The 69,270-nt window shown below is 35.7% G+C and overlaps 9 protein-coding genes across 12 annotated transcripts in view; 5 read left to right on the top strand and 4 right to left on the bottom strand.

The window, feature by feature from the left end:
• Positions 1–802, top strand: part of LOC106390090 (50S ribosomal protein L24, chloroplastic-like) — a 1,706-nt gene extending 904 nt beyond the window's left edge. The window contains exons 2-4 of the mRNA XM_013830482.3: positions 1–12; positions 130–360; positions 492–802. The exon at positions 1–12 is cut by the window's left edge and continues 27 nt beyond it. Coding sequence (XP_013685936.2) covers positions 1–12; positions 130–360; positions 492–704 — 456 coding nt within the window. The 3' untranslated portion in view covers positions 705–802. The remainder of the gene's footprint in view (positions 13–129; positions 361–491) is intronic.
• A 1,498-nt stretch (positions 803–2,300) lies between these two features.
• Positions 2,301–4,397, bottom strand: LOC106390079. The gene is made up of 2 exons (XM_013830473.3): positions 3,523–4,397; positions 2,301–3,085 (listed from the first exon to the last, which is right to left on the bottom strand). Exons 1-2 carry the CDS (start codon positions 4,292–4,294, stop codon positions 2,436–2,438), a joined length of 1,422 nt encoding a protein of 473 aa, XP_013685927.2. The 5' UTR covers positions 4,295–4,397; the 3' UTR covers positions 2,301–2,435.
• A 9,505-nt stretch (positions 4,398–13,902) lies between these two features.
• On the top strand, positions 13,903–15,092 carry LOC106420824 (21.7 kDa class VI heat shock protein-like). Its single transcript, XM_013861680.3, has 2 exons — positions 13,903–14,326; positions 14,717–15,092. Exons 1-2 carry the CDS (start codon positions 14,011–14,013, stop codon positions 14,953–14,955), a joined length of 555 nt encoding a protein of 184 aa, XP_013717134.1. The 5' UTR covers positions 13,903–14,010; the 3' UTR covers positions 14,956–15,092.
• A 6,343-nt stretch (positions 15,093–21,435) lies between these two features.
• On the top strand, positions 21,436–26,585 carry LOC106420835 (kinesin-like protein KIN-14N). 2 transcript variants are annotated; one of them, XM_022689216.2, is made up of 17 exons: positions 21,436–21,695; positions 21,875–22,150; positions 22,632–22,776; positions 22,854–22,963; positions 23,030–23,149; positions 23,232–23,435; positions 23,786–23,962; positions 24,044–24,118; positions 24,202–24,348; positions 24,431–24,569; positions 24,653–24,762; positions 24,963–25,124; positions 25,203–25,411; positions 25,493–25,574; positions 25,673–25,777; positions 25,854–25,958; positions 26,045–26,585. In XM_022689216.2, the coding sequence occupies exons 2-17, from the start codon at positions 21,956–21,958 to the stop codon at positions 26,222–26,224; spliced, it is 2,265 nt and encodes a 754-aa protein (XP_022544937.2). In that variant the 5' UTR covers positions 21,436–21,695; positions 21,875–21,955; the 3' UTR covers positions 26,225–26,585. The 2 variants fall into 2 exon arrangements, with proteins under 2 accessions (XP_022544937.2, XP_022544934.2); XM_022689213.2 differs by having other exon boundaries at positions 21,461–21,789.
• A 3,511-nt stretch (positions 26,586–30,096) lies between these two features.
• Positions 30,097–32,282, top strand: LOC125583924 (transcription factor ILR3-like). Its single transcript, XM_048751518.1, has 5 exons — positions 30,097–30,364; positions 31,091–31,153; positions 31,342–31,419; positions 31,498–31,660; positions 31,737–32,282. Exons 1-5 carry the CDS (start codon positions 30,237–30,239, stop codon positions 32,010–32,012), a joined length of 708 nt encoding a protein of 235 aa, XP_048607475.1. The 5' UTR covers positions 30,097–30,236; the 3' UTR covers positions 32,013–32,282.
• Positions 32,262–34,611, bottom strand: LOC106366415 (probable galacturonosyltransferase 12). The gene is made up of 5 exons (XM_013806013.3): positions 34,327–34,611; positions 34,068–34,123; positions 33,229–33,978; positions 32,857–33,159; positions 32,262–32,766 (listed from the first exon to the last, which is right to left on the bottom strand). The coding sequence occupies exons 1-5, from the start codon at positions 34,535–34,537 to the stop codon at positions 32,482–32,484; spliced, it is 1,605 nt and encodes a 534-aa protein (XP_013661467.2). The 5' UTR covers positions 34,538–34,611; the 3' UTR covers positions 32,262–32,481.
• An 8,543-nt stretch (positions 34,612–43,154) lies between these two features.
• Positions 43,155–51,839, bottom strand: LOC106420848 (autophagy-related protein 18f-like). Of its 2 annotated transcripts, XM_048751503.1 has the most exons (8): positions 51,665–51,820; positions 51,177–51,390; positions 50,522–50,953; positions 50,069–50,452; positions 49,752–49,985; positions 49,464–49,683; positions 43,652–44,166; positions 43,155–43,558 (listed from the first exon to the last, which is right to left on the bottom strand). In XM_048751503.1, the coding sequence occupies exons 2-8, from the start codon at positions 51,375–51,377 to the stop codon at positions 43,436–43,438; spliced, it is 2,109 nt and encodes a 702-aa protein (XP_048607460.1). In that variant the 5' UTR covers positions 51,378–51,390; positions 51,665–51,820; the 3' UTR covers positions 43,155–43,435. The 2 variants fall into 2 exon arrangements, with proteins under 2 accessions (XP_048607460.1, XP_048607457.1); XM_048751500.1 differs by having other exon boundaries at positions 51,177–51,839.
• A 5,914-nt stretch (positions 51,840–57,753) lies between these two features.
• LOC106420919 (thiamine thiazole synthase, chloroplastic-like) lies at positions 57,754–59,855 on the top strand. The gene is made up of 3 exons (XM_013861762.3): positions 57,754–58,267; positions 58,969–59,457; positions 59,536–59,855. Exons 1-3 carry the CDS (start codon positions 57,869–57,871, stop codon positions 59,695–59,697), a joined length of 1,050 nt encoding a protein of 349 aa, XP_013717216.1. The 5' UTR covers positions 57,754–57,868; the 3' UTR covers positions 59,698–59,855.
• On the bottom strand, positions 59,618–63,657 carry LOC106420903 (TBC1 domain family member 15-like). 2 transcript variants are annotated; one of them, XM_048751484.1, is made up of 11 exons: positions 63,259–63,657; positions 62,656–62,751; positions 62,456–62,559; positions 62,244–62,383; positions 62,064–62,153; positions 61,781–61,992; positions 61,595–61,700; positions 61,427–61,524; positions 61,089–61,355; positions 60,922–61,005; positions 59,618–60,779 (listed from the first exon to the last, which is right to left on the bottom strand). In XM_048751484.1, the coding sequence occupies exons 1-11, from the start codon at positions 63,346–63,348 to the stop codon at positions 60,765–60,767; spliced, it is 1,302 nt and encodes a 433-aa protein (XP_048607441.1). In that variant the 5' UTR covers positions 63,349–63,657; the 3' UTR covers positions 59,618–60,764. The 2 variants fall into 2 exon arrangements, with proteins under 2 accessions (XP_048607441.1, XP_048607444.1); XM_048751487.1 differs by having other exon boundaries at positions 59,618–60,776.
• Between the last annotated feature and the right edge of the window lie 5,613 nt (positions 63,658–69,270).

Here is a 69,270-nt window from a genome sequence, read left to right as displayed (position 1 = left end):
GTTTACGCAAAGGTTAGTAACCAAGATCCTTTACCTCATTCTTTTGGTAATGTTGTTGAGTTTCATCTCTTGATTGATTCCTAAGGGCATTAACAGGATTATGATGTGTTTTTTTTTTCTTTCTTTCAGCTTAAGCGTTGGGAACGGAAGAAATGCAAACCAAACAGTCTTCCAATTCTGCACAAAATGCATGTCAAGTTTGGTGATACGGTCAAAGTTATATCTGGACGAGACAAGGGCAAGATTGGAGAAGTCACTAAGATCTTTACCCACAACAGCACCATTGTCATCAAAGATGTCAACCTCAAGACCAAACACATGAAGAGCCGTGAAGAGGGAGAGCCTGGCCAAATTCTCAAGGTCAGACACCACTCACATGACTCTCTTAAAAATAATTTGCAAAACAGAAACCACATCGTGTAGCTCCCTTCACTTTGCCTTTGGCAGTGATGATGATTGAGGATTGTGCTAAAATGCATTATGTTTTCCAGATTGAAGCACCGATTCACAGCTCAAATGTGATGCTGTATTCGAAAGAAAAGGAGGTGGTTAGCCGGGTGGGTCACAAGGTCCTCGAAGATGGACAGAAGGTGAGATATCTGATCAAAACTGGGGAACTTATCGACACCATTGAGAAATGGAAGCAACTTAAGGAGGCTAAGGATAAAGAAACAACTCAAGTTGCAGCTGGCTCAGCATCTTAGCATCTCCCTTATTTCTTCTTCATTGCACTTTTGATTTGTAGACTAATGGACCTATGTATTTGATGATGGATATATTGAAAATCCATTTTAAGTTAAAAGTGTAAAAATCGTACCAGATAAACACTTTCTCCACTTACAAAGCTACGAAATATGTTTCTTACAATCAACTTTTTACAGGGAACAAAGAATCTACAAACGCTTTCATATGTGGCTAAACCATGGTCTTTAAGCCTTAATCAGCTCGCTTTTAGCTTCTGTATATTTCGCATATTTAGGGGATTACTAATGCGTTCTCGTCATTATATAAAAGATCCGAAAATGACGACATAGATTGTTGTCGAGTGGAGATAATTAATTACAAGGTTTGTATAGAATACAATTTTCTGAGACGGCATGTGGTATGATCCCACCGTTACTTCGGCGGTTGATATAGATACACTGTCCATTTCAGGCCTCGTCATTTCTCATTCGTTCTCAAATATACATTTATTATGTGTCAGTTCAAAAAAGAAAAATGAACATACATTGTATGTATACGTAATCAAATATCGAAATAGCCACATTTTGAGATATCTATGATTCATTTTCACTAGACTATGCTCCCTCTTAAACAAAATTTGCTTTGTCCACAAACAACTTTAAGTACAAAATGTATTATCACAAATATTTTTGCAGAGCCCTGAAATAATATATCTAAAAAAAAACAAAATGTATATTTGTTTTCAAAATTCGAAATTTCAAGATTTGAAACTTTTATTATTATTGGGCTCGCATATTCTGATTTTTCTTTTCTCGGCGGATATATATTGATGAGAGGGTGGCTTTTGCAGATAGAACTAATAAAAGCTCCAAATAAATGTTTGCATGGGATAGAATTTTGTCGACACCTTTGACGTAAGCTTTGTCTCGCTGACATTATGAAAACTATCGAGTAATTTAGTATGGACCATTTTATTCGTTTTAGCAAAATGTCTAATTATCATTAATGTTATTTTTGTTTTTATATGCCATGTTTTCTTATATAAATATTCATTTTGTATGTAATCTAGGACTATACGGGGATGGTTCCAAACAAAATTTTGAAGCTAAAGAAAACCAAATGTCTTTGGGTCGTCTGAGTACTATACATATATGATATGTTCTACTGTACATCATATATTATGTATTATTGATATGTATATAATAGAAGTTAAAAAAAATATGAAAACACTTTAAACAACATAAATCCATATTGAACAATTAACACGATTCAACCAAACAAGCAATGAAGCAAACGTTCATGTTCCAAATCTTTGAAAGGTTTACCGTCGACCAAAAAAAATTATCATGTTTGTTTAATTTGTTGATGAGTTTTTTCTTATTTATCGATTTTTGTAAGAACTTTTTACTGAATGAACTTGGCATTTATAGTAGCACTTTTACCAACAGGCCACCCGTGAAACTAAAATTCTCACTCTGACACACTTTACAATCTATCTCTTACCACATCTTTTTACGTTAGTATAATATACGCCAAAATACAAATTTATCTAACATAATATGAACAAAATATTTTTGTCTCTCTAGGTAAGAATAATTAAGAACTCAGACATAAACTAGCCGAAAATTAAAAATTTAAATTCCAAATTCACCTTGAAAACAAATTCGGAACAAGATGGTAAAAACTGAAATTATGAACAAATAACAAGAACATTTTGACCTTTCTGCCAAAACAAAAATGCTAAATATTTTTTAAGACTTGCAGATTACCACAAAGCAAGGAAGCAAAGCTCTAGGATTGAGCAAATAAAGCTCCTCCACATTTGTATACAACCCAACTTTTCCAGCCAAAGAATCAAACCCACTCATCATCAACCCATTCACCTCCTCCACATTCTCCACCGGCCTATGAACTCTCCCGGCTATAACCCTACACACAATCAACACCTTCCTCACCGTCACCGTCCTCTCCCCATCTCCCTCCTCCACCAAAATCGACTCAAACGCTCTCCCGCTCGTCGACGCCGTGAAAACCCCAACACCGTTATTCTTCTCCCGCTTCGCCGAGAACCCGTTCCGTATGATCCGGCAGACGCAGCACTTTTCCGCCGTGCAGAGGCTCGTCGACCCGTTTATCCCCAAACCGCAAGCCACGGTGGTGCCGTGGAACCTGAGCAGCTCGTTGCCGTCGGCGAGACATCTCGGATGCTTCTTCTGGAGCTTGCTCGCTCTGATCTTCACCGTCTCTCTGTACTCCTCGAACCGAGCTAGTGTCTTCTGCATGTTGTGTACTTTTAGGACACGGTCTATTCTCCCGCATTGGTTCTCTGACTTTAACCAGCTCGTTCTACAGATTATCTCCACTATCTTCCTCGACGAGTCGCCTTCTACGAGCTCCGTCACTGTAATATTATGTGCAAAGTTTATAACTTTATAATCTAAATATGCGAAAATGTTCATAAAGTTGAAAACTTTATATTATACTCCCCTCTGTTCCTAAAAGATCCATATTTAAAAAAAAAAAATTGTTTCAAAAATATACATATTTTATGTTTCCAATATATTTTTTGTCAACTAATAATGAAAAATTGTAAAGTTTAAGAACATTAACTGCATTTCTTAAAATTTTATTGATTTAAAAATATAAAAAATATAAAATTACAAAAAAAATATGTATTTATTGATAAGTTTTAATATGTTTTATTAAAAAATCTGAAAATTCTTAAACATGGATAGGAGAGAGTATATTATAAAAATGCGACAAAATCTTCATAAAGGTGAAAACTTTATATTATATTCATTAATTATATAATCCCAATGGTTAAAGTTTCGAGTTTACCGGCGTGTTTAGAGAGATGATGAGCTTCTGCAGCTTCGAGTTTGTTGAACTGTTCACCACACTTATGGCAAGAAACAGAGTATTTGCCTCCGTTAACGGCGGAGTCTCTGTTCATCTCCAAAGAAACTCTCCTCTTTGTGTGAAACCCTTCTCCTGTTACCTCTCTCTCCGACGAAGCAAAGGATCCCTTTTTCGCCGCCGTCGACGAAGCATGGCTCCGGTGAGAAGCAGAGTGGTTCAGATGATGCATCGGCGTCCCCGGCCTCAGCATCCCCACAAAAGTCGTCGACCGTCCGTTTCCTCCGCCGCCACCGCCGGATTCCGTTGCTCCGGCGGGCGAAGCCATGTCTCCGACGCCGGTGATTTTGAGCTCGCAGGTGGAGTTGCTGAGGATGACTTCGTGGGTTATGGGGTTGAGGAACTCGTTGCTTCCGATGGAGCGAGGACTGCTTATCGGCGGTTTCTCGAAGTGGCGTTTGCTCCCGTGGATCACGTCTTTGAGATTCGCTATCGATCTCGAGCATCCGGATAAGCCGCCGCCGCATCCGGCGGAGGGTAGGGAGGAGTTGGCGGTGGAGATGCGCTTGGTGGAGATTGTGGTGAGGTGTTTTGTGGATTTGGGGACGTGGACGTCGGATGGTTCGGATTTGCAGTGGAGAGATTTCTTGAGAGAGAACCAAACAGTAGGGATGTTGTTCTTCTTGTTCTTGTTCTTGTCTTTCTGAAGCTTCTTCGTCTTCTTAGTTTGGCTTCTTGTGTTTGAATCGTCCATTGTGGTTGTAATCTCCTTTTCTCTCTCTCTCTCTCTCTCTCTCTATCTTGTTCTGAAATTTTTAGTTTTGTATTTTTTGGAAGTGATATTTTAATTTAATAGAATAAATAAGGAAGAAGATGCAAAATATGCAAGTAAATATGTTTTCTTCGTCTTTTATGAAGACACTACAGTTGTTTTTATTAAATGAGAGTGTCTTTATTACTTAAGTCAATTAATTGAGAGTAATAAAAACTATAAAATGTAATAGGTAAGAATAAAATTTTGTATTTATTTTGTTAGTAGGCATGTACGTCCATATGAATCTAAAAGAGGTCTATAATGTCTCAACTCACCTATGTAAATATATAACACGAGAGAATGTTTCCTTCATTTACCATTTTACGAATCTATGAGTAAAAAAGACTTCTCTTCTCACTATATGTGGATAACGATCGTGAAATAGTATTTTACTAGGTAATAATGTGCAGATTATGATATTTTTAAAAATATTGTTAAATAAATATTTTTTAAAAGAATAATAAAGATATGTGAAATTTTACGATTTAATCAAGTTAAAATTGTAAAAGTATTTAAATTTTTATCAATTCAAAATGATATGAATATTAAAAATAAAATATTTATATGGTATATAATTACTTGAATGATATTATATAGATATATACTATTTTTTATTAAATGATATTAAAATATTCATATTTTTTTATGATCATTATATTTCTTAATAACAAAAATTTAAAGTATTTAATATACATTAAAATATAAATTTTATTATATGGATGATATGAATTTTTAATTTATTATAATAATATACAACTAAACAAAAAGATAGATGATATACAATTTTTTAATCAAATTTATTGTTCAGTATTATTGTTGACAGAAGAAAATGATTCAGTATTATTAATTATCATATTTGTAGTTGCATTAAATAATCATGTAATTTTTATTACGGAAAGAAAAAGAGTTAGTATTTCTGAACATTTAATTAATGGATTGTCTGCTATATTATATACAATGAAAGTTATGTAATATTTCTAATAATTAACATCATTTTTAATATAAATTGTGAAAAGAGTTGTAGTGTTAACACTTAAACAGTGTAGTCAATGTTACAGCATAAAAAATGTTTTTCAATTATTATAGGAATACATTTCTTAAACATGACTAGTTTAGCTATTTCCTACTATATATATTATAACACCAAATGAGCATTTTAAGTTTCTTAAGTAATACTCTTTCCATTTCAAATTTGTTGTAGTCTATTTTTTTCATACAAATTAAAATAGTTAAATATTCAGTTTTACCATTATTTACTATCAAAATTATATAGTATTTTAATTAACTAAAGGCAAAAGAAAAAAATAATATAAAATTCTAAAATAATGCTTATTTTGTAACAAAATTTCTTTACTCTACAAAGGAGTATAACTTTGATTCGATGTATTTAAATTTCATGAACTCTCTCTGAAATTAAATGATTAAATATTTTATTTTGTATCTAAAACTTTGATGTTGTAAATTTTAACAAGTATATTTATTTTTAAATAAAATGTATATCCAAATATAAAATATAAGTTAAATTTTATTAGAAAAAGATAAAATATTAAACAAATTAAAATTTATATATGTGTAAAATACTTTTTACTTAACATAATATAATGAAAGAAAATTGCCAAAAATACCACATATTTAATAAAAAAATCATGTTTACTTTAATAATTTTTACCTTCATTTTTAAAGAGAAAAAAAACACTTACAACCCTAGGGTTAACTAATCTAAACTAAAGTTTAGAGTTGAGGGGTGGGGTATAATTTTTGGAATGCAAAGTTTAGAATTCTAATAAATATATAAATAAATACTTAGAAAATTTTTTAAAAATAATTTCAAAAATAATTTGTGAATTTCAAAAATTAAATTAAAAAAAAAATCGAATTTGAAAAAGTATAATTCAAAAACATAAAAATAAATTATTTTTTATTTATTTAAATGATTATTTATTATATATATTATAGACCAAGAATATAAGAGTATTTTGACTCTTAATGCAGAAGATATTTCTGAAAATGTCTATTTAGTGAAGATAAACATAAATAATAGTAAAACAATGTCTGTTTAGTGAAGATAAACATAAATAATAGTAAAACAATGTAGTAAACATGAAAAAATTTCCATAATGAATTAGTATTCATAATTTTGAATGGTAATTAAAGAACGAAGAGAAATATTAAATTTCTCACCTTTCCAAAGAAATTACATCATTTATACAAAATAAAAAAAATATTCTTTTTCATTTTTAAAGAGTATAATAGAATAAAATTGTTCATTTTACTATTTTATTATTTTTATTCATTTCTAGTGTTACTTTGATAGATACTAGTTAAACTAAATCTCTTTTACTCTAATCACTTGCAATAAATTTTGGTTGAAAAAAGATACATCCACTATCTTCCTACCTTACAGTTTGCAATAAAGAATCTTTAGTTTTTATTATACTTTCGAAACTAGGATAACACATACGCCTTGCGCTGGGTAAATTTATATGAAAATTATTTAAGAAATATCGTATGCAAAAATAAAATTTATATTCTTGATCGAATTAATATTTTTGGCCCTTAAACAATTTTTTAAAAACTTTTTTGTTAATTACATAGTCTGTTTACTGATGAGCTGATCCTTTTTAAAAAAAAAAATAGGTCAAAAAATCACTTATCGCATAAAAACCTAACATTTAGGCCCAAGAATTACAATGAAACTATGTCAACTCGGTTTCATATCATGATTTAGCCATTTAAAAGTTAATTATGCTTATGAGAAATTTAGGTTCAGATGTCAATCCTATCTATCTTCAATATTTTTTTCATTTTTGTGTTTTTTTTCATTTTGGTTATTGTTTGAATATTGATTTTTGAGTTTATTCTCATTTCGTTATTTTGTTTTGGCCTGAGATTTAGAAAATGTTTAAGATTTAAAATTATTAAAGAGATACATACTTAGCTTAAGATCTGCACCTTGTGCACAATAAATATTTTATATTTATTACTTATTTTATGTTTTCTTCATATTATGAAATAATAAAATAATAATTATATATTAAATAACTAAGAAATCAGTTACTATTATTTAATAAATTGGCGCGCGCATATAAATCAAACGACCACTGTTGTTTATTCGCAATCATTTTAGGGTAAATAAATCAAAACAATCAATCTTATCTATCATATATGATATATAATTAAATTTAAATGATATTAACATATATATATAATATATGTTTAATATGGATATTTATTAAATGAAGTTTCTACTCATATGATTTTATGATTATTTGCATATTTGTGTAACAATATTTTACACCAACCATTTTTTAATGTGAAATGTTTAGTGGTTTCAATAATTTATAATTATTTAGAAAAACAATGAATATTTCAAAATCAAAATTTTAACTTTTCAATATATGTTCAACGCAGATATCAAAATATAAGTATGTAATTTCATATGATGTATAGTTTAATTTAAACGATATTTAATATATATATATATATATATTAACATAAAGACTTATTAATAGAATTTTTTTTAACCTTGATCATAAAAGTTTATGTGAGACTTTTAACAGTTTTAGTAATTTATACTCGTTTTGAAAATTCAAAATACAACATATACAAAAAAAATCTAAATTTATATTATATGATTAATATAATTGTGTAATTTATTTTAATAATAAATAATTAAACAAAAATGATAAAAAGTATACATATTGTTAGCAAATCTTTATTATATCATTAATTAGCGTATATATTTTAATCGCATTAGGTAATTCCATAAATTTTATTTAAGGAAAAAAATATATAATAATTTCAATTTGATAAATGAATGGTCCATAATGGACATACTATATAATATAATATTCCCTAGCAATTTAATTTTAGACTAATAAATTCTCGATTGATTCTCGAATCACCACGTAAGCAAAATTAAAATTCTAATTACGTGATAATTCATTAAGACATTTTTTTAATTAATACAAACTACATATTATAAATTTTTAAATGTTTCTCTATTAGTATATAGGGGATTTAATTACCGTAAATAATAAGAACGTCAATTAATGAGATTGTGTGTTGGCACTGGGCAGGTTCACATTAAAATTTTGAGTTGTATGATTTTGACTGAGATTCCACGGATAAGGTACAAAATAAACAAATTGTCATATTTGATGAATCTTTAAATGTGGACTATGAACGATTCTCAGATTCTATAATGCCCGAAACTTACTCGGGCTAAAAGCCTAAAACTAAGTTTAATCCTAGTAGTGATGAAAGATTATTGTTTTTGAGTGACAGCCAAATAATAGGGTTACTCTCCAGTAGCAGCATAGCTATGTAGTCACTACGTTTGAAAAAGGAACATTGATTTCAACTCACTCCTTTCCGCTTGCATCTGTCATTTCACTCTTAAATAACCATAAGGGTAAATGAAGCATTCTGACAATTCTTGGAAGATAATCAATAACTATACTCTGTTTAGTACTCCATGTTTGTAAAAACACGGTTTTAAAGAAAATCATTGTTTTATCTAGAAAGTATCATTAAAACTATAAATTAATGTTATTCAACCAATTACAAAATAAATTATCAAATATGATTGGTTGCACAGTTTTTAATAAAGTAAAATGTTATCTAGAAAAATGAAAACATTTTATATATTGGAACATCAAATTATTTTTTAAACATCCTACATTTAGGAACGGAAGTAGTAATAGTTAAATCACTATAATTAGTATTAACATTTAAATAAGCAACTACAAAAAAGGTCTTCTGAACCGAATGAGACATGAGATTTATGTGTTTAGATCATAAAACCAAAACCAGAAAGATTACATAAAACAATACACATACACTAATTTTACACTCACTCCCGGTTTGTACTGAAGCAACATTTTTAACTGGTCTTTACATCATAGTGTTTTCAAACATGGAGCAGGACTGACTAATGACAATAAAAGGTTTGCTTATTCTTTAAGAATGAAATTTTGGGGTTGTGGAGGTAGGTGTGGTGTCGTTATAGCCTTATTGAATTCGAAGGTAAGACATTAAATTAGAAATTGAATTTCGAAGCATACTGATATAGCATACTGATATATTTGTCCTTCGGGGTTTCCCAATTTGCTCTAAACCCTAACCAACATGACTTTCATTCGCCCACACCACACTGACTGGTCTGCCCCAACCTTTGATATCTTCTTACTAGTATTACTTTTATTAATAAATATTACTGAAATAAAAACTAAAAACATGTGAATACTTTCCTTTTTTATATTTATAAAGAAGATCTCCGATCTAATCCCCCACCATAATCCATGAGAGAGAGTGAAAATCGGCTATTCGTATAATAGACTATCATACTATTTATCGTAAACTCTTTATATATATAGAAACCTTTTTCATATCCTTTTATTTAATGATGTTTTCGTATTTTCAACGTAGTTTTATATGATTTGTATGTTCGTCAACGTAGTAATATAGACATTAGACCGTGTAGAGTACTCACACTTCAAATTTCAGTGGTAATGTCTCAGCCACATATGACTATATGAATTATTTGTGTGTATTGAAGTTGGTATATCAAATTATGTTTAGGGTAATTATCAAAAATTAATTGAAATTTTTTTCTACGTACAATGTACACAAGTTGCGAGTCCAGCAAAAAAAAATCAGGCTCATACTCGGCCTGCTAAGTTTGTAATTCAATCCGATTTACTTTGCCTGAAAACTGTTTCTGATTATTTAAGTCTTCAACTTGGGTCGCCTGGTCTTGTCAGCAAAAAGAATCAGGCTCATATTCGGCCTGTTACTTTGCCAGACCTAATTTTCCAGAACAAACAGGAAGATTAGGTCTTTAACTCAAGATATAGGACACCGTTTCTCTGTAAATCTGTTTGGTTTTAAGATCTTAAGATAGTATTGGCTAGATCACAGGTTTCTTATTTGTCTAGGGCTTTGTTTCCTTCTATTGCTTGGACAACAAGTTTTTAGTTTGAGTGAACTTATGAAAGTATTATACTTAAAATGAACACAAGATTATAACTTCAACATGAATAATAATGTTACAAGAATCTAGAAGAAGAAATGAAAATGATTCTTCCTAAATCTAAGGCTGAATAATAATAAGTCACTTCTGGCGAAGTCAACGAGTCCCTAGCTTTTTTTTCACCTCAAAACCTCTTTTGTGATTGTTCCTTCAGGCTTCATCTGATCATCAGTTACTAAGAACTGGCATCTCTGCAGCATTCCACTCCCAACAGAAGAAAAGATCTTCTGATGAAGCTTTCAGCAAAACCGCAGAGGATTTACGTCCTAACATCTAACAAAATCCAAGATTATACTTTTTTGTTTAGTCTGAATATAATCTTAGCTAGACTGGTCCATGTCCATGCGTCTCTTTGTAATAAGCTGGAAACAGTTTCCGTCTAGGATCTAATGAAGGGGGTTGTCTTCAAATTTCAGAAGAAGCTAAGTCTGTTGAACCTTGTTTTTTTGCCATCTCTACTGGTTTTCCTCGTGCTTCTCTGACTATTTTGCAGGACTTATCTAAGATTACCAAGAAATAGAGTACAATCACAAAGAAACACAACTTTTCATCTTTTTCTGCTTTCAGATGAAAGTAGTCCCTCCCTTGTACTTTTCACCAACGTACGAGCAGCTCTCCTTCCTTCAGTTCTAATTATCTCTTGAACAACGAAATTGAGGAGCGTTGTTTCCCATCAGTTCCCTACTTCCCTTCACATCTGCTAATTTCAAAAGAGAGTCTAGCTTGAAGGCTTGAGCACTACCCTTATATGTACCATCGTTCATTCGGTTTCCAGTCTAAAGAACCGCCTCTAGGAGCTTCAGGAACCGTCTAAATAATTTTTTTGACAATTGTTTTTGAGTTGAAATATCCATTAAGATACCTTTAATGGACACGCTCAAATGGGCACTAAAATACCTTCAATGGACATGCTCTAATGTGAGTGGATTGACAAAGAGAATAATAGAATAAAGGGGTCTTGTTTTATATGCGACTCCAAAAATATTCAGTTTTCCACTTGGCTAACCTTTCACAATAAATTGGAAAGAAAAATATCATATTTTGCGGGGGAAAACAATTAAAATTTTGGTTAAACACCGTTACCGATGACAAAACTAACAAAACTTGTCGACAATAACTTCTAGAACAGGCTCTCATCTCTAGTTCTCTACTAGAACTGGAAATCACACTTGTGAGTCTGCGACAGAGGATCGACGAAGTGACCACGAAGCCTCCGCAAGATAGTTTTTATCTTGATTTTTTGATTTTAATATGAAAACCAGTTTTCAAAAAAAAGATAGCTTTTTTGACCTAAGAAACTTGCAATGACTACCTTCATAATGCACGTACCGATTAATTATCAAAAATAGAAGCATCTGATTATAAAAAGTGTTTTTGGTTGGATAAATTTTGTATATCATCAATAAAAAGTAAATGAACTCTAAACTCTGATGACAAACAACTTATCCCATGTTTCTTCTACCATTTTCGAAGGTATGAGGAGATATGCATGCATGATGCATAGACCATCTCTCATAGTCAATTTTTTTTGTGAAAGCAGAGTTAAAATAAAAATGATCTTGAATTCTCTCGATCGAATCTCGATATTTTGCATTTACTATTCCCTTTTCGAAACAATGCCTTATATACGATATTCCTTTCACATCTAGTTTCTTACTTTTCTTAAAAGATTGTTAAAGAATGATGAGTTGGAAAACCATATTTTTGTTTTGTTAAAGTGAGTTATGGATTACTTCATCCGTTTCAGAAAGATTTATATTTTAGGTTTTTCATACTTATTAAGAAAACATATCATATTTTAGATACCAATGCATTATTTTTCGTTATCAACTATTTTTACAATTTTTAATCAATAAAATCATTATAAACATCAATGTGTTTTTGAAGTTTACAATTTGCAATTAATTTATACATTAAAAATGTAAAACATATATTTTTTTTGAAACAATTTGTTTTTCTAAAATATAGATCTTTTTCTAAACGGAGGAAGTATTCGAGAAGAAACTATATTTTTCCTCTTGCCATTGGAGAAATTCAAATACGCGCGTATAAATTGAATGACTTTGCATATATATTAATTTGGCAACGAAAGTTCACTAATATTTTGCAATTTTGTTTTGTTAACAATGGAAATTCCAAACTTTGGATCACGATCTCTCTTAGGCTACCATCAGTCCCGGCTCCTAGCTTGATTCTCCTCGTGAAACCCTTAATCTCGACCTGTCAAATTGATGTCTCATAGATTAATCATGGTGGTCAGTGGACTTGGGTAGATCTATAGAAACCAAATGGGAGTTGAACGGTTTGGGCTTCAAGAATGCCACTAGAATATCTCAGCCCTACATGCTGAGTGAAATGATTTTTTTGAGCAATGTCCTACTTACATGAGTTACTAATGTCAATGATTCACATGGAGACAAACTGTTCTAATTTGGTGGACATTAGCAATTGATCGTCCTACAAAACCCTGTAATCTAAAATATATTCTTATTAAATGTTTACCTAAAAGATTCATCGTTCTTAATTTCATCCGAATTAAAAACAAAAATATATGATATATCATCTATCGGTATAAGATGAAGAATCAAAATGGTATGGCTAAAAGCAAATGCACATTTCTTTGTGACCCTTCGAGCAATTTCTACGTCAAAGAGAACATATTCGCTTCTTACTTTAACCACGCTAAAGTATTGTCACAGCGAAAGGAGAATATATCCCAACTTTTTCCCCTTATTATCATCATTCATCAAATAAATGTAAGCCCCCAATATTTTCCATTTTCATGGTATATGTGTCTTCTTTAATCTGACTTTAGACCTATCATTCAATCAAAGTAAAATTAATTTAACTATGCCACAAATATACCTCCACATAAACATTCCTTTCATCAACAAGATGCGTCTTTTGATATTTTGTGTGTATATAACATGCATGATCTCTTCACTATTAACTAATATTTTGATCTGTATTTCAGTATTTGCTAACTAAACAATACCTAAAGGGCAAAAAAATAACTCTAATAAACAAATAAAACGATAAAAATACGTCAAATAATAAATATATTCCTACCATTTTTAAAAATATACCACATTTAGTTAATAGCCATGTACATGTTAAACCTGATAATATCATCATAGTTTTTCACATGATAAAGATCAAATAATGAATAAAAGTAAGTCATGCAAATAATACAACTACGTTTACTACAAAAATAATACTACTATCACTGTATTACTGCAAACAGGATCGGATACAAGAATAGGGAATGGACACCCAGTCACATTTGAGTTTCGTAATGCAAAATGAGAATAACTCAATTAGTCAATTGTTTAATTAATCTTAAAAACTCTCTTTACTGCCTCCAATAATGTATTTGCTTCAATTATATATAAATAATCTTTGTTTGAAAATAAAAAAATATATAATCTCTTTTTATTATGCACGATAAATTTTACTATTCCGTCTCTTACTTGCAAATTCGTTTTAGTAAGCTTTTTGCATCATTTTTTATCAGCTATGTCAAAACGCATACTATAAAACAAAAACTTGATTCCAAAACTCTCTCACACACAAACTCACATTCCTTTTTTATTCGTCTAATTTCTTTCTCTTGATTTCTCTCATGGCGAGGAGTAGTGGAAGCCTCAAATTAGAGATCAACACCGACGACAAGACGCCGGGAAAGTGGAGCGTACCGCTTGGCGAGGACGTTTTCCGGAGGTTCTTGAGCAGCGGAGGAGGCTCGGAGAAGGTTGTGTTCAGCGAGGGATCTATTTTCAGCCCGTTTTTGTTCGGAAAGTACTTTGATCCGTCAGATGCGTTTCCTTTATGGGAATTCGAGGCGGATGTTTTGCTGGGGAGCCTCAGGAGCTTAGGACAGTGTAGAGTCGACTGGTCTGAAACCGATCAAGCATATGTCCTTAAATCTGACCTCCCCGGTATATATTTTCTTACCATTCTCTATTTATTTTTTAGTTTTTGAAGAGAAAATGACATATATATTGTTTTATACATGTATCTGATCCGAAAGAAAAAAAAAACTGATATAAAAAATCAATTGGATGTTAGTTTATAACCAAAAAAAATGAATTGAATTTGTTTTCGTTTACATAAACAGAACACTTATACTATATATAAATAGATTGGTTTTCTTTTTAGTTACAATATCTTTTTAATCAAGTGTATCGAATCGTACAGCTTTACGTACTAATCTAATGAGAAATACGGAAATAAATGAAATCATATCAAATAACTATAATATGTCATCCTTTTCTAGAGGGTTCAAGAAAAACTGATCAGAAATTTTTTCTGATACTCTTGTATATTAGTGGTGGGGAAAAATAACGTGCAGGTGTATGTGGACGTTAATGGAAAAGTGATGGAGATTAGCGGCCAATGGAAAACGGCGGCCAACGGCGATTGGAGAAGCGGCCGGTGGTGGGAATACGGCTACGTCCGCCGTCTCGAGCTTCCCGGCGATGCCGACCTCAAAAACTCCGAAGCTTTCATCTCAAACAAAGACGGTTACTCTTTCTTAGAGATCAAAATCCCCAAGAACAAGTTTTAATAATGTTGTGTCATCCGTTGATGAGCATTAATTTTAGTTTTTCTTATATAGAATGATATGTAATACTTTTCTGTGGTGGACACACAAAGATCATGAACGATACTATACATGCGTATATACTATATTTGAGCGGAAAATCGTATATGTTACAGAGACTATATGATTATATCGATCATAGACTAATCATTACAGGGATTACACATGTTACTGGAGTAATTTTTTACTATTGCATACGGTGAAAGTGCGCTAGATGCATGTTTTGGGTATTATTATTTTTTTTTTTTGACGTCAAACGCCATTCTATTACTCAAGCTTGAGGTGGTCTGGGTAACCAGACCGGAATATAACAACCAATGAAAAATAACTCTCTACGAAAGTTCCTAGCAGTCTTAGCTAAAAAATCAGGAAGCTGATTGCGCACTCGTGGTACATGGGTGATTTTGAAATCCGGAAAACAAATCTGCCGCGTCTCTATCTTCTCCAGCTCTGTCGCAAATGTTGGCCACTCCTGGAGTTCATTTATCATTGCAATCAGCTCATTGCAGTCAGTTCCAAAACTCTGGCACGGCGAGTGTTGAAGCATGTTTTTCATATATCTCTAGATGCATGTTTTGGGTATTATTAAGGGACCCTAAATGCCTAAATGGCATGCGAATTATTTATCAAACGAGAAGGTATTTACCGGAATTAACAAGCCCAAGTTGGAAAAACATTTAAGCCCAAACTGAGCCTAGTCTAATACCTCAAAGATAACACTTATATTATTAACACACAAATATATAAACCCAACAAGAAGTAAGCTTAGTTTCTAATGAAAGCCTATAATCTTTTATATCCTAACTCCTGATTTCAGTATCAGCGTACTTCTACTTACAGACAGAGACAGTAAACACAATGTTTCTTGGAACCGGTGAAAATGGTCAGCGAATATCAAAACATATGGCAAATTGAGTTTACTCACGTTTGTGGTCATTGAATCTAGTACGTGCTAGGGGTGGGCATTTCGGTTTAGCTACGGGTTTGGTTTGAGTTTAGTTTGGTTTGAGTTACGTGGGTCTAAGAAAAAATTAACAAAAGTCAATCCAAATTAATTTGGTTCGGTTTTAGTTTGGTTTGGTTTGGTAAATTGAGTTTACTCACGTTTGTGGTCGTTGAATCAATGTACCCAAAACAACAACAAAAAAAAGATTATGATTAGGTTTAGGAACCATTCTTAATAGGTAGAATACTCAATCACCAACGTAACCAAATTGACGCAAACATACTGGAATTACGTATGTCTCAAACTACATGCGTCTTTAGGTCAGGCAACATTGATGCATTGGATTCTATTTTCTCACTAGATATATTGAAAATCTGTTGAAAAAAACTATTTGCAAATTTAATTAAGTTACACGTAGTCGACATTACTCATCACCAATATAAGCAATTCTTATAAAGTATTGAGTCCCTTGTTTCCACAAAATTGTGACTATATTCAAATATCCATCGGCATTTTCATTCTCTGTTGAGCATAAAACCAAAATCCAAACGAATTGTTGTCTCATATCAATAACTACTTGTAGAGGTATGTAGTAGATGCTTCATTTTTATTAGTGGAGTATTAAATGTCAGCTTTATCACGGTTGTCGATTATTATTACTTTTTGCTTGATATGTTCGACGAATATCTTTCCACGTATACACACGGACAACTGCAACAAGTATAGTAAGTCACTGAATCTAGATCAAAGTGTGGATTGTTTGGGCATATGGAGAATGGAACTAGACTCAAGAAAACACTCAATTACGATTATAGAGAAACTAAATGTAAAGTAGTACAATCCATCTCAGATCTGAACATTCTTCCCATGATATACATTTTTCACCATCTTAGCAATTCCCTCTTACATTCCAACGCAACGACCCAACTAGTTACTTTTCTACTCTATAATAGATGCGGGAGGTCGATCTACCGATTAGGAGAAAATGAAATAAGAGTAATTACTATTACATATATCAAAAAGTATGACATAGTGCGTTAATGGAACAAGTTAAGTATATAAGAGCAACGTTATCCCTAGGACCAATTAGTATGTCCTTAGGTTATTTTAATGTTATTTTGTTATTAAGGACTTAGGTTAGGGACAACCTTAAAAGCTAAAATTATTGGTAGGACTTTTAGTGGTATCTTAGTTAATTATTTTTTTGTATCACTGTCAGTGAGACCACGGATTCTCTCTACTGCGTTCGATATCAAGCAGAGGAGTACCGTCGAGACCGATGCGCCGTCCAGACAGAACCGCCGCGAGAGAGAAGTAAAGTTGCAAGAGAATCGCCGTGGAGATAAATCCGCCGACGGGAAAGAGAACTGATCGATGTCTCGCGAGAGATCCTCTGGGAAGAAAGAAGCGATGGAAGAAATGGCACGAGATAAATGGAAGAGATGGAAGAGATCGCACTCTCGATCGCCTTGGAGCAACACGCCGCGAGTTCACCGACACGAAATGAAGGACGGAGTCAACAAGATTTGTCCCTGAAATTATCGGCCATTCCCATCACGACACGTGTGTGTTAAGGACGTTCCCAACATATCTTAACTAAGGAACGTCCCACGCTTAATTCACTCTTTTTGATTTTCATTTTAATTGCATTATGTTAAGGACGCAGTATAACATACGGCGATAATGTTGCTCTAACAGAACAGTATTAGACTAAAAGTTTTTAACCGAAGAAGTAGGTCTAGGTTTGATGTGAGAAAATGACTTTCGATGAAAACTCTGGAGCTCTCGACCATAAATTGAAAAAAGATTTGGCAACAACCCTTTCTTCATGTGAAGTGTTTGGTGCACTTCCTTAACTTCTATTTTAATATAGAAAACTGTACACGAACAAAAATAAAAACAAATTTCTGAATAAATATCATTATCTTGCCGGTTGTCCATATAAACGTCTAGACATATATTTTGGATTTAATATTTTAAATGTATATAAGAATTTCAAATGACGGATTTTAGTTTTCTGAGAGCTTTTTTTTTTAAAATCCATTTTCTGACAGTTTTTGTGTGCTATAGATTGAATAGTCTGTTTCTATAATGATTTAATTAGTATGTTGCAAATAGTAGATTGTCTATAACTATATATCACGATTTCATGTTATACATGGTTTATTTTAGATTCCGAAGATATAATACTTAGTATATAATTTGATTCAATTAGATGAGTGGGAGTACAAAATCATGGCTTAACACTGAAGTATGAACATATTCACGTTATAATAAAGTTGTAAAGAAAAAGGGAAAATATACTTGGCACCCATTTGACGCAAAGAAATAAATTATATGAAACAAATTCTTAAACTAAGGAGAAAATAAGATTAAATGTAAATGAGATTAAAACATATTACGACCAGGAATCAAATTAGTATTTTAATTATTATAAAAAATCTGTAGACCATTTCCTGGAACAACAAAATTTCAAATACAAACTACATGCAGACCACAAATCATTAAAATTATAAATATAACTACGAAACGCATTTCTTTTGTTCACAACGAAACGCATTTTATATTAAGATATTATACCAGTTAGCAAACTTGGATTTCCAGACCATTTCAACTTGACATTCGAAGCCACGATTCTAATAGAAAAATGCAATCTAATACATTTTAATTATATTAGTTTATTGTAATTTACAGGATACAGTTTGACTATTTCAGATTTGGCGAGATCCTTGCATCACCCTATTAATCACCTTTGCATGAAGTAGTATCAGTATGTAGGCCTGGACATTTTATCCGATACCAAACCCGTATCCAAACCCGATCTAAAAAACTCGAACAAAAAATTGAATGGAAATAGTAAAATACCTAAGCGGGTGTTGATTTAGCAAAGATTAGATATTCGAATCTGAACGGTAATATCCGAATCTGAATAGATATCTGAACATAACCGAACATATGTATACTCAACCTTATATTTTTACTTTACATCTCTTATTTTATTTAAAATATTTTATATTGATGTTACATATACTTTAAAATCATATAATTTACATGTAATTACGGACAAAATGATTTGATACTCACTTAAAATGCATGTCAAACTTTATATTTCATGTATTAACAAAAGTTACATCCAAAATTTAAAAATATTATCTTTTTATTTTTGAAATGTTATCTCCAAATCTATTAATCATTCAATCTATTAAAAATAAAAAAAATCAGTTAGGTAAAAGTTATACTTTTAAATACAAAAAACTTAAAAATGAAAATTTTAATTTTTTTTTCAAACTCTAAAATATCCGAATCCGACCCGAAATAACCGAAGTCGAACTAAAAATACCTGAACCCAACCTGAAGAACCCAAACGGGTTTTATATCCCTATACCGAAATAACCAAAAATCGAAAATATCCGATCCGAACCCGAATGGCTATACGAACTCACCCCTATCAGTATGTGCGTTATCCAGGTACATATATTTTTTCGTTTTAATATCCGTATAAAATGCGCAAAGTTCAAAACCCATCTCAATAATCAAAAAATTAGTTACATAATGGCTTCAAATTGTAAAAGGTGAAAAAAAAAGTTTGCAACACTATGGTGCTAAACAGACAAAAGAATTGCTAACTTTAAGAATGTGACTAGAGTGTATAAAGTTAAAAATGATTATAGTGAGCCTCGAATGCACTAAATGATTCTTTGTCAACCATTAACTAACCAAAAAAGCAACATTTATTTATTTATTTTGAATTGCTGATATATACAATGATATACATTTTACCCTCTTTTCTTGACATCATACAATTTACCTTTTTCGAACCCCCAAAGCTATAGTAATATGATCTTACCATAAAATGTCGTTTTAATTCAATGCTTAAGAGTATTCAATTACGTCAATTTCATAACCTCATCAACGACGATATTTCAACTGCCAATAGAGTCCTCGGACCCCTCGGACCATAAGAGTTTCACATGAAATTTGACATCTCGTCAGGGTTCGAGACAGAATCTAAAGAACTATACGACAAAAGACAATTTTTCATTCGGACAATTTTAGCCCATAGCTTTTCAAACCAGAAACGTGACTACTTTTAGCAATTTGAAACGATGCTAAGGGTAATTTCGGTAAAATAAAATATCCATTTTTCCTGAAAGGAATCTATTGTCTAAAAATGTTGACATATCACATTTTGCCGACACGTTATTGTTAGCTTTTCTTAATTTTTGTTCTTAAATCGTTTTAAATACTCCCTCCGTTTTTTAATATAAGTCGTTTTAGAAAAACTTTTTTGTTCCAAATTATATGTCATTTTCGGTTTTTTATGTAACATTTATTAGTAATTAATGTTGTCTGACCAATGATAATATATCTTCTATTTTTCTATTGGTTAAATTGTGGTTAGGTAAATAATTAATGATGTTTTTGTTTCGAAAATATAAGAAATTAATGATTTTCTTAATTTATGTGCATAGCTTCAAAACGACTTATAATAAAAAACGGAGGGAGTATGTGAGATTACCGATACAGCATATGGTAACGTATTTTACATCTTGTTTAAAACCAAACAAGAAGATTCCATCTAAATTTTTGGGCTTTGACTCATTTTGAGTTTTTTCCTTTCTCTTAAATATTAAAATGTGTACTAAACAATATTCTCTTCAATTTTAATAACTGATTTTTCTTTTAAGAAAATAAATAAATAACGTTTTAGAATTTTTTTTAATATTTCAAAGTAAATGACATTTTAAAATTTAATACAAAATCTATTAACTTTACATGTTATATGACTCTTTATATTATGTAGTTTATTTTTCTAATTGGTTGAACTATATGGTTAAGTGTATAGTTCATGATGTTTTTGTATATGAAATATACAAAATTAAATGTTTTCTTAATTTGTGTGTACAAGTCTATAATGCCAAATAAAAAAAGATGGAGTATTAAATTACAACATAATATAAAATTCTTATTTTTGAAATTAAACATAAATAATGATATTTAAAATAACTTACAAAAATTTGATATATATATATCCCTTAACCTTTATTACGAATATGGTTTTTACTTGTGTGTTCTATTTATTAGATACATATTTTTAAAATATTTTTAAGAATCTGTTTGGAAAGAAAATACAAATAAACACTTGTGTAAACTAATTTTTAACTGAAGAAAAAATCCTAGATGATTCATTTTTACAATTTAGAAAATATTTTTTTAAATGAATATTTTGCAAACTATTGTTTTTTTATTTTCCTGACATAAAATCCTGGTTTTAAGGAATGTTATGTTTTCTGTGTTACTAGTCAGAATTAACTAATTATTTGGATGTATGGATTAAAGTCATAATTAAGTCCACTTACCTTACCCACACTGCCCTTTGGTCCATCTGTTTGCTGCTTAACAAAGCAACGGCTGTGATTGCATCACCTCGGGTGACTTCAGATCCAATCAACGGCCCCACGTTCATCTCTCTCACCTCTCTCTCTCTCTCTCTCTCTCTCTCTCTCTCTCTCTCTCTCTCTCTCTCTCTCTTTGAACATTCAAAACAACAAATATAGAAAACAATTTGCCACAGCAGCAGCAAGAAGAGACCAGAAGAACAGAACCGAAACGTGCCTCCATTTCTAAACCCAAATCCTTTATTACAAAGACCTTCTTAAATGCTCAAAGATCCTCTCTTTTCAATATTTCGTGTTCCTCCACTCTCAACAGCTCTCACAAATCTGAACATGTCTTCCACATTCATTCTTTAAGATCAGTGAGTTTCTTTACTTTTCATCCTTCTCAATATTTATCCTCAAAATGCTCTGTTTCTCGTTCAAATCAATGGTTTAGTTACACCATCTTCACGGGTTTCCTTCCTTTTCCTTCATTTAAATCTTTTTACTCAATTTATCATTTACATTTAAGTCTAAAGATCTCTACCCTTTGGTGCAGGTTTATACTTTGATTGGTAGAAAAGAGAGAGACTTGAGAAGTAGTTAATTAAGAAGAAGAGAGAACAAGTCTTCCTCTGTTATGGTGGGGACGATGGCGAGCAATGGAAGAATCCGGCCAGCTTTTCCGGTGGCGAATGTGTCTAAAGATCTGACGCCGGACAGTGCTCCGGTGAGCACGGCGGGATCTGAATGTGGTCAGGTTGAGTTCACAAGAGAAGACGTTGAAGCTCTTCTTAATGAGCGAATCAAGTACAAGAGCAAGTTCAACTACAAGGTTTCTACCTTTTGTTTGCACGCTCACTGAATATATCTTTATCTTTTTTTTTTTTAAGTGTTTGAATTTGATTGTGTTGTGGTAATGGATAAGCATATCAGTTAGGAATCTTAATACCAAAGAGTTTAAGTTACTAAATCTTGATTAAAGAATTTTTGAGTTTTATATAGTTTTACTGGCTTTTCTTGTTGGTTCATTTTGTGGGACCTTTGGTTGGCATTAGCATTGAAGACTTTGTTGTATGTGTTGATCCTTTGTGGTTCAATCTCTTAGGGGGGTTCACTTTCAGTTTGCTTACTGGCTTTTCTCATTGGATCTGTTGGGTTTTGAAGAAGATTTGAAATGTTATAAGACAACTTGTGGGGACAAAATAGTTTTTGTCTGTTTGATATGAGCATTAAAGACTTTTTGTTTATGTGTTTGACCATTTTTGGTCTGAGAATTTTGAATTTTCTCCTTGGTTTGGTGGTTGGTTTCGCAGGAGAGATGTGAGAACATGATGGAATATATAAAAAGACTTAGACTTTGCATCAGATGGTTTCAAGAACTTGAGCTGGACTACGCTTTTGAGCAAGAGAAGTTGAAGAACGCTTTGGTATTGAATGAGAAGCATTGTGCTGATATGGGTGCGTTTTAAAAATTAGATTTTAGTTTGTTGAAGTTTTGGGATTTAAACTTCAAAATTATTGCAATTTGATGACAGAGGCTAGCTTGAAAAACAAAGAAGAGGAGCTGAATATGATCATTGAGGAACTGAGGAAGAATTTTGAATCTGCTCAAATTCAACTTGCCAAGGAACAAACAGAGAAGTTGGTAAGAAAGCTGCTTGTTTTTCTAGTTAAAACACTTGTGTTGTCTGATGTTTTAATTTGCTTTTAGGCTGCAAATGATTCTCTTGGAAAAGAGAAAGAAGCAAGACTTGCTGTTGAAAAGGCACAAGGCGGTCTCACTGAAGAGCTAGGAAAAGCACAAGGAGAGCTTCAAACAGCTAATCAAAGGGTGAGGAAGCTAAAAAAAAAGAAGATCTGAAATGTTAAGATGATTTCACCTAATGACATTTTTTTTGTGGGGTTTTGTTCAGATACAATCAGTAAATGACATGTACAAACTGTTGCAAGAGTATAACTCAAGCTTGCAGCTGTATAACAGCAAGCTACAAGGTGATCTTGATGAAGCTCATGAAACTATAAAACGCGGCGAGAAAGAAAGGACTGAGATTGTTGAGAACATTGGCAACTTGAAGGGTCAGTTCTCAGCATTGCAGGATCAGCTTGTTGCTTCTAAGGTGGTCAATGCTCTCTATTTTAATTCGACCAATAGATAGTACTCATTCCGTTCCTAAAAGGAAGATTTTTTTAAAAGTTTTCAAGCATATTAAAATATAATGAATGTTTATAATTAACTATTTTATTTATTTATATCCAATAACAGTCAACCAATAAGATTTAATCAGTTGAAATATTCTCAATTAGTGTTTATTGAAAGTATACAGTTTATTAACATCAATTAATAAAAGTACCTTATAGAAAATATATCTTTGTTGAACAAAAAAAAATCTTACTCTCGGAAACAGAGAGAGTATATGTTAGTAGTCATCAGAATGTGACTGTCTGTCTTGTTTCTTTGCTTGGCTAGGCCTCTCAAGATGATATCATGAAGCAGAAAGCTGAACTGGTAAACGAAATTGCGAGCCTCAAGGTGGAGCTTCAGCAGGCTAAAGATGAACGTGACCACCATTTAACCGAGTTAAAAACTTTACAAACAGAAGCAAACAAGTACAATGACTTCAAAGACACCATAACCGAGCTCGAGGTTTCATAACCTTTCATATTTTCTTACCAAGATCTACTGCCGAATGTTTTCTACTAAGATGATGTTAAATTTTTGGTGCAGACCACTTGTTCTTCCCAGAGTAACCAGATAAAGGAGCTGCAAGATCGACTAGTATCTTGTGATAGGAGACTTCAGGTTTCATCACATTTCTCAAGTGACTGCATTATATTTTTTCCAAGTTTTCTGATACCATTTTTGATTTTTTAATGGTTTATTAGATGTCTGATCTAACTACATTTGAGAAAATGAACGAGTTTGAGGACCAGAAGCAAACCATTATCGATCTCAAAAGCCGCGTAGAAGAAGCAGAGCTTAAACTCGTTGAAGGAGAGAAACTAAGGAAGAAGCTACACAATACTATTCTTGTATGATCCTCTTTAAGTAACCTCTGCCACCTTTTGTGTAAGCTTTTGTCTGATCATTGTTTTTTTTGTTCTCATCTTACAGGAACTGAAAGGGAACATCCGTGTGTTCTGTAGAGTTAGACCTCTATTACCCGGAGAGAACAACGGTGATGAGGGGAAAACCATTTCTTACCCAGCATCTCTAGAACTACTTGGTCGCGGTATTGACTTGATGCAAAATGGTATGAAACTAAAACCTCTAGCTCTTTCGGAAATGACAGCTCTTTTTTAAAACATTTGTTGTGTGTGTTTTGGCTATTGACAGCGCAAAAGCATTCGTTCACATTTGATAAGGTGTTTCTGCCTAATACAACACAAGAAGACGTTTTCATAGAGATCTCTCAACTCGTTCAAAGTGCTCTTGATGGTTACAAGGTAATGAAAATGGAAAAAAAAAAATTCTATTATGCTATTTGTTGCATTTTTTTTGCTAAGAAAAAAAAAGGTGGTTTAATGTAAATAGTCTCTCTCAACAAATATTAAACTCGAGTGGCGGAGTGCCTACCACACACTCCTTTACCACTAGACCAATTGGTCTGTTTGTTGCATTAAGCTGATACTAATTCATTTTGCAGGTGTGCATTTTTGCATATGGCCAAACCGGTTCGGGTAAGACTTACACAATGATGGGTAAGCCAGGGAATGCTGAGGAGAAAGGACTGATCCCAAGATGTTTGGAGCAAATATTTGAAACGAGGCAGTCTCTTAGATCTCAAGGTTGGAAGTACGAATTGCAGGTAAGTAGCAATAAGTAAGATACATCCTTTTGGTTAAAATCAATATGTAACTTACCTAGTCTTGTATCATGTGCATAGGTTTCTATGTTGGAGATATACAATGAAACGATCAGAGACCTCTTGTCAACAAACAAAGAAGCATTGAGAACAGACAATGGTGTTTCTCCACAGAAACATGCTATTAAACATGATGCTCATGGGAACACACATGTCGCTGAGCTTACTATCTTGGATGTTAAAAGCTCCAGAGAGGTTTCATTCCTCTTGGATCACGCTGCTCGTAACAGGTGAACAGCTAAAAGTGAAAAACCCATTAACAGATGGGTTATGGTTTTATAAACGTTGGTTTTCTTTTCTTTTTCTTTTAGATCGGTGGGGAAGACTCAGATGAACGAGCAGTCTTCAAGAAGCCATTTCGTTTTCACGTTAAGAATCTCAGGTGTCAACGAGGTATCTATTAACCAAACTGGTTCTTTTTCTTGTAGAGATTGACTTCTGTTCTGTGTAATAAACCAAACTGTTTTTTTTTTGTGTTCTTCTTCTTAAAGAGCACTGAGCAGCAAGTTCAAGGGGTCTTGAACCTGATTGATCTTGCGGGGAGTGAGCGTTTGTCCAAGAGTGGTTCAACCGGTGATAGACTTAAAGAAACTCAAGTAAGCTCTTTAAAGAAAGACATAAAACAACATTATGATTCTTGTAACTGTAGCTAAGTAAACATTCTTTCTTTAGGCAATCAACAAAAGCTTGTCGTCTCTTGGTGATGTCATTTTCGCCTTAGCAAAGAAAGATGATCATGTTCCATTCAGAAACTCGAAGCTGACTTATCTTCTCCAGGTACTTAAACTACTTTACAAAACAACAACATACATTATTATCAAAAGATTGTGTTTCTTACTATGTCTTCATTTGTAATTATTCAGCCTTGCTTAGGTGGTGACTCGAAGACTCTGATGTTTGTAAACATTGCTCCTGAATCTTCTTCAACCGGTGAGTCTCTCTGCTCGCTTAGATTCGCAGCGAGAGTGAATGCTTGTGAGATTGGAACTCCGCGTAGGCAGACTAACATCATTAAACCATTGGATCGTTTGAGTCTTGGATGAGAGAAACAGAAAGATGTGTGAAGCTGAAGGCATATCATTCTCTTAAGTTAATTACATGAATGTGTGTACTTTTGGATGGAAGGATGAGATGATTCTAACGGGAAAACACACAAAGACCTTTTGGTTGTAATCTGTATAGTTTGGTTTAGCATTTTTATATACATGTTGTTTGGTTTAGCTTGTGTTTGGATTCAGGTTTTTTCTTTCTTTCTGGGGTTCACAACATTAATTTCTCTTTGTTATTGATCAGTGAACCTGGTGTAAAAGTCTAATGTTAATGTTTGATCAAAAATCGAGACTAATGATTATGGTTGTTCTGAACTAAAAGTTGTGAAACATCAATTTTATACCTCTTACTTTAGATTACAATGTTCACTTGTTCGTATTTTTGTCAGAACTTGGTTATGGCGTTCACCAACTTTAGCACGGCTCTCATTACAAACAATTCAACTTGTTTTATCAATAGGTTCATTTCGATTTGTACAGTTTGTGGTATTCGTATGTGATTTTTTTTTTTGAGAAAAGGGAAAAATTGATAGTGATAGGATCATACTATATGATCTAAAAATTGATAGTTGATATTAGTATACTTTCCTGTTGAAAAGAAACTTACCAAACTATTTTAAGTCATGCATGGAAATGTACCGTTTTTAGTGACGTTGCATGTGTCTATACCATTGACAGAAAAAAAAACCATGATAAATAATGCTTTTTACAAAAAAAATGTCATACCAATAATTTAACATTTAGTAATTAGAATACCATTATTACCACACAAAACACAGCATACATGTATAGTATTTCAATGTTCCACTGTCGTATTTCTTATTTTATAAACAAAAAAAAAATTATCTCTATAAATTCGGATATTTACTTCAGCACTAACCGGTGACCATTAAAATAAGAACATGAATGAGTAGAAAAGAAATGAATAGAAACAAAATAAAATGAATGAAAATAAATATTTATTCTTTTGGTTTCATATCAATTTTGATAAAAAAAATATTTTTTTTCTATAGTTCCTTAAAATTCAAGGAATTAAACACATAAATTTCTTTTCACAAATAGTGTAATTTAAAAGAAAAAAAGAGTAGAAATTGACTCTTCCCTTTAATTTCTTATGGGACCATTTGAACCCTTCGTGTTTACCGATGAATGTTAATGCGGAGTGGTAAGGTTTATTTGGGCTAATTAGTCTGTATTCGCTCCGCAACTATTCCACCATCCAAATATGTAGTCTCCTAATCTGAAAATATATATTTTGACTGAACATCTGATTTGATAAATAAAATTATTATTTTAAATCCAGATTAATATAAAATAACAATATTTTAATTACTTTTAGAATAATCTTGTAATATATAATCAATTTAATAAATGATAATATTGTAAAAATTTACATTAAAATGTAATAATTAAAATATACATTAAAATATAATAATTATAATTTCTATATAAAAAATTCACATACATATGCATATAACATGTCAAAATGAAAATTCACTTTTAAAAATATTAATATTTGTGATTTTCTTATAAATATAACAAATTATTATTTATTTTTCTCCATAAAGTTACACATATCCAAAATTTTTGACTGAATAGAAAAGGATACCAAATCAAATCAAATCAAACTTTACAAATTACAGATATAATGAGAATATAATGAATGAATGTTGCCTAGAAATTAAAGTACATAAATTATTTGTATGATTTATATAGTCAACTGCTCTTGAATTCCTATTAGTGGATAAGGTAAACTAAGAAACATCTGGAGCACTAGTGGCACAATTCATGCTTCCACCGTTCCACGGAACTTGGTAACGGAATAAGTCAAACTCTAAAATATATAGAACACTCATATGATATTACATTTGATTCAGAATATTGAAAGTTTATCATAGATAAGATACTCAAGTTGGTATATAACGTCACCTTTGCATAAATTATTTATTCAAACTAAATGTAGTTGGAATAGTTTTTTTGTGATTCTTCAAATAATAAGAAGAAGAGGATCATCTCCCCTGTAATTACTTTGTATATGATTAAATTTGTGTATGTACTATATATAAAAGATATCAAGACAAGAAGGACGATGACATATAAATAACATGATAGAAATTTGCTAATAGATTAGTATAATATATTAAGAGGATATACCCACGGTGTCTATGGATATCCCCTGAGCAGTAGTTGATAAGTCTATTTATCAATTTAGCTTTTCCGAAGAAAATAAGTTGACTTCTACGTGATACATTTATGCAAAATTTTATTCGAATGCGAAAAGCTCACGATGCTATTATTCGTTTTTTTTAAATGCTATTATTCGTTGTTATACAGCTATAATTTAAGAATTAACTAGTTTTGTTATAAATAAAACAGAAGAGGTGCTATTATAATTTACCCCTCTATATAGCAGTTTTTATATGAACCTGAGATGTCATGGGAATCTTATATTTACATTTTAAAAAATTTGACACTAACAAATATATCTATATTTACAATGCTAGTTGAATAGTTAAATACCAATGTTATCTTAAAGCAAGAAAAAAGTATTTACTTTTTTTTTGTAAAAGGATATAAAAATTTCTACTTATATTCATATATCATGTATGTGTCTAGAATATGTTATGTACTGTACTTATCAATGAAACCAATACGTAAAAACACCATGTTACACATCGTTGGAGTGTTTGCTTATTGAACCTCGTTTGAAATTTTACATTCAGAACAACTCTATATAACTTAAGATAACGCCGGACTAACATATATGTTATATTTATGTATATATTCGTAGTATTTTGGAATAATTCCTTATGGAACTTCCATGTATGTATGGGAGGAAGCAGAAGAATGTGATCTCTCCTAGATCACGACAAAACGACCATCCAACCATGCATGTTCTCGAATAAATTTCGGTACAAATACAACCAACCTGATCAGAAATCATTATCAATTTATATATAAGTAGAGAAAAAAAAAACAATACACTAGTTAGTAAACGAATATAAAATTAAAACCAGCTGAGAAATAGTAATATATAGTTATGGATCTGTAAAACTCTTAGATCATTTAATAATTGTGTAAAAAGTCACATTCATTTCCTATTGAGAATAATATGCTCTTCAGATGAGAATTAATTTGACATCAAATAAGAATGTAAGATGTCATATGTTCAATTTATATTGAAAAACACATGCTATTCAAATAAATTCAAATAAGAGTTAATTCAATATAATTTGGGCTCGCCGTAAAAATATACTTCTATTTTGAAAAAAAAAAAATACAGTTTAGAGTTTATTGCTCATCACATAGTCCATACCTAGGATTCATTTTTGTTGAACTATGATTACTATTTTCTACTGCATAATTTTATTTGACAAAACTGAAATTGTGTCGAGCATATCTATTTTGACATTGTCTTTGGAAGCACTAGATTTATCAATTGAATGCTATTATTTTGGGAAGCTTAGCTTCAAACATTCTGATTTAACCAAAAACAAGTTAGGTGTTTGTTTTAACTCTTGTTTTCAATGAATATATGATGATGTAACAGTAACATATATAAAAATAATTTTAATATGTATTTATTTATAATAAAGTATGAGAATTATAAACCAATAACTCTACATACTTTATAAAAATTCACATTTAACAATTTTACTTATGCCTTAAAGAGATGTATTTATATGATTTTTTCACTAATCTACTAATGAGAAATTCTATTTTTAATATTTAAGGCATGAACGAACTCTGAATATCAATGGTTTTCTATATACAAATATGAATTACAGTATAAATTCCCTAATAAAGAAAATACAAAAAAAACATGAGTGTTATATAATGTATGGGCCTTGAAAGCCCAAAAGAGAAGAAGCAATGCGCGTGAAAACAACTCTAAATCTCCTGAGATTATTCCACACTTGGTCTCCTCCAACAGTTCTCTTTTTCTTCAGCTCCAATCAAATTTTAACGGAAGAAATCGATCCACCGGTGGAGTTTTGAGGAGGAGATGGTGTCACCCGAAAACGCTAATTGGATATCCGACCTGATCGATGCGGACTATGGGGGCTTCACCATCCAAGGTCCTGGTTTCTCTTGGCCCGTTCACCAACCTCTTGCCGTTTCTTCTAACTCCAGGTTTCTCTTCTCTCTAACTGATTCAATTAGGGTTCCGATCTGATCTTACCAGCTTCTGATTCATTTGGGAGGAATCAGTATAGTGATGCGAGTGTGCAATTTGATCAAAGGGAACCCTAATTGCTTGCGCACAAGTTGGCATATTCGGCCTAAAAATGTTATTTTTCAGGTGTTTTCTGAAGAAATGAAAGTTAAATTATGGAATTTGAAATTTGTAATTTGATTGGCTAAGTTGTTAAGCTTGTGGGATTGTTTGAGTAGGTTGTTGAGAAAGAAACTGAGATCTTATTGTTACTTTCTTTGTCATCTGAAAGATTCATTTTAAGCTTAAAGGTTGACTCTTTAAGCTGGTGAGGTATCCTTGCAGTTGGTTTTAATGACATTAAGTCTTCAGGAGAGTTCTGGTGTTTGTTTATCTCAAAGTCAACTTGTTTGCGTGTGTGCCTGACATGTTTCTTGGTTCGGGAATCGATTCATAACTATCACTTTGTTTTGTGGGAATTAGATTCCTTTTGTGGATAGTGCCTTTCCATCTGAGTTGCTAGTTTGACCTTACCATGTCAATGTTTTTTTTTTAATGATTCTTCATTTCTTCCTTGAAGATGAGCATATTTGTAAGTTCTTGAGCTTCCACTTTTAGATAAATGAGTGTTTGAGGGATTTATGGTAAGTTCCCTTGGATTGTTTGCATTGTAATTATAACTTTTTGGTTCTTGTTGGATTCAGCGCGGGAGTTGATGGTTCGGCTGGAAATTCAGAAGCCAGCAAGGAACCTGGCTCCAAAAAGAGGTAAGCCTTCTTCTTATAAACTCCACCTGTTGCACCTTTTTTCAAAAGACCACGTAACTCTAGCAACTTCTGCAAAACAGTTCATTCTTTAACTGTTTCTGTGGATCTGTATTATTGGCTTTCTTGGAATATTTTTAGGTTGATAAGGTATCAAAAAAAGTAATCCCTGGTCAATTCTTTTTTTGCAGGGCGAGATGTGAATCATCCTCTGCCACTAGCTCGAAAGCATGTAGAGAGAAGCAGCGCCGAGACAGGCTGAATGACAAGTAATCTTTTCAACTTGTATATCCTTCTCTTCCCTACTGTAGGAACTGAAGTTTATCGCCTTTTGAAATGAATAACAGGTTTATGGAATTAAGTGTAATTCTGGAGCCTGGAAACCCTCCCAAAACAGACAAGGCTGCAATCTTGGTCGATGCTGTCCGCATGGTGACACAGCTACGCGGCGAAGCTCAGAAGTTGAAGGACACCAATTCAGGTCTTCAGGAAAAAATCAAAGAGTTAAAGGTATAAATTTTTCTTCGACTTGTAATCCATACTTTCACCATGCATGTTTACTAGTTTCCTTGTGAATCTCGAACAGACTGAGAAAAACGAGCTGCGAGATGAGAAACAGAGGCTGAAGACAGAGAAAGAGAAGCTGGAGCAACAGCTGAAAGCCATGAATGCTCCTCAACCAAGCTTCTTCCCAGCTCCACCTATGATGCCAACTGCTTTTGCTTCTGCTGCGCAAGGCCAAGCTCCCGGAAACAAGATGGTGCCATTCATCAGTTACCCAGGAGTTGCCATGTGGCAGTTCATGCCTCCTGCTTCCGTCGATACCTCTCAGGATCATGTCCTTCGTCCACCAGTTGCTTAACTTGGAGGAAAAAAAATCATCGACTGGTTTGCTTCTTGCTTCCGCTGAAAAAAGAAATGAAAAGTCCATTTGTTTTGCTCTCCACTTTCTCGGCTTTCTTAGTCTTATCGTTGCTTTCGTTTTATCGTGTTATGGTCGTATGAACAACTGTTATCTGCTGAACAACTGTAAACTCCAATTGCTTGGTGCAATGTTATCTATTTACATGTAAATTTAAGTAGAGTTTGGCAGATGTTTCTTACATTAATATATAGAATGTTTTTTTAATTACTTTCTCGCCATTAGAGTTTGGAAGTACAAAAGAATTAGAAACAGGAGAGACTGCAAAAACATGATCTGGAAGAGGGAAACTTGACCAGTGAAGTAAAAACTCCATTGCAGAAAAGTATGCTCCTATGAGTTGATCTCTGAATCTCTTCTCTGGTTCTTTTAGCCAACGTGTGGATTGAGTTTTGATATGTGATTATTATTATGATGCTCTAATGTGACAGCTCTTGATGAACCTATCAGAGGAATCAAGATACTTAGCCCAAAGAGGACGTAGATGAGGAAATGCTATATCAAGCCAAGGCTTAGCTCTTCCATTGAAATGAACAACAGCTGCACTTTCAGCATCAGAGAAGCTCGTTTTCTCTTGGTATCCGAGACCAAGCATATGCCAGAACGGATCTATGGTCTGGACATGGCCGTGGAAAGCTATCAACCCGGGAGGCAAAGTTCCCAGCTGCCACAAACTCAGGTCTGACTTTAAGTTCTGCAACATATACATGAAAAATGGGCCGAGTTAAGTTGACTACTAGTGCTTGATAGTGTTTGTTGTGGCTAGTTAGTGGTTTTGATTTACCTCGTCGAGCCAATGATAGTAAGTGGAGGTTATGTTAGTCTTTCTCCAAGCCGCTAGATCGAAAACATTCATCCCGTAAGCCCAAGCGCATTCCTCTGGGTCGAAGTTTGTGGCTATTATTGGGTTTGAGAAATTGAGATAGCTCTTGAACTTCTTTGACATGACAAACTTGTCTTCTCCTCTGCATGTCTCCACTGCTCCATTAACTTTCCCATCCATGTCAATGTCCCAAAGTGGTGAAAGATCAGTTTGGATCACAACGTCATCGTCTAGAAACACAACCTTGTTTAAGCTCGGAAACAACTGCAAAGACAAAGAAGTTGTAAGTCTAATGTTCAGAGCATTCTTCTCTGTCACACGGATCAAGTTTACCTCTGGTAGATGAATACGGATGTGATTCATCATGGAGTTGTATTTAGGGCTAAGAGCTTGTAACTTAGCAGCAACTACAACTGGATTCTCGTTGTTATTAGCGACAATGACCGATGATCCACCTCTGAACTGAGACCTCACTCTCTGATCCTTCTCCATAGCTTCCAAAACCGGAACTTTACCTTTCGATAACCAATCAAAATGATGCAAAGCCTTGACCTCAATGATTGCTGGAGACAGAGGATGAAGTGAGAACCAAGCTTGCATCGGGAAATAAGTTTTTCTATCAGTTATGATGTGAAGAACGATCTTATGAGGCCTTAAAGAGTTCTGAACCAAAGACTTAGCCACCACCGAAGCTGCAAGTACGTTGTCTGAAGCCAAGACAAAGTGAAAGTAGTTGTTCTCGACCAAGGTTGGGACTAGTTCGGCTTCTGGAAGCTGGAGACGTGCGGCTACGTTTATGGAATGTTCGTTGGCTAGTTTAAGAGCTAAACAGTGAAGTTGTTTTGGTATGCTGCTTGATGCGACGTGTCGGTATAGATACTCTTGGATCTTAGCTGTTCTTGTTCTCTGTTCCATCAATGTCACCATTTCTTTAAGCTTTTGAGCAAATTCTCTTGCGTCTGATTTGCTTCTTTTGACTTCAGACATGAAATCTTCAAGTGTTTGTGGTATGTCTGATCTTCCTTTTAGCTCTTCTTCACTTAGAGGCTGTTCCAAAACTTGGTATATAGCTTCTGGAACATTCTAGATGAATAACCAAAGAAAATTGACTTTTAACAGTATAACAAAATTTAAATATGGTAGATACTAAAATTGAAGTTAGAGTAACTTACACCAGTCTCAATCCTTCCTCCTAGAAGCTTTGGCTTTAGTCTTTTTCCCAAGCAAGCTGTTTATCAAAAAAAAAAAAATTATATTGATATTTTACATAAATGATTTACAGAAATCGCATTTACATATTTTAATTAGCAAAAATTGTGACAAAATGAGCAACAAACAGAGTTTTTATTCAAAACGAAATCAATAGTTCATTATTTAAAATATCTGGATTTAGAAAATAAATAAATAAATGAAGGGACAAGAACTAGTTACCAAGAGAGGAGCAAGGAGAGGCACCGTCGATAGTATCAACGGTGGAAAGAACGAAGACAAGCCGGAGAAGAAAAGTGAAGAAGAGGAGAGAATAAAACATCATTTGATACGAGAATCTTCTTGAACCAACCTTCACTTTTATGAACTCTCTTAGTCCTTTCCCTTTGACGACCGTCACATGTCTCAAGCTTGGAGATATATGTAACTGCATCTTTCTGTTTCTGTTTCTGTTTATGTCTCTGTTCTTTTCTGAACGTGGTTTTGTCTGAAAGGAGATGGATGTCGAAAAAGGATCTTACGTTGTTATGTATTGTATGATTATTGAAAAAGGGTCTACGTCATTTACCTAACCTTGCTTTGTGTTGAGGTTATTAATGGCAGATCGTATCTGATTCATGTGATGAAAAGGTAATGTGTGTTTGTTAGAAACTGATGTAGCGGAAGCCTTATAAGATAGAACTAGAGGTCCGTTGATTCTTAGAATACCCGGAAAACTAGGATAATCACAAAGATCTTATTTAGTCTAAGAATGCCTAAGATCAATGTCTTCTTAAATTCGTTGAGATCACCTATGATCTAGCCGAAAACAAGGAATAAAGAGAAATCTCTTAACTTTTTATTAATCAAATCATAAACTGAATACAAACTTAAGCCTAGACGGCTATATATAAGAAATCATAAAACCCTAAAATATTAAAGATAATTATCCAAATAATAAATAAAACACTAAATAATTAAGATATTTATTCTAAATATCTATCTACATCATTCTCTCCGGGTTGGAAAAGATTCGTCCTCGAATCTTGATCGTAGTCTTCGAATTCAAAACGTTTTCCAAGAAAAACTCTTCCTCCAATCTTCAATAGCATGTTTTGCACGATTTTTGCACTGATCTGTTTATAACTTGAATCTTCACAAATCCGTTTTCGCACAAAATTTGCACCTGACAGATAATTAAGAATCTGCAGAAAATCTTCACCAATACGATTTTGCCCTAACTTTGCACGCGAAATTTCAATGGAACCCTCTTTGAAAATAAAATCAATATGAAGGACATCGTCTTCATATATATCATAGATTGGATCACCATAGATCTCTCGATAGATCTCATGGTTCTCTTCTCTCACAACAAAAGGACTTTCGTCCAGGATAGAATAGATGCTTATACTCACCATGACATTCAGAATCGTTCTTCGATTGAAAAACCAAAGAGACGCAGCTCTGATACCAACTGATGTAGCGGAAGCCTTATAAGATAGAACTAGAGGTCCGTTGATTCTTAGAATACCCGGAAAACTAGGATAATCACAAAGATCTTATTTAGTCTAAGAATGCCTAAGATCAATGTCTTCTTAAATTCGTTGAGATCACCTATGATCTAGCCGAAAACAAGGAATAAAGAGAAATCTCTTAACTTTTTATTAATCAAATCATAAACTGAATACAAACTTAAGCCTAGACGGCTATATATAAGAAATCATAAAACCCTAAAATATTAAAGATAATTATCCAAATAATAAATAAAACACTAAATAATTAAGATATTTATTCTAAATATCTATCTACATCAGAAACTTAGACGTAGAAAGACTACGGTTTAAAATGTGATGTGATTTTCGTTTTGTATTTGCATGAAACGCTTCGGTTTTGTCCGGTTTACGTAGTCTTTTAACTTATAAGTATACGAATTCATTGAATCTCACGTTTTTTTGTGATTTATAAACCGGAATGTCATAAATAACCGCGGAAGCTCAACAGAACGTTGTTTGATTAACCGTAGACCGGGTTCAGTTTGGTATAAGCCGGTTAAGTTTGGAGACTTAGCACATGTTTTAAAATATATATAGAGTAGATGAAAAGGAGCTATTTGGTGGTTACAAGACATAGCTTTACCTCTAAATAAAGTCTTTGAACAAAGACATTGGAGCTTCAACTTCGGAATTTACTTTTTGAGGACTAATTTCTTCGCTAATTTAGACAGCTACACATTTCTCGTGAGTTATTCAATCTCGCCCCCACCAAAAACAAAGTAATTTTGTAAATTTAGCGCAGGTCTTTTTGTAGTACTACTTTAGCCTTTCCTTGGTTAGTTCTGTTCTGTACGCTTCAGTTTTCTGCTAGTTATGGATACCTTCGGGGCCTAGGTGTACAGCCTTGAAAACGTACAAGTTCCAATCTAATATCTTGCATGATTTTGTATATAAAAGCTCAGTTTATATGTGTTAGATCATGTTAACATACATTATATGAAGAGAATGAGACAATGAGATCAACGTAACCAAAGCAAGCCGTATATAGGAATCTACCAACACTTAAATATATTCACAAGTTACAGACTCTATAACATGATTCTTTTAGGGAAACTCGAGTTTGTTTTCTTACAGTATCTTTTCTTGCTTGTCAATCCAAGGCTCTATGAATTCAGATAATTGAGTTACATTACAGATACCACAGAGCCTTGACGGCTTTGAACCTAATTAACACTAGATGGACAATGATGAATCTGATGGTTAATCTCTCTTTGATACTCTGCATTTGATAGGACTATCAGAAGGTTCTTCTTCTAATATATACATGTTTGTGGTCAGAATCTTTTGTGTGGGAAGAACATACTCATTGACATGAGCATACATGCAGCTTATGTTAAGGCCATAAGATCTGCTCAGCATTTCATCTACATTGTGAACCAATATTTTCTTGGATCATCGATCATTCAACTGGGATTCAAACAAGGACTTGGGTAAGTAACTGTGAGCTTTTAAGGGAAAGTTCAGTTACTCAATAGTTGCTGTAATAACAATCTAATCCCTATTGAAATCGCGCTAAAGATTGCTAACAAAATTAGAGCAAGGGGGAAGTTTGCTGCTTACATTGTCATTCCAATGTGGCCAGAAGGTGCTCCAACAAGTAACCCTATACAGAGGATTCTATACTGGCAGGTAAAATAGTTTGTCCATTATTTGCTAAATGATGTAATCTCGATTAATACTGACATCTTTTTCATGATAATTGCAGCACAAAACCATGCAAATGATGTATCAAACCATCCACAAGGCACTTGTGGAAGTTGGACTTGATGGACAGTATGAGCCACAAGACTTTATAATATGATAGGCAAGCCAAATGAATTCAAAAGCATAACCTAACAAATTTTTGACTATGATAAACATACGAACACTAGGTCAAGAAAATTATACAAACACGTTACTCTTCGTTTCCAAAAAGGACCAAACCTCTATTCAGTTTCAAATTTTACTTCTGTCTTATGTACATTAGTTTTTATTTTTAAGACAATGATTATTTTCTAAGGCCATGAGTGATTTAATTTGAATTCATTATATACAAGAAAAAGAAAAAATAACAAGTAAAAATACTTTACTTTTATAGAGACACTACAAGAAAACGTAAGTTTAACGAGGATAATTAACGAGGAAAAATAATCCTCGTAAAAGTACGTTGATTTTGCGAGGAAAGTACGTGGAAAAAGAGAAGCATCGTTATCTCGTCGTAAGGTAACGACAAAACAATTTCGTCGTAAAGACGTTGTAAATTGACGTGGCTTTTACGAGGAAACACTATTTCCTCGTAAATACCACGTAAACTTCGCGAGTTCTTTACGACGAAATATTTTACGTGTACTTAACGAGGAAATTTTGAATCCACCAACTTGGTAGGTAGCTCACGTTTTTTTTGGCCATCCAATTAATTTTCGTCGTAATTTCACACGAGGCTATACTTTTCACACATATGAGTATGGTAGACAGCGGGCGACCAGTAACTATGGAATATGTGTGAAAGGGGAAATAGATTTCTACGGGATCTTGACGGAGATTATTGAAGTCGAATTTCCAGGGATATTGAAGCTGAAATGCGTCCTCTTCAAATGTGAATGGTTCGATCCCGTCGTCAACAGAGGTGTTCGGTCTAACAAATTCGGTGTAGTTGATGTCAACGGTGGACGAAGGTACAACAAATTCGAGCCTTTCATCTTAGCTTCACAAGCAGACCAAGTTAGCTTCCTTCCATACCCTCGAATGAGAGATTCGGGTATAAATTGGTTAGCTGTGATCAAAGTTACACCTCGAGGACGAATTATCAGTGGAGAAGAACCACCATTGCAAGAAGAACAGATAAATGAAGTCGAGGAACCTGAACAAGAAATTGATGACATCCTTCTCATTGATCCGCATAATCACGAGTACGAAGATCTTAATGACGATGCCACAGACGAAGCTTTTGAAGACGAGTTTAATGAAAATGATGATGTTTCTAGTGATGACGAGAATGTTGATGTATCCGATTGATGTATTTGTTTTATGTAGTTTGTTTTATGAATAAGATAATATGGGAGTTTGATTTATGAATAAGGTAATGTGAAAGTTTATTTTAATTATGAATAAGGACTTGTGGTTTGGGGTTTGGAATATATTATAAATAAGGTTTGAGGTGAAAGAATACATTGAGGTTCAAGGGTAGATGGGTTTGGGGTTTGGAATATATGAAGTAGAAGATAAGGAAGATGGGGTTTGGGGTTTTGGATTTTAGGGATTTAAACGTAATACTCGTTAATTCCTCGTAAACCAAAATCGTCGTAAGGTTGTCGTAAGGCCACGAGGAGTTTACGACGAAATTAAAAAAAAATAAAGAAAGCGGGGCACGCTAATTCCACGCAAGCCAAAATCGTCGTAAGGTTGTCGTAAGGCCACGAGGAGTTTACGACGAAATTAAAAAAAATAAAGAAAGCGGGACACGCTAATTCCACGTAAGACTCTCTGAGTGAATGAAAATAAGGAATTGTGGTTTGGAATGAAAATGAAGATAGGGTTTGGAATATATGAAGTAGAAGATAAGGAATATGGGGTTTGGGGTTTCAGATTTTAGGGATTTAAACGGAATACTCGTTAATTCCTCGTATGTTAACGTCGAACTTACGACGAATTCCTCGTAAATACCACGTAGGACAGATTCGTCGTAAATACCACGTAGGAGAGTTTCGTCGTAAATACCACGTAAAGTAAATGATGAACGCGGCCCACTTTAATTCCACGTAGGACGGAATCGTCGTAAACACCTCGTAACCAAAATCGTCGTAAACACCTCGTACCGTAAAAACTAGAAAAAAAAAAAGAAAAAGAAGAAATATACTGGATTTACATGTGGCAAGACTTCCAGCAATTATATTACTTAAGTCTCACCAACGTAAATTCCAATATCTTCTTCTCTTCCTTTTTTCTCAAATTTTTATAATTTGAATAGGATTGGATTTGAGAGTATGAAGTGAGATAGGGTGTGATTTGGGAGTTTGGGTGTGGGTTGAGAAGGAGAGTTACGGGTATATTTATAGGGAAGCTTTCCTCGGTAATTCCACGTAAGCAAAATCGTCGTAACGTCCTCGTACCTAAAAAACACGGGCCTTTGTAATTCCTCGTAACTTCCTCGTATAACAAAACGCGGACCTTTGTAATCTCTCGCTGTTTCGTAGTAAAAAAAATACGGGCCTCTGTAATTCGTCGTAAAATTACGAGGAATTTGCGACGGAATGTAATCTTATATATACACCCCGAGCGCTCACTCTTTCTTTCCTCTCTACTTCCTCTCCACTTCCTCCCTGTTTCGTTGCAATGGTAAGCCTCTCTAATTCCTCTCTAATTTGGTTAGTTTAGGTAGATTAGGTGGTTAGTATAGGGAATTTAGATAAGTTTACGGATCTTATGTTATTTAGTGTTGATTAGGTGGATAATGTTGGAAAATATACTATTGACGGAAATTTAAAAAATTAAATTTTTTTTTCAGGTTCTAAAAGGTAGACTTACTGCCCATTACAGAGAGATGTTCGGTGAGCCGGGTAGTCACCAACCGACGACTCACATGTCGAGGCGGATGTAACGGCGAGAAGTGATGAATTCTACCGGGCGGTTAACGATCCTTAGTTCTTTTTAATTTCGGTTCTTGTATTATGAACTCAAAACTTATTTATATATAAAATATTTTGGTTTTGATTTTTTTAGAATTTTAATTTTATTAATAATTTAAATTATTTAAATTATTTTTTTAATTATAATTTTTTTTATTTCTGTAAAATAACGAAACGAAGTAAATTCGTAGCTATTTTGCGACTTCTTTACGTGGAAGCTTAACGAGGTTTTTACGCGGAAATGTTTACAAGGAAATGACGTGGAAAATTCACGTGGTCTTTACGAGGAAAGCTATCAAGTTATTTACGTTTACTTTACGAGTATTTACTTTTGAGTTATTTACGTGGCTTTAACGAGGAATGGCTTTCGAGGTATTTACGAGGAAATTTAGCGACGTCCTTACGTGGAAGCTTTACGTGGTCTTTACGACGAAATATTCTTCTTCGCTTTTACGACGAAATTATTTCCTCGCTACATTACGACGAATTAGCGAGAATATATGCGTTACGACAAACGTATAACGACGAAACGGGTTTCCTCGCTAATTCCTCGTAACACTGCTTTTACGACGAAGTCACGAGGAAAACTGCCCTCGTAAAACTTGTGTTTTCTTGTAGTGAGAACCATAAAATGTTAAATTTCCAAATTTTCGTAGTCCTTGCTTTTTTTTAACGACATATTCGATCAAATAGCTTAAAAATATGTCATCAAACGTTTGTGAATGACTTATGTAAAATTTCCAGTTTTTTTTTGGTTAATAATCCTTAATGATATATGCATGATTTACATATTTTACCAAATTTCTTTTAAAAAAAAGCCAAAGACTTTCAAGAGATTTAGAAGATTTCTTTTATTTTTGAAATAGAATTTTTCATTTTCCATGTCTAACTTTTTTTCTATTTTAATAAGGTTAACCATCTTTATATATAAAGCTAGTTCTCTCTTGAACTTAAAAGAAGAAAAATAAAGTTAGAAAGAACAAGTTTTTGGTTTTTTGAAGAAATAATATGGGGGCTTCGATTGGTTACATCATAACTGCCGCTATTGTGGCCTGTTTAATCATCTTGGCTGTTCTCTGGCATTTTGGATGGATTTGGTGTGGCGGCAACCGCCAACAAGTTGTGCCCGATGATGGTGGTTTATAAGTATTTTTGTTTAACTATTGTTTTGTTTTATGAAAATTTTGTCTTTTTTTAACAGGTGATGAAAATTCTAAATTATTTATCTATATCGAATAGCATATCAATAATGTAACGCTGCAATATTAAACAGTGGAGTTTTTCAGTTTATTTATTTATATATAATAAAATTATAGTTTTGTGTTTACATACTGTCTAGCTATGTTACTTTTTCAACACGGTATTTGATATTTTCCAAACCTCTATTCAATTTCAAAGTACATCCGTTGGATGTAACTTTTAGTTCTTTATAAAGTCATATTTCTTTTCTTTCCGTATGATATTTGCTCGGACAACAAGTGATTTAATTTGAATTCATCATATATATACCATCCGTAGCTGTTTGAAAACTATGGTTCATAATTAAATAAAATTTTCAACGAAGAAACTTTCTTTCCCACTAATAGAAAACGTCCAAATTTGTTAATTACTCTCCTTATGTGATTTAACTTAGATAATGGTGTAGTAATCAAAAAACGACTATCATCATGAGCAGCCGAACCAAAGTTGAAGTCTTCTTCTTCGTCACTCACTCGTTAATTAATTAAATTAAATTAATTAAAGCTGCAATCTTTAATCTCAATCTTGATTGCTCGCCAAGTGTTTGATAATCTCAATGAGAGGAGGATCAAGTAGGGGTGGGCGTTCGGGTACCCGTTCGGGTTCGGGTCGGGTATTTCGGATTTTCGGGTATTTCGGTATAGAGGTGTAGAACCCGTTCGGGTATTTCTGTACTTCGGGTCGGGTTCGGGTATTTTAAGTTCGGTTTCGGTTATTTCGGATCGGGTTCGGATATTTAGATTTTGAAGAAAAAAAAATGAAAATTTTCATTTCTCAAATTTCTTGTATTTAAATATATAACTTTTCACTTAACTATTTTTTATTTTTAATAGATTGAATGGTTAATAGATTCGGACATAACATTTTCAAACTAAAAAGACATTAATTTGGTTATTGTTTTTAAATTTTGGATGTAACTTTTTGTTAATTGCTGAAATAAAAAGTTTGACATGCATTTTAAGCGAATAGCAAATCATCTTCTACGTAATTGTATGTATATCATATGAATTTAAAGTATGTGTAGTATCAATATAAATATTTTATATAAAATGAAAGATGTAAACTAGAAATATAAGGTTAATTATCATATGTTCGGTTATTTTCGGATATCCATTCGGGTTCGGATATTACCCGTTCGGGTTCGGATATCCAATCTCTCCTAATTTAATACCCGTTCGGATATTTTGCTACTTCGGTTCGGATTTCGGTTCGGGTTTTTCGGATCGGGTTCGGGCGCCACTTCGGATTTCGGGTAAAATGCCCACCCCTAGGATCAAGCCACGGTTTCGGCCAGCAGTCCGTGCCCTTTGTCACCAGCAGCGGATCTTTACGTGTAGAGGCTGCTGCACGGTAACTTAGACATTTGGGTTAAACCAGGAGGAACAGTTCTAAAGATGAGAAGCCCTCCAAGATCACAAGCGACCCGACCCTTGCGTGACCGTCTCCATCTCAGGCGCTATGATTGGAAGGACTTTCGTTATCAGCAACAGCGAAAACCCTGTGTGGATGCAGCACTTCGATGTCCCCGTGGCTCATAGCGCTGCCGAAGTTCACTTCCCAATGGAACACTTGTTTGCGTCTGTTCTATTCATTTTGTAACAGTCTTTTCTGTTGTCTTTTTACTTTGTAAACACACACACACACACACACACACATTATAAAGGTGCAGCAAAAATGGCAAAAACTTTTCTGTTTTTTTTCTTTCTTATTACGTTTACATCCAAAGAAGATGCAGTTCATGAATCAATATAATGGGGTCAATCTGTAACCAAAGAAGACTATACTGCTAGCTATTTACATCTAAAAGGTATGCCAACTTTTCTAATTTTCTATACAATTTTCCACAGTTATTTTTGTAGTCCTATCGCTGAACTTGAAGCTGAGTTTATGGTGAAGAAACAATAAAACCAAAAGCAGCATATCACCTTCCTTCTTCTAATGCAACTCTCCACCTCTTCAACCCCAGACTGGATGCGAACCTCTTGTTCTTGCTTCAATCGTTTGACCTTTGATTTTTTCAATCTCCATCTCCCCATTACTCTCTTCATCCACATCCAATACCAACTTCACAAACCTACACTGTTTTGTTGCAAAACACACAGTCTCAGCCACATCCACACAACACATCATTAATAAAAAAAAACAAGAAGAGAAGAGGAAGGAAAGTTTTACATTGTCCCATTCCCATAAGGGTAGGTGAGACGGCTGATACATTCGCAACTCTGTTTGAGACACGTACAGCTGATGGTTGTTATCCACCACACGACGGGCCTTTCCTTTCTTATTTGCTTTCCAAGGTTCCTCCTCAGCACTCTCCTTTCTAACAATCTCCGGAAACACGTTACTTCCAGAACCCGAAGTTGCTCCACCTCCTCCATATACGTCCCTCTGCTGATCTTGCATCTCTCTTCTAGATCGGTTTTGGACCATGTACCACCTTCTTATCCTCACAACCGGTCCTTCAGTCTCTGCACCAGACTCGGAATCAATCCCCGTCATCACCAAAGCCTCACCACCTTCCCCAGCCTTCAACGCGTACTGTGTCATACATCCAGAAGGAGCAAAAACCAGTAGATTCCTCGTTACGCTACTATTATCAGAAGCAGTAGAACCATAGTGGGTGTTCTTATTCTGCTGTTCAACGCAGTAGCTGAAAGTTGATGTGGTTGAACCCTGAAGAGAGCCTCCTTGATAGGATACAAGATGGAGGAGTACAAGTCGATGCTGAGGTGGCACCAAGAAGGACTTCAAGGCCACATAAGCTCAACCGAAAATATCTGCACAATTAGATTTTTTAGTAAGTATTTGAATTTCAATAAGAGAACAAGTCAAAGCACTATGTTCTCCACCTTTCCCATTTTCCTGCAATGTAGGAGTCAATGACTCCACTTTCCTTTCACGTTGTTTGCTTCTGTTATTTGCTTCTTGTAATCTCTATTTAAAGAAATGAAAAAGACAAAAAGAGGTAGACTTATCTACCCAAAACAACTTGTGTTCTTATTATTATTGATCAACATTGAGATCTCTTGGCAAGGGACCTATCAGTGGTATCAGAGCTCGTTATTTTTTTCTCGTTGACGGGTATTCTTTAGAATCAACGCTCAACAGAAACCTCAACTTCCTTTCTTTTGTCTATCACCCTTACTCCACAATTCCGCCCCGCACCACCAAAAACTCTACAAAAAACAGGGCCGTGGCTCAAAATCTTCGGAACGAGACCATGGCCAACAACCGAGAACGCCTTGAGGATCTCGAATCCAGCATGGGAATGGTCCAAGACGAACTCATGAAACTGACGACTGGTATCAACGACAAGTTTCGGGGATTCGAAGACTCCATTCACCGAACCATTGCTGATTCACTCAAGGAAATGAGGGAGCTTGTCCTTGGCAACCGTGAAACAGGCTCCAGCACACCTCAAGGAAACCCACGTCGCGACGAGGACTCACACCCACGACGAGACGATGTTAACCCTTTCGCTCTAACGCCCAATCCTCGCCGCAACTTGAAACTTGAACTTCAGCGGTTCAGTGATGGTGACCCAACGGAGTGGATCACAAAAGCCATACAGTACTTCGCGTATCATGATATCACCGGTAATCAACGTGTGAACTTTGCCGCTTACCACCTCACGGAGGAAGCCAATGAATGGTGGCAGGCCACAGTCAAAGCTCTAGGAGTCGACCTGCATCTCATCACGTGGGAGACATTCGAGAGCGAAATATTGACTCGCTTTGGTCCTACCCGAAGTGCAAACTTCCATGAGGAGTTATCTAAGATCCGTCAAACAGGTACATTCCGCGAGTACCAGCGAGCTTTCGAGAGGTTACGCAACAAAGTCTCGAATTGGTCAGAAGAGGCACTCGTTGGGACTTTCCTCGGGGGTTTACACTCCAGTATTGCCGATGATGTCCGAATGTTCCAGCCAAAGACATTACAGGAGGTCATCAATCTGGCCAGAATGAAAGATGACCAACTACAAAAACAAAAACGGAGCTTCATACCTCGCAACTACTCGAGCAACTCCAATTCCCAGTCTAAGACCATGACCCCCATGCCACAACAACAGCGCCCTCCGCAGACTCCAAAAAAGCTCACTTGGGAGGAGATGAAGAGAAAGCGCAGTCTTGGTCTTTGCTTCAGTTGCGACGACAAATACACTCCCGGACACAAATGCGTCAACCCACAAATCTTCATCATGGAGAGCATCAACGATGATGACAAGGACGACGAGATTGATGAGGAGGATGATACACCAGAAATCACCCTCAATGCCCTTACCGGTTGGGATTCGCCCACAACGATGCGTCTTCACGCCGTCATCAACCGCCAGAGCCTCCACGCCCTCGTCGATAGTGGCTCAACCCACAACTTCATCAGCGAGAAGGTGGCTCGTGCACTCCGGTTAGTCGAAACACCAACAAAAGCTTTTTCTGTTCGTGTGGCCAACGGAGAACCATTACAGTGCCGTCGACAGTTCAATGACGTCAATATTCAGATCGGCGAAGCTCAGTTTCAAATCACCCTGTACGCCCTTCCTCTTGTGGGCCTTGATTTGGTATTGGGCATTCAATGGTTACAAAACCTCGGCCCAATACTAACCGATTGGAAGGCCCAAACTCTGCAGTTCTATTGGGGAGGCCGAACACATGTTCTTACTGGGCTTACCAAATCAAAGATTCAGCCCACCACGAAAGAGGATGTCGCAAAGGAGTTACGACAAGGAAATTTCCTTCTTGCGATTTGCTCACCGGAGACGACGCCGGACTTGAAGGAGCTGAACGACGACATCCGTCTCCTCCTCACTGAATTCGATGGGATCTTTTCAACACCAGACGGTCTTCCTCCGCACCGCGAAATTGAACACCAAATCACGCTTAAGGAAGGTACAAACCCGATCAATGTCCGTCCCTACCGTTATGCTTACTTTCAGAAGGATGAGATCGAGAAACAGGTCACAGAAATGCTCAACGCCGGAATCATACAGACAAGCTCTAGCCCTTTCTCTTCTCCGGTACTCCTCGTGAAAAAGAAAGATGGTTCGTGGCGATTTTGCACTGACTACAGGGCACTCAACTCAGCCACAATCAAAGACCGTTTCCCGATACCCACCGTCGAGGATATGCTCGACGAACTACACGGCTCCGCCTTCTTCACCAAACTAGACCTTACCGCGGGGTTTCATCAGGTCAGGATGCACCCTTCCGATATTCACAAAACCGCTTTCAGGACACATCACGGACACTTCGAGTATCTCGTCATGCCATTTGGTCTTTGCAACGCACCCTCAACATTCCAGGCCCTCATGAATGATATCTTCAGACCGTTTATGCGAAAGTTTGTGCTCGTGTTCTTTGACGACATACTCATCTACAGCCCAACTTGGGAGCTCCATCTACAACATGTCCGCGAAGTCTTCACCATCATACAGCAGCATCGGCTGTCCGTGAAGTTCAAAAAATGTGAATTTGGAAAACGAGAGCTTGAGTACTTGGGCCACATCATCTCCAACACCGGGGTTACTGTCGATCAATCCAAAGTCAGTGCAATGACAGCATGGCCAGTCCCCACTACAGTCACCGAGCTACGAGGTTTCCTCGGCCTCACGGGCTACTATCGCAAGTTCGTCCGCAACTATGGTTTGATCGCTAGACCTTTGACTAACCTATTACGCAAAGGGAAATTTGTTTGGGATTGTGCTGCAGATCAGGCCTTCAACAACCTCAAAACCGCCATGACATCAACACCAACGCTCGCACTGCCTGACTTCTCCAAACCCTTTGTCATTGAAACCGACGCTTCCGGTGATGGCATTGGAGCAGTCCTATCACAGCAGGGCCAACCTATTGCTTTCATGAGCCGATCTCTCGGAGTACAGAAAAAGGCTTGGTCGACATATGCACGTGAGATGCTTGCAATAATAGTGGCTATTCGCACATGGCGTCCTTATATACTGGGGCGCAAGTTCACCATTCAAACCGACCAACGCAGCTTACGATATATGTTGGAGCAAAGAATTCTCACCCCCGAGCAACAAAAATGGATGGCAAAACTTGTTGGATATGATTACGATATCGTTTACAAACCAGGTAAAACCAACTCCGCAGCTGATGCTCTTTCACGGGTCCCTGAGAGTCCTCTTCTCGCAACAATCTCAGTTCCCCATTCCTCCTTGTGGACTGACCTCCGCGACTTGGCTTCAAAGGACCCCTACCTCCAACGCATAGGAGTCGCAGCAACAGAGAACCCTGGCCGACCCTACTCCTGGCGTGATGGGCTCGTATGTTACAACAACCGCGTTGTGATTCCACCAACATCACCCCTTGTCCAGCAACTGCTTCACGAGCATCACGACACCACGTTGGGAGGCCACTCAGGCGTTCTTCGAACCTTCAAACGCCTATCTCACCACTTCTATTGGCCCTCGATGCACAGATCAGTCGCCGACTATATCTCGCGTTGTGACACTTGCCAACGCGCCAAGTCCCAGACCATGTCCCCGGCCGGTCTACTTCAACCCTTGCCTATTCCCGAGCAGGTTTGGGAAGATATCTCCATGGACTTTGTCGATGGGTTACCTCGGTCCGGTGCTTTCACGTCAATCTTAGTCATTGTTGATCGTCTCAGTAAATTTTCTCACCTTGTCGCCTTGTCTCATCCATACACAGCCTCCACCGTTGCAGCAAAGTTCATCGAGACAGTGGTCAAACTCCACGGTCTGCCTCGTTCCATCCTTAGTGATCGCGACCCGATCTTCCTCAGCCACTTCTGGAAGGAATTGTGGCGTCTTTCAGGAACCACCTTGCGTATGTCCACCGCCTACCATCCCCAAACAGACGGCCAGACAGAGGTCGTCAACAGATGCATTGAACAGTTCCTCCGTTGCTTTGTACAGCAACGACCGAAGCAATGGAGTTCCTTCCTTCCATGGGCTCAATATTGGTACAACACCACATTCCATTCCAGCACAAACACAACCCCATTTCAGGTTCTATACGGCCGCACTCCGCCTGCCATTCCAAGGTATGAAATTGGCTCTACACTAGTTGGTGAGCTTGATGAGCAGTTACACAACAGGGACGAGCTACTCAACGAACTCAAACAGCACCTGGAGACATCAAACAATCGCATGAAGCAACAGGCAGATACGAGTCGCCGGGATGTGGAATACAATGTTGGTGATTGGGTCTACCTACGACTCCAACCCTACCGCCAGATGACAGTTCTCAGACGCTCTTCCCAGAAACTGGCCAATCGTTACTACGGCCCCTTTCAGATCGAGTCACGGGTGGGTAAGGTAGCCTACAAGCTTACGTTACCATCAACTGCAAGAATTCACCCAGTCTTCCACGTTTCCTTGTTGAAGAAGAGAGTTGGAAACGATGATCCTGTCTCTGTTCAGCTACCACCTTTGAAGGAGTCTGGTACACTACGCCTTGTTCCATTCAAGATACTAAAAACGCGTGAGGTACGCAAAGACGCAACCACTATAATCGAGCTACTTGTTCATTGGACTGACTTGCCTGTTGAGGAAGCAACTTGGGAGGAGCAAGAACAGTTCATCACAAGCTTTCCAATGTTTCAGCTGAACCTTGAGGACAAGGTTCTTTCCGAGGAAGAGAGTGATGATAGGATACAAGATGGAGGAGTACAAGTCGATGCTGAGGTGGCACCAAGAAGGACTTCAAGGCCACATAAGCTCAACCGAAAATATCTGCACAATTAGATTTTTTAGTAAGTATTTGAATTTCAATAAGAGAACAAGTCAAAGCACTATGTTCTCCACCTTTCCCATTTTCCTGCAATGTAGGAGTCAATGACTCCACTTTCCTTTCACGTTGTTTGCTTCTGTTATTTGCTTCTTGTAATCTCTATTTAAAGAAATGAAAAAGACAAAAAGAGGTAGACTTATCTACCCAAAACAACTTGTGTTCTTATTATTATTGATCAACATTGAGATCTCTTGGCAAGGGACCTATCACTCCTCCTCCTCCTCCAACCATTCCAGCCGCCGCAGCTGCAGCACCGCTCACTGTCCCCATCCATCCGCTGATGTCTCGGCTTCTTATCCTAATAACAGGTGACAGAGTTACAGGAATATGCGCCTCTCTCTCGGGATTGATCTCAAACACATGACTTGTCCCTCTTGACGAGCTAACCACTATCAAACTGCTATCATTGCTGAAACTCATGTCTTGTATCACCTGCAAGAACAAAAATATCAATAATAATACTTTTTAAAATACAGGAAAGTGAAGAGCTCTCTGCTTACCGCATAAGTATAGCCACGATGGAGCCTGAACAAATGCATAAAACACTCTATGGGCGGCGCATCACTAGTGTTAGAGATTCTCGGCATTATCTTGAACACGTTTATATTGTGGCCTTGAGTCGAAGCAGACACCAAAAGCATCCCACTTGGATCAAAGCTCAAAGCTGAAATCGGATTCTTGTGTGCCTTAAACTGACATATCACGCTTTTGCTTATAACATCACTGATTATAACCTGCACACACACACACACACCACCAAGTCTATGTATCAATGGAAACTCAACACAACTTGAGAGGAAATATTTGAGAGTTTTACCATTCCTATGCTCTCAGCGTCTTGCGCTTTGTCAGTAGCAGCTCCTCCAATGCCCTTAAAGCCAGGAAGATACGGATTGGGCAGACCCTCTGCGCAGAAGTTAGACAACGACTTGTACCCTTTGCCTCCAAGCCTCGCTATCCCAGTTACAATATGTTTGCTCGATTCTATTGCAAACTGTGCAACACCGGGTGATGATGACAGTGGGAGAAGCTCTGAAGTGAAAACCGTGGAGCTAGACTCATCAATACGACTCCCGCTATAAGCGATCCATCGTGGACCAACGGCAAGAGGACCATATCCAACACCCAATGAGCCATACGCGATGGAGTTAGTGTGGATATTGTATTCCTCCACCAACGTCTTAGCATCAAAGCAATGAATCTGCAAAAGTCACTTGTTAGTTTCAGAAGAGATACAAAATCAAACACAATATGACAAAAAACTTCGAACCTGATCTGATTGTAGCACGGCAACGATCCGAGAACTGCACCTGATGGTGTAGATGACAGACTCGAACTTCAACTTATGCACATAAGAGTTTGACTTTAACGAGTAGACATTCACATGCGTAGGCACTACGGTCTCACTTTCAGTGTTATCAGAAGAGCTCTCTATATCTAAAATCTCCACCCAAGAGCTGTCACCACACACAGCCAAAAGCGGACGGCTCTCAGCAAACGCATCGTCTATCTCCTCGGAGACTAGCGGGTAAGGTAGCATCTGCATAAAGGCTGCGTGTCCGTCGTGAGCAGAGACAATGACATGGACGTTCCCAGTGTCTTCAACATCCCAGATTTGGAAACCAGAGCGAAACGCAAGTAGAAGAACTCTCCGAGTGTCGCCATCCTCTCTCTCTAGCTTATCAAACCCCGCCCATAGTACCTGAGGCATCAAAAGAGCAACACAAAGACTAAAGGTTCAATCTTTTAAAAGCTATTAACCCTAACCCTAATGAATCTTGCACCTAAAGCTATCAAACTTTTTCTCAACACAAAGGCTAAAGGTTCAATCTTTAAAAGCTATCAACCCTAACCCTAATGAATCTTGCACCCAAAGCAAGTTTATCGTGACCCATTATATCAAAGTTGTCAACTTTTTTTTATACCTTGTCGTGAAGAGAGTCGGCGTCTGGGTTAACGACGGAAGAGGCGGCGGAAGCGGCGGAGCGAGCGACGGTGGAAGCGCCGGAGGAAATCGCACGAAGGCAGTCAGAGACGGCTTGAAAGGAGGTCCGAGCTGATCGCGAGACAGCTCCGTCGGAAGAAGTCTCAGGCTTCGTCTGAGGATCGTCGTCGTTGCTACTCATACTTCTTCTACGCCTGAGAATTTTCCAAGAAAATCTTTCATGGTGGAAATGGAATCTCAAATTAGAAACAGAACATCGCAATTTGCTTCTTCGAGTTGTCACGAAGCAAGAAACCAACGAAACACAATCAAAGCAAAAAAAGATTGAAAATTTGCGAAACCCACTGAAAATGCTTAAGTTGAATCGCGCTAAAGAAGAAGATGAAAGAAAAGAACGAACAAATGAAGCAGCAATTGAGAATAAGAATTGGAAGAAAGAAGAAGAAGAGCGAGTCCCGAAGCAGGAACCTGATTATGACTTTGGAAACGATTAGGAGGAGGAGGAAGAAAAGGGGAAAGATTTGAAGGATAATAGAGAGAGCGAAGAAGAGACGAAAGCTGTTTTAAACTTCACTAATGATTTTCTTTCTTTCTTTCTTCCTTTCTTATTTATATCTGATTTTTAAAATGGGAAAAAGCGGATTAAGATCTCTTTTACGTAGAGTTTTTTACTTTAACAGAGAAGAAGAGACTCGTATTAGTATCTGACACGTCTCTCTTTCCCTATTTTTGTTTAAATAAAATTCAGTTTTTAGTTGTGAAATGTCTAAAAGCTTTAAGCTAATTCTAAAAAGCCTTAAAAGTCATTGGAGTTGATTGGTTGGATTGTTATTTAATTTTAGTTTCTATCTATAACTATAGAGTTTACCAATCATGATTTATGTACTTTTTAAAGCTAGAGCCAAAAAACTATGAACTTTTTTTTCTAAAGTAAAAAGATATAGACGTATGAATCTGTTTCTTTTTTTATTATGTTTCTCATTAAATTTTTACAACTATATTAGTTACATTATCAAAAAATTTTAAAGACTAAATTATGTAGTAAAATTTCTACGGTTGTAGTCTAACTATTCAGTTAGACTTTATTGATCTAAAAGCTTTTAAAGCCTTTTAAAAAGACTTAAAGCCACTTTTCCTTACTACATGATGGATTTTTTTCTTCTAACGCATAAAACCATTACCAAGCATAGCTGATAGCCCTAGTTTTGTTGGTTATACCCCAATACTTACACCAAACAAACCTATATATTAATTGATATATTAATTAAATGTCGATTTAGAGCCGAATTTGACGTGCCAAACCAATCAAATCCACCAAAATTAGTTCGACGTGCTCCAGCGCCAGTCTTTTGTTATTATTTCCCATGACGTGCGCTACTACTCTTTATTAGATGAAGAGTTTCATTATATTTTTGTTTAATTAGATTATTGGTTAAAAAAATTAAGATAAACTAATCTGGTTCAACTTGGTTTAATACAAATTTGACTAGTCCAGGTAAAACATATCATTAGCTCAGAAAGCTGACTAAAAGAGTGGAGTTCAAAAAAGACTAGGCCCATGTAAGGGCCCACTAAGGAGCTTTCTTTCCTCGAATATTCCGTCAAGCTATAAAATGATCATATGATGTTGACGATATAGGGCCTGACTGGTTTAACCGCAGCGGTTGCGGTTGCGGTTGCGGGAGTTTGCGGATGCGGGTGGTTGCGGTTTCTAGCGGTTTTAAGAGATTTGTACGACTGGTTATGCGGTTAGAAATTTGTGCGTTTGCGGGATACTTATGACTGGTTAACTACCAAATGCAGCAGCAGTTAAATAATAAATTAACAATATTTACATTTTATACAATTATAAAAATATCAAAAATAATAATATTATAATAAATATAAAATTTATATTTAGAAAGTTATAGTTTAAATTTTTTAAAAATATAGAAAATATTTTTATTTTAAAGTTTTATAATATTAATTAAAATTTAATTGATATATTTTAGCATTTTTATAATTTCAGTTTAATTTTTTTATTGAATTTTTTTATTTTTGTATTTATATTGTTTTGGAAAAAAAATAATTTTTTTTATCCTCCCGCAAACGCCCGCAACCGCAAACGCTAGCTGGAACCAGCTTTTGAATTTATGAGGTTCAGAGCGATTTAGAGCGATTTGGAGCGGTTTAAAGCGGTTTGAGCGATTGTTGCAAAACGCCAGCAACCGCTACCAACCGCAAAAGCTGCGTTTGTGGGTGGTAGCGGGAAAACCAGTCATACCCATAGTCTGCGTGGTGTTCTGATGGCGTCAGATTTTTCCATGAGCTGACGATGAAATCTTCCTCGGTGCCGTATAGCAAGTACAAAAGCGAAGTAGATGTATACGAGTTTTACACTCTATTCCGTTTTCACAACTGTTTATTTTTCAGTTTCTCAGCAACTCTAGGTTTCTCATTTCTTTTCACTTGGATAGCTGATACCTACGTTATTTTGTTTTAACATGGAGCATCAACAGATCTCGGAGCATGTAAGATCTGTTGTTTGTCTCGGGGATCTGCTGGTCGTTCCATGTTAAACTAAATAATGTAGGAGTGTTCTCCAATAAATTGGCTAAGTCTATCATCCAAGTGAAAAGAAAATGTGAATCTTGCATTGTTGTGAGACTGAGAAAAAAAGAAAGAATTTCCAGGTTTTTGATCTTCTCCAGAAGAATCTGAGTTTTTGCAACCACCAATGAAGATCTCTGGTTTCTTTCTTTTATTATTGACTACCACCATGTTGTGGGCTTCATAGAGGGAAAAGTTTAGGGTCTGTTGCTGTTTCTTTACAGAAGAAAGAGAACGCAAGTGTTTTATGTATTCGTATTCTATTAAAACTTCAATTATTCTACTGGATAAGGTTAAGAAATTTGTATATGTTAATAGGTATTTGCTTTTGAACCTTTTTTGCGCTCGTGTTGGATATTCTGACCGGTCATTGTTCTGTGGCATGTTGCCATTCTGTGAGTCTTGAGTCTTTACATTGTACTGAGAGATAAGAATCAAAATGTGTTTAAAGCGTAGTTTAACGAGCAAGTGTTTGGAAAAGCTAGCAAAATGACTCAATTATGTTTTTGAACGACTGGATTTTCATGCTACACATATAAAACATTATATCTTAGGTTAAGGATGTATAAGCACTTTCTTGTAAAGAATCATAACGGTAGAATGTGGAGTCGGCAGTTGCTCAAAGGGAGGATTCTAAGAGCAGCATGGTGTTACCCATAGAGGAGTCCTTAGGAAAAATGTATTTTGATTTTTTAAGTATTATATTATTTTTTCTTTTTCAAAAAAAAAAAATCAACCAATCGCGGATCGCCACATGTCGTGGGGACCTGCAAATAGTGTAAGGATTCACTAAGAAAGAGTCCTTATTTAAAGATTTTAAGGATTGAATTTTTAAGTTTTGGTAGGATCCACTAATTATTTAATTATTTTTTTTCTAAGGACTCCTCTTTAAGGATTCCCATTGTGAGTGCTCTAACTTCATGTTTTTCTTTGTTGATGATAAGAAACCAAGTACACTAGTATTGGGGAACCGATTCTCAAGAAATAAAACACTCTCTAATTTTGCCTTCAATTTCTAGAGACCACCACCCTAAAATTGCCCACACACCTAACCTATGAGCATTCCATCCTCTACAAGAAAGGTATGGTCAAGGCCTTTATAGTAACCAATACAAGAAAGCTCCAACTGCAATCTCCTTTTTATTGGTCTAGCTCAGCAGTCAACAGTCTTCAGCTCACCATGACACCATCATCAACTTATTATATCTATTGTTTCTCTATTCATTTAGGTTTTAAATGTATTAGATCAACCTTATCGGTAAGAAGTACATTATTGGTTAAGAAATACACAAGGGTTCTCATCCCTCTTTATATTATTATTTAGTACATTTTTTAGTAAATAATTAAAAAAAATTGTATGTAATAAACTAATCAAATGAATGGTTGGCACTTATAAGAACGCAAAAGAGTCACAATTAACTTTTCCAAACCGTATCACTTTCTCACTTCCCTCTCTTTTTTAATTTAATAATTGTTTGATACCCACCTTCCTGTCCTATTGATGGAAGTGCTCTTATAGTGGAGAGGTGTGGGTTATGTGTTCAGCTCAGCAGTCTCCTTCTTATTGGTCCATCTCAGCAGTCAACAATCTTCCTTTGACAGCTCAAAGTCATCAACTAATGTAGAGGCTTGGGTCCTATTTATTTATGCAGTCAACAATCTTCCTTTGACAACTTCTTATTGGTCCATCTCAGCAGTCAACAATCTTCCTTTGACAGCTAAGGTATCTATCAGTTCAGCTTGAAGTCTTCCACACCATGTTTATGGTTTCTCTATTCATTTACCTTTTAGATGTATTATAATGTAGAGGCTTGGGTCCTATTCAAGTATCTGGAATGAAGAGAGGAAAGAATCTCTGTCTTGTGTCTAGGCATGATTGTCTGTGGTTGAATTCCGCAATCTCAAGCTCAAGCTGTGCGGCTGTGCCTGTGCTTACCTGAAAGATATAGCTCCCCAAGATTAGCTTCTTATTCTTGTAAGTTTAACAGTGACCAGTTGGTCAGTTTTATAAATTTGCAACTGTGAAGTAATAGTATCCTACCCTTTCTGATTCTGGCTGAAAAAAACTCGGTAGTTAAACCATTAAATCAAAAGAGAACTCCACATGTCTTGTTTTTTAAGTTTAGGATGTATCAACACTTCGTTACTGTAAACACTTGCTTAAGAGGACAATTTGTTGGATCAAAAAGACTATTTTAATTTCTATACAGATTATAGTATTAGTGCTCTTCCGTGACACAACCTTACCCTGTTTCTTGTTTTCTGTTGTAAACAAAAACCATGTCCAGGTCTCAATCGAATACAGAAGACATGTAAATCTTATCCTGATTCAGTACAGGTACGTCCCAAGTATTAGGTCAAAATCATAGTTATCAATAGTTTCTTAGAACACACACATGAGAGTCTGAGAGTTTTATGCTTAATAAAGAGTTAAGAAACTATTGATACCTATGATTAGCTCTAATATTGGAAGCGTTGGTTAAGAAGGCCAAGAGGGAGAGAGTTGCGAAAACGAGAAAGAGCTAATTAGCCATTTTGTGTGAGTTTTTGAGGTTCTTGGTGAGTGATAATGATGAAGCGAAGTGAAGAGAAATAGTTTATTTATGGAAGAGAGAGTTTTGCATGGTGTTTACGTGTAATGAGCACGAGATGGTGTATGTGCACACGGGTATGAGAGTTTTGTTAAGTTTCAAAATTTGTGCAAGTTGTTACGGGGATAATCGAGATGACGCTCTGGCACGCATAACACCGTGCATGCTCGATCCGACTTTGTTTTGTTTGGAGTGTGTATATACAAATTTTGAATTCCAACAACACTCCTTACATTAGAGCTATATATATACAGTATATTATATATATACGCATTTATGTTTCCTTGCTCGGGCTATATCAACCTCTTCAACTCTTGATGCCAAAATAACTAAGACACCGTTATACATATACGTTTGAAACTCAGATTACTTGGCAGGCTTGCATGGCTAAAAAGATAACCATGTAATCTTAAGTTATCCTCTCTCTCTCTCGTACCTCAAGATCCGAACTTACTAATTAAGTTTAAAAAAAACACAAAGCTGTCAAATGACTCAAATTATAACAACATGTTCACTAGACATTCTAGCTAGCCTTTGTTTATGGACATTCACACACATCAACCGAATCACTAATGTATGGTTTAGAGAGAGGCACAAAGAAAAAAACCTGCAAGTATGTAATAACTTGGAAGTTATTGGTCTGGAACCAGAGGTTTAACATGATACATATGATATATAAATATAGAAGAAAAAACGCATATTTACAAATTTATTGTGATGATTTTAGTACTAAGGTTTCTCGATTACAAATTTATTTTGAAATCTTTGAATTGCAGATTTTATTTTGGTCCACAAGAAAAAAAGATTCTATGACCAAAAAGAACATGCCGCTCATAATTCATAAATAAAAAATATTGATATAATAAAGTAGTAATATTTTTTTGTTATTTGGACACCATAATAGTGAACTATCTTTTCACTAGTAAAATCCAAATCCATATCTATCGTACACAGATATCTCACTTTCTGGTGTTGTTCGTGTCACCACACACTCAGTGCAAATGGTTACAGAAACTTCCAGACAAAAGTCTCGAGATATTTCTTAATTACCACAAACTGAATTTTAATACAAAATATATGAATCTAATTGTTTCATAAACTACATATATCAAAACGATTTATTTCTTTCTTAGACAAGCAAATATTTCTGGTTTAATCGGGTAACAAAAACAAATAAGTATGTTAACTTTCTCACTAAACTTTGGTTTTTTCAAAAGTCATGAAAATTTTCAAAACTTCCTTCATTCAATTCGAACCGTGAAGGAAGGAGATCGTTACTTTCCAATGTTTCCATTAATGGCAGAAATTAATAATTTCATTTATATAAAAAATAAAACAAAAAATCGACGACCCTTCATGCCTTATCTCTGACGTGGCCATCACTCTCCAGATATTTCTTCATCTTCTAATTTAAATATTCAACAGCCACCACAGTTTCACTTCACCACCATCATCTTCATCGTCACTCAAAACATAAACACACCTCTCAAATATGGCGTCCATCACCTCTACTCTCTCCCTCTCTTCCACCAAGCCTCAGCGCCTTTTCGACTCCTATTTCCATGGCTCATCCATCTCCTCCGCCGCACCTGTCTCCGTCGGTCTCAAACCGCGCTCCCTCTCCGTCCGCGCCACCGCTGGCTACGATCTGAACGCCTTCACTTTTGACCCCATCAAGGAGTCCATCGTGTCTCGCGAGATGACGAGGAGGTACATGACTGATATGATCACTTACGCCGAGACCGACGTCGTCGTCGTTGGTGCTGGCTCCGCTGGACTATCGTGTGCTTACGAGATCAGTAAGAACCCTAACGTTCAGGTCGCAATCATTGAACAGTCTGTCAGTCCTGGTGGTGGCGCGTGGCTCGGTGGTCAGCTTTTCTCCGCCATGGTAATGTTTTATTCGAACTCTCTTCGTGGTAAGAGCTTGCTATATAGTGTTTCAGTACTTAGACTAACTTGCATGTCACACTACTGAGGAACTACTAAGGTTTGGTTTAATTAATTTGTGTTCATGGAAGCCAAGGCGGGCTCTGAGATTATTAGGCTTAAACAATTACTAAACACATATATTTTAAAATCATTTAGGACTGAATGATATAATACATACTAACCATTAATATATTGGATGTCATATGCGAATATGTATGCTCTGGACTGGAGTTATTGTATATTCAGGGACGGCTCAATATTTATTTGGACACATGCGCAAAAAAATTGAAGTTTTTAATATTTATGTTTTTTAAAATATTTTTTAATTATTTTATCATCAACATCTTTATAAAATTTGTGATGAAAACAAATTATGTACACATAAAATATGCCTACTTTTCAACCAAATTTAGTGAATATTTAAAATTTTCTCTATAAAAATTTGTATATACAAAAAATATTAGATCCTTAAGCTATCAAGATACTGGGGGATTTAGCGGGCCCTGTGTGTGTTTGTGTTGGACAGATTGTCCCATGATAATGTTTTATCCGAACTCTCTCTGTGTTAAGAGCTTCTTATGTGTTTAAGTACATAGATTGGTTTGCATGTGATTGGTAATGTGTAGTAGACTGAAGTTATTGTATATCCGTGTTTAACAGATTGTGCGCAAACCAGCTCACTTGTTCCTTGACGAGATTGGTGTAGCCTACGATGAGCAAGACAACTACGTCGTGATCAAGCACGCTGCTCTCTTCACATCCACCATCATGAGCAAGCTTTTGGCTCGTCCCAACGTCAAGCTCTTCAACGCTGTCGCCGCTGAGGATCTGATCGTGAAAGGAAACAGAGTCGGCGGTGTGGTGACTAACTGGGCTCTTGTGTCAATGAACCACGACACACAGTCTTGCATGGACCCTAACGTCATGGAGGCCAAGATTGTCGTGAGCTCGTGCGGTCACGACGGTCCCTTTGGAGCCACCGGTGTGAAGAGGTTGAAGAGCATTGGGTTGATTGACCATGTTCCTGGGATGAAAGCTCTTGACATGAACACAGCTGAGGATGCGATTGTGAGGTTGACCAGGGAGGTTGTTCCCGGTATGATCGTGACCGGTATGGAAGTTGCTGAGATCGATGGTGCACCAAGAATGGTGAGTTTGTTTCCCTTTCCTTGAATCAATCATTTATAGTAGGATGATATACTGAGTGAATGAATATGTGATTTGCAGGGACCAACGTTCGGAGCTATGATGATATCAGGACAGAAGGCGGCACATCTGGCTCTAAAAGCTTTGGGACAGCCCAATGTTATTGATGGATCGTATGTCGGAGACCTAAGCCCGGAGCTTGTCTTAGCAGCTGCTGATTCAGCTGAAACCGTAGATGCTTAAGGACAAGTTTTTTTTAACTAAGAAAATTTCCCCTTGATACTTCTTTATGTGAAAGGAGTTGCAATAAAGGAGTGTTTTAAAAAAACTTGTGACTATTTATGTTATGAACTTTTCTGGTGTCTTTGTTTCTTCCCAATAAAAACGTTTATTCGGTTTAATGTGCGTTGTTCTCCGATCCTTTATTGGTTTTAACTAGCACAAGCAGCTCACTTAGCTTTGTTCGGCTGTACTTGTTTGTTTGCATGCAGGTTCTGTTTCGTAGCAGTTAAAACATGTATGCGTTAGGCCATCGGCATTGGTGGGATTCTCAATTGGTTTCTTAGTAATAATTAACATAAAACATAAAAATACAAAAGTAAAGAAACTGATGAGAGAGACAAGAGAACGTTTCTTCATGAGGAGACTTTTGCAATATAATGAGAAGGTTTGCCACTTATCTGTCATTTATTGACTTATATTTTTTTTAATATAAAACTTTTTGTTAGAGCATATTTAATGGGTTCTTAGTGTGAAGTTATTATTTAAGAGCCGTTATTAGTTTTTTTTAGTTAAAAGACTTCTTATATCCCGCTAAGAATTTCATCCTAAGAAATAAGAAACGTATTAAACATGTTCTTAGTTAAACAGTTTGCTCTCCCTCTCTAACTTGTTTGACCTAGTTGCTTTCTCCCTTGCCTTCAAGTTAACATGAGGAACTAAAGTTACGATGTTCCAAAGAAAGACAAACGTTCCACCACCAGGACTGGTCCATTGCAACGGAGTCTACAAACAGTTTTCGTGGCTGAGAAAATACTTATCCTCTTAAGATCCTCAAATCTCATTTCTGATTTGGAGTTCACATGTTTCATCTTTATTTACATAATCCGACAAATACAAAAATGTAGTTTAAACCCCAAGAGGTAATCATAGTTTTTTAAAGAAAATATTACAACATGGATTTGTATGAACACTGGACAACGAAAAGTTGTTGCGTGTAGGACTCTTGTTTTTTTCTTTTGAAGGCTTGTCTCCCAAGGAATCATAAATCACATACAAAAAAAACGCTACTCATGGCTCTTTTCCAGGTGCTATTTCTTGGCCTGCTGCAATAACACAAAGCAGAACGGTCAGAGACATTTTAAAGACAGTTCAAGAAGGATCAAACACAATCCCAAATAGAGTTTCTCAGTAATATAAACTTTGCGACATAAACAAATCCAAGAGAGAAGGAAAATAAGGATAAACCTTTTTTAGATACTTCTTGTGTAGCTTCATTGCACCAGCACATGCCTTTTTAGCATCCAAGTTTCCGGTTATGTCGTTTAAGATCTGATCAAAACACACACAGATTACTAAAAATGGAAGCTGTTTAAAGAGATAAAACCCCCCTTTGAGATATATGTCTGCATTACCTTAACAACATCATCAAGACCTCTAGCTTCAGTCATAAGCTTAGAACTCTTGTCTTTCAAAACACTCGCCACTAAGAAAACCGATATAGGCAAAGGACCTTCCGCGCTGCTTTTCCCACCGTTCTTCATGTTCTCTCTCTCGTACTTCCCACATTGTTTTATCGACTTCGGTTTGCCTTTGGAGGAACCTTCGGTTCTCGCTCCCTCGAACTCAGGCTCCTCGTACAGAGAATACATCTCAGGGTCATACTCCAACCCCCACATCATCTGCCCACAAGTCTTTATTAGTGTCCTGTCCAAGAAACATGTCTCTGAGTTTATAAAGAAACAACCGTTACCTCCCAAAGGTACAAGGAGTCGCAGAAAGAGAACTCTCTTCGGAACTGAACCATTATCATCCGAATAGCAAAGAGATAGTCACCTCCACCAAGATTCTCTGCATTTCAAGATAATATATGATTATATCTTCCAAAAGTGAGGTGAGAAGGGCTTGAATAGATAGATACCTAAGTGATGGTGAAGCTTAGGATCGATGATCTGAGTGATTGTAGACAAATGAGTAAGCTGTGCTTCAACTCCAACTGATCTTCCCGTGCTCCTGAAGTTTCCTCTCTATCAATTTCGAACAAAGTTAAAAAAAAAAGATAGAATCAAAACTGACTATGAACACTCAAGTATAGAGAACAAAGTACCAATCTTCGCATCAATCTTTCAAAACACCAAAAAGCATCAGCTTCGTCTTCAAGAAGCATGATCATAGGAGAACAAAGATCACTCATTCCTTGGCAATACCCAACGTCGTTGTCTATCCAGGCGTAGAGAGCTAGAATGTCCCAAAGCTTAGACAGATTCTCCTTCTTCTCGTAGAATACCAATGTCCTATCCGTGCGGTTTACGTCAAGACCTGATAAAACAGAGTTTAGGTAAGTGAAATGCGAGATATAGTCTCAGAACTAGTTGAAACTGATCACAAACCTATCTGGTGAAGTGTTAGCATCCATTGGATAACTTTCTTGTCCAAAGGTCCTCTGCTTTCAAGCTCTTTGAAGAAATCAGAATCCTCCCCTATGATCATGATTCTTGAAATGCTTAAGTTTACCAAGTTATGACGTTCTACTATGTCCTCAAGCAAAAAAAGATACAAGCTTGTGTTACCTAAGTTTGTTTCTTGTAGAACAAGAGGATCAAGAATGGGTTGACCCTTCTCGGTAATTACAGGTGCGGTGATGAATCCACCACTTCCGATGACTGGAAACATTTGTTTACATTCCTGCTTCCAAGAAGCATACTGCAGCCTTCAAGCGAAATACAAATACTTTTTAAGTAAAAAGATATAATAGTAGCAAAGAGAATGCAAGACAATCTACCTTCTACGTTGTCGGATTTGCTCTCTTTCATCAAAAGTGCTCTTTGGATCATAACAACCAAGTAAGAACTCCCACACTTCTCCTCTAATCGATGGATGGATTCCCTAGAAACAACAAGTCAAGTGATCTTTGCACAATCAGAACAATATTTTAGTTGCTGTTGCAGTTTTTTTGTAGACAATTTTTTTTGAGAGACGTACCCCTCGTTGGATACGACCAAGAGTCTTGCCAATATCGAGGAATCCTTCCTGTGTAAATGCAGCCTGCCATTTCCTTACACTTAGAGTTTTACCAGGCTGCAATCAAGAAAAAAGACAGGTATTGTCAGCAATATAGTTGACTCTGCCTTTCTCTAAAACATAATCATGTGATGCTTCTAAGCAAAGATCACCTACTTAAATATGTGAATTAAAAGCAGCACAAAGATCAGTAATATAGTATTAATGTTTACCAAAACCCTATTAAGCATATAACTAGTTATACTATCTTCTCTTGTGTGATCATATCAAGACAATTAACAACACATAAAAATCTTACAAATCAAATGAGAAATTCTGCTTTTACTGTAAACACAATCATGAGATTATAATAAACTTAGTTAAAAGAGCAGTAAGAATCAATAATCCTCATCATTTAATCACACAATCAGAAAAGACATCAACATGGGGGCATTTCAATTCACAACTAATAATGTTCTCTTCATGATAAAAGACTTTCAAACAATGATACACATTCAAACAACACAAGAGAAATGATTCCAAATATATATAAAAAGGGGGGGGGGGGGGGGGGAAGGAAGATACTTTGATCTTGAATCTGGTATTGGGGACATCGGTGCACTCAGGGCGAATCTGGTAATAAGAATCTGCTGGCTCTGCCGCCGCTCCCCACATTTATAATAAAAATAAAAATGAAATCTTTCCCGGGAAAAAAACAAAAAAAAAACAAACAAACCCAGGAAACAAGATTGGAGAAGAAGAATAAAGAAACTGGAACCCTCTCAAAAAGATCAATTGTCCTACTGCTTTGGAGTTTTTAAGAGGGGTCCAGTTTTGGAGGATCAAACTTTTCTTTTAGGGATTGCTCAATGTACTACCAAATCATCTTTCTCCTTTCAATTGAGTGGTCTCTCGAGATGCAATTGATTTTTTTTTTTTTTGACTGGTGTATCGTTTCGTTGATCCATCCTCCTTCCTCCTCCTTTAGACTTTTCTTCTTTTCCGTTTTTAGGAAACAGAGAATCGTTGTGTTTGTTGACGGTACAATGTTTGACCCGGTCCAATTTTGATTTCGGTATCTGAGTCGGTTTTGTTTACACCAATATTGGGTTTTTTTTTTTCCCTTCTTAAGAATAATAAATAATAAACCAATCAATTTTGCATGTTCTTTGAAAAAACAGGTCCCACGTTACGAGTAAACATGGACGTTGACGCGAATTCAGTTTTGATTATTTTTTTTTTGATAAAGGATTTTCATTAATTTAAAATAAGAGGTTACATGGAAGTAACATCATCTATTACAGATAAGAGAAGAAACAGAGTTGGGAAAATGGACTTTCAGGGAGGATGCCAAATCTGCAACAAGAGAGAGCCTAAGGCAGATCCAAGAGAGCACATGGCATAGCATTTATCAATGACAATTCTCAGGGAATTCCTGGCCACAACATCAGGAGAATGAGTAAGACCAGTGTGGAAGCGAGTATTTCTCTCAAACCAAATACCGTAAATGGCTGCTTGCCAGCCTTGTAGTAAAGCGACGCGCACATATCTGTCACTATGAGCAGTGGGCAGCCATGTCAAGGTGGCATTCCAGCTGTAAGGAGCAGTATGGAGATTGAGTCTACGAGTGATTAGGAGCCAAACTACAACTGAGTAGGCACAGTCAAAAAACAGATGATCCCGCGATTCTAATCCCGACCCACAGAGGAGACATGTAGTGAGGTTATCCGGGTTCCAACTTTGCAAGCGGTCTAGCGTCGGGTTACGATTTAGGACAAATAACCAGGCAGTGGTAGCATGCCTTGGTATAGCTGCTTTATGCCAAACCAGTGTAGACCATGATACGAGAGGCTTATGGGGCCTGATCACGTTCCATACCGACTTGGACACGAAAGCCTTCTGCAATCTTCCATTGACATACCAATGAGGTACGTCAGAAGCATCATTTAGAGCCAAGGTAGATACAAAGGCTAGAAGCTGTAGCTGTTTATCAGATCTTGCTGATGTAAGAGACCAGCCAGCACCGTTACGAACATCTGCCACAGTAGCGAACAAGGGAACACCAAGACGTGAAGGTCCATCATGGCCGAAGAAGGTATAAAGCATACCAAATGGCGTCCAAGGGTCCCACCAGAAGAATGTTGAGTCGCCATTCCCCACATGAATTTTCAGAAAGTGAAGTGCTTTACTTCTTAGTTTCAGTAGCCTACGGAACATCCAAGAATAACCGTAGTTCTTTTCATTCAATGACCAGAATGGTGCATGAGACAATATTTTGATCTCATCCATGCAACCCATATCGATCCAGCCCTGAAGAAGAGCATCCATATAAGTTTTAAAGCACAAGCATCACTCCACACTTCCAAATTTCTAATTCCCAGGCCCCCTTCAGATTTTGGGACAGAGACATCATACCATGCCACCTTCGCACCCGTAGGAACTCCTATTTTCCCATGCCAGAGGAAAGAGCTACAGAGAGAGTTTATCGCTTTGATGACCTTCTTTGGCAAGAGAAAGGCACTTGTCCAATAATGAATGATACCTGAGATGACTGAGGTAAGCATAGTGAGCCGACCTGCCAAGGAAAGAGCCCTAGTAGTCCAAGCATTCATCTTCTTTTTAATTTGCAGCAGTAATGGATCACAGTCACCAAAAGATAGCTTCTTAGAGCACAAAGGAACACCCAGATAACGGACAGGTAACTGTGATCTAGATAATCCAAAACGCGAGGACATTCGCTGCACTATATCATCCTGTATACCTGAGCAGAACATGGTGGTCTTAGATATGTTCACTGCCAGCCCAGACATTCTTTTGAAATCCGAGAGAATCCTCAAGACTCCCTCCAGAGAAGCCTCCGTCCCGTCAATAAATATCAGTAAATCATCAGCGAAGCAAAGATGAGTTAACTGTTGTTGCTCACATCCAGGATGAAGCCCAAAGATACCGTCCATGGACGCTTTATTTAGGATTAGAGACAGAATATTCATCATCATGACGAATAAAATTGGAGATAGAGGGTCGCCTTGCCTTAGCCCGGTTTTGCCTTTAAAGTAGCCAGAAGTGACACCATTGATACTTAGCGAAAAGGACGGAGAGCATATACAAGCCCTAATCCAGTGGATAAGCTGAGACGGAATATTGTAAGCCTGCAGAGTACTCAACACGAAGTCCCATCTCACTGAATCAAACGCTTTTGCAATATCTACTTTCAGCGTAATTTTTGGAGTAGCAGACGCTAGATGATAACCCTGTAAAACTTCTGAGGCTAGAAGAATATTCTCTAATATCAGTCTATCCTTGACAAAAGCAGTCTGATTATGGTTTGGTTTGGTTTCGTTAATTTCAGAAAAAATAGTGAATAATTTGGATAGTTCAAATAAATATTTTGATACTGATTCAGTTCCAATATCTTGGTTGAGAAGAATTATTCATGTCTTCGGTTTAATTTTTTTTTTTTATGGCAAGCAAAACAAATTTCATTAATGAAAAGTTGAAGAATACAAAATCAACATTTAGAACTTCCTCTATTGAAAAGTACAACATAAAAGGTGAATTTGACAATACTTTCTAAAGAATAGCCTTATTCACTAAAGGAGCACTCAATCCATTATTTCTTTTTAAGATATTTTCTAATGCAAATTGTGTGTTTTACTAACAATTTTTAGCTTAAAAAATTCATACTAACACACAACATGAAAAGAGTAAAGTTTTTATGTAAAAAATGTTTTCCTAAATATGGATTGGTTGTTAAATTCACAAGTTAAGATGACTTGGTGATACGAATTTTTTTAAAAAAATTCGTAAGAAAAAAACAATATTAAGTAATTCACGGCAATGTGGAGAGTTTATTCTATTTCCATTTCCTCTGTTTTTGTTTTGTTGTCGTGACCAAGGAGTTAGCATTTCCGACCTATTGTTACTTTTACCTCTATAATAGTATTTAGAGATAAAATTATTTCAATCCATTTTTATTTCTTTCTCTATAATAGAGATCTCTAATTTTTCACCTATTTATAGAGGAAAAATAACATTCTTTTATATTTTACTCTATATTTAGAGATTGCTATTTTAGACTAATACATTGTAGCATATTTTACTTCTATTATAGAGTTCTTGTATTTTAGAGGTAAAAATAGCAAAATAAGTTAGAGATAATCTTAAGTTTAAATCTACCTATAAAAGTAAACCAATGTTTACGTTAATGATTAGAAGTTTGCACAAAAAATACTAGTCAAATTAGAAAATTAAGTTACATGTTACGAGAAACTAGAAAGCATGGCGCCAGTTTGATTTTTTTAGTTCATTCAGATATCTATGAAATTTAATCTAGTTTTAGCTTCTTTTTATTTTTCGGTTTGAATAATAAAGTTGTTCGAAACAGGTCAAACATAATCAGATTCTTAATTGATTTAAATTTTTGGTAATTTTGAACAATTTTTTTAGATGATTGATATAAAAATTTAGAAATATAAATCAAATTTTAGATAATCAGATGCTTATTTAACTCATTTTAAGTATAAAAACAAACCGCATCTAGATATTTATAAATAATCAACTCGGTATCTTTTGTTTTTGATTCGGTACAATTTAGTTTTGGATTTCGGTTTAAAACGTCTACACGCGCGTAGTTACGAGTGCGCTTCGAAGGCTCTTCCATTCTAACCCTAATCTAATCGTGGAATTTCGGCGGAGTTGATTTGTTTACTTTTGACGTATGCAACAGATAAGCACTTTGACAGTAGTTGCTAATAAAATTGAAATCATTTGTCATGTTAGGGAAAATACAAGACTTTGTGATATTTGATTGTTCGTACTTCATTTTTTTCTATAGAGACAAACAGATTATCTGGTTATGAAAACTATTGACGAGAAAAAGAATTTACACACTACAAAACATATAGATCAAAACACTAAATTGGTTAAAATATATTAATATTATTATAGAAATAAAAGAGAAACATCATTTGAATTACCCTTACAATCATGACTACGAATCATCATCGTTTTTCCAAAAGTCTAAATAATATGCATATATTCCGGCGCATATTAAGATTAACAAACATGCAAAAACAGCTATAACCGCCACTAGTCCCCAGGTCCCCATCGTCTCTTTTGAGGTATAGTAACTTCTCTTCTTGTATGTAATGGAACTGTTATGAGATGTGGATTCAACCGAAAAGAAGATGTTTATATAACTAATTTAAATTTGAAATATGGTAATTTATAGATAGACTAGGAGATTTTTAGGAATGTCAAACAGGTCGTCCCGTCCCGTCCCGTCCCGTCCCGCCGCGGGCTGAGCATCTCGCGGGTCGAAGCGGTCCCGTCCCGCGCGGGCTGCGGTCTAGAGAAAGCCGGCCCAGTCCCGTACCGCATGATTGCACAGGCCCTTACAAGCCGTCCCGCGGGCTGGACGCGAAAGGAGTGCAGCATGACGTTTCTCGACGCTGCAGGCTGCTCCACTGACCACTACATACATAAAGAATGATATATGAACACATGACCCATCTACTATTGGAGCTTAACAACTTTTACATATATTAGTCTTGTTCTGTATTTTTTTTTCAATCTACGAGAGCATCGTTAGAGCCACTGGCGATTTCAGCAACTCGTATATATATGTTAATTACTAGCCATTCAATCTGTTTCTTCAGATAACTTTGAAGAACTATAGTTTGTTGTTTGATCGTGAGTATAAAAAATTAAGTCTCAACTAAAGTAAAATTTAGAGAAACACCAAATGGTCCAAATCATAGTATTCAAAACCAAAAATCATGCAACTTAAACAAGAAATCAAAAATTGTAATTGAAGCAAAACACCAAATCAAGATAACATTTCAAACTTGCTCATCTACTCATCTTCATCTTCCCCATCAACAATGGACTCAAATGTTGGTAATTTCTCTTCTTCTCCATCACCATCGATTTCTTCATCTACAAATATCAGTGTACAAGTCAGTAATGTTACTCTTACTAAAATTATAATGTGAGTTATTTACCATGTGCGTAAGATTCATATCCTTTGATCCAATTCCTAGTGCATATCAGAGCTTGCACATTTTCTGGGAGTAGACGACTCCTATATTTGTTTAGAACTCGCGATCCAATACTGAAGGAGGACTCCGAAGTAACTGTTGTGATTGGAATACTTAGCAGATCACATGCCATTGCAGCCAAGTCACCATACCGATGCGCATTATCTTTCCACCAATCAAGGATGTCCAAGCTCTGGAAATTAGTAATGTCCAAAGGTGGTTCTTCAAGATAAGCTTCTAGAGGTGTCTTTCCACTAACAATTCCACTGACTTTGCGAAATGCAAAGAAATCCTAAGAAAGTTTAAAAAAAAAATATCATAGAGGAAAAAAAAAATTGGAGGCTGACGACAGAAGGAAAAAAATTGAACAGAAAAAAAAAATGCTTGTGAAATATACACACACTTCTACTCGTGAAAAAAATGCTTGTGTGAAAAAAAAATAAACAGAAGGAAAAAAATTGAAAACACTCACATTGTAGTTCCCAAACAGTCCCATTGATCCTGCCGCACAAGCTTTTTGCGGAACAGTGTCACGTGGCTCAGTGGAAGGTGAGTTATT

This window comes from Brassica napus, chromosome A2 (assembly GCF_020379485.1).
Source record: "Brassica napus cultivar Da-Ae chromosome A2, Da-Ae, whole genome shotgun sequence".
In the NCBI taxonomy this organism is placed as follows: Eukaryota; Viridiplantae; Streptophyta; class Magnoliopsida; order Brassicales; family Brassicaceae; genus Brassica; species Brassica napus.
The sequence above is the reverse complement of the archived record's forward strand: the minus strand, read 5'-3'. Positions and strand labels throughout refer to the sequence as shown.

Excerpts from the sequence above, each read along its gene's own strand:
- LOC106390079 (XM_013830473.3), bottom strand. The coding sequence starts at position 4,294 with ATGGACGATTCAAACACAAGAAGCCAAACTAAGAAGACGAAGAAGCTT. Across the intron at positions 3,086-3,522 it reads TCATCTCTCTAAACACGCCG|TGACGGAGCTCGTAGAAGGC; the intron begins GTAAACTCGAAA and ends ATAATATTACAG.
- LOC106420824 (XM_013861680.3), top strand. The coding sequence starts at position 14,011 with ATGGCGAGGAGTAGTGGAAGCCTCAAATTAGAGATCAACACCGACGAC. Across the intron at positions 14,327-14,716 it reads CCTTAAATCTGACCTCCCCG|TGGTGGGGAAAAATAACGTG; the intron begins GTATATATTTTC and ends CTTGTATATTAG.
- LOC106420835 (XM_022689216.2), top strand. The coding sequence starts at position 21,956 with ATGGTGGGGACGATGGCGAGCAATGGAAGAATCCGGCCAGCTTTTCCG. Across the intron at positions 22,151-22,631 it reads AGAGCAAGTTCAACTACAAG|GAGAGATGTGAGAACATGAT; the intron begins GTTTCTACCTTT and ends TTGGTTTCGCAG. Across the intron at positions 24,119-24,201 it reads CTTGTGATAGGAGACTTCAG|ATGTCTGATCTAACTACATT; the intron begins GTTTCATCACAT and ends ATGGTTTATTAG.
- LOC125583924 (XM_048751518.1), top strand. The coding sequence starts at position 30,237 with ATGGTGTCACCCGAAAACGCTAATTGGATATCCGACCTGATCGATGCG. Across the intron at positions 30,365-31,090 it reads GCCGTTTCTTCTAACTCCAG|CGCGGGAGTTGATGGTTCGG; the intron begins GTTTCTCTTCTC and ends TGTTGGATTCAG. Across the intron at positions 31,661-31,736 it reads AAAAAATCAAAGAGTTAAAG|ACTGAGAAAAACGAGCTGCG; the intron begins GTATAAATTTTT and ends AATCTCGAACAG.
- LOC106366415 (XM_013806013.3), bottom strand. The coding sequence starts at position 34,537 with ATGCAGTTACATATATCTCCAAGCTTGAGACATGTGACGGTCGTCAAA. Across the intron at positions 34,124-34,326 it reads CTCTCCTTGCTCCTCTCTTG|CTTGCTTGGGAAAAAGACTA; the intron begins GTAACTAGTTCT and ends TTTGATAAACAG. Across the intron at positions 32,767-32,856 it reads ACTATCATTGGCTCGACGAG|AACTTAAAGTCAGACCTGAG; the intron begins GTAAATCAAAAC and ends TATATGTTGCAG.
- LOC106420848 (XM_048751500.1), bottom strand. The coding sequence starts at position 51,377 with ATGAGTAGCAACGACGACGATCCTCAGACGAAGCCTGAGACTTCTTCC. Across the intron at positions 50,954-51,176 it reads CCGACTCTCTTCACGACAAG|GTACTATGGGCGGGGTTTGA; the intron begins GTATAAAAAAAA and ends TTGATGCCTCAG. Across the intron at positions 49,684-49,751 it reads ATCGTGGCTATACTTATGCG|GTGATACAAGACATGAGTTT; the intron begins GTAAGCAGAGAG and ends TTGTTCTTGCAG.
- LOC106420919 (XM_013861762.3), top strand. The coding sequence starts at position 57,869 with ATGGCGTCCATCACCTCTACTCTCTCCCTCTCTTCCACCAAGCCTCAG. Across the intron at positions 58,268-58,968 it reads GTCAGCTTTTCTCCGCCATG|ATTGTGCGCAAACCAGCTCA; the intron begins GTAATGTTTTAT and ends CGTGTTTAACAG. Across the intron at positions 59,458-59,535 it reads TCGATGGTGCACCAAGAATG|GGACCAACGTTCGGAGCTAT; the intron begins GTGAGTTTGTTT and ends TGTGATTTGCAG.
- LOC106420903 (XM_048751484.1), bottom strand. The coding sequence starts at position 63,348 with ATGTGGGGAGCGGCGGCAGAGCCAGCAGATTCTTATTACCAGATTCGC. Across the intron at positions 61,993-62,063 it reads GCTAACACTTCACCAGATAG|GTCTTGACGTAAACCGCACG; the intron begins GTTTGTGATCAG and ends CTGTTTTATCAG. Across the intron at positions 61,525-61,594 it reads TAAGCTTCACCATCACTTAG|AGAATCTTGGTGGAGGTGAC; the intron begins GTATCTATCTAT and ends CTTGAAATGCAG.